At 34.5% G+C, this 72,089-nt stretch overlaps 2 protein-coding genes and 1 long non-coding RNA gene across 4 annotated transcripts; 2 read left to right on the top strand and 1 right to left on the bottom strand.

Moving 5' to 3' along the window:
• Positions 1 to 1,853: 1,853 nt before the first annotated feature.
• Positions 1,854 to 40,672, bottom strand: LOC132283133 (uncharacterized). 2 transcript variants are annotated; one of them, XM_059785038.1, is made up of 14 exons: positions 40,423 to 40,672; positions 34,534 to 34,654; positions 34,091 to 34,337; positions 29,938 to 29,979; positions 26,264 to 26,335; positions 26,008 to 26,143; positions 25,532 to 25,689; positions 20,824 to 20,908; positions 11,243 to 11,442; positions 10,984 to 11,145; positions 7,977 to 8,126; positions 5,660 to 5,920; positions 2,973 to 3,251; positions 1,854 to 2,134 (listed from the first exon to the last, which is right to left on the bottom strand). In XM_059785038.1, the coding sequence occupies exons 1-14, from the start codon at positions 40,511 to 40,513 to the stop codon at positions 1,889 to 1,891; spliced, it is 2,250 nt and encodes a 749-aa protein (XP_059641021.1). In that variant the 5' UTR covers positions 40,514 to 40,672; the 3' UTR covers positions 1,854 to 1,888. The 2 variants fall into 2 exon arrangements, with proteins under 2 accessions (XP_059641021.1, XP_059641022.1); XM_059785039.1 differs by lacking the exon at positions 40,423 to 40,672 and having other exon boundaries at positions 34,091 to 34,342.
• A 1,718-nt stretch (positions 40,673 to 42,390) lies between these two features.
• On the top strand, positions 42,391 to 49,733 carry LOC132285384 (uncharacterized). Its single transcript, XR_009472532.1, has 3 exons — positions 42,391 to 42,622; positions 42,723 to 42,811; positions 49,480 to 49,733. It is a non-coding gene; the product is annotated as an uncharacterized LOC132285384 (long non-coding RNA).
• A 9,779-nt stretch (positions 49,734 to 59,512) lies between these two features.
• Positions 59,513 to 60,699, top strand: LOC132284727 (protein ENHANCED DISEASE RESISTANCE 2-like). The gene has a single exon (XM_059786857.1). It carries the CDS (start codon positions 59,616 to 59,618, stop codon positions 60,543 to 60,545), a length of 930 nt encoding a protein of 309 aa, XP_059642840.1. The 5' UTR covers positions 59,513 to 59,615; the 3' UTR covers positions 60,546 to 60,699.
• Positions 60,700 to 72,089: the final 11,390 nt, after the last annotated feature.

The raw sequence follows: 72,089 nt of genomic DNA on the forward strand, positions 1-72,089 counted from the left end.
ACTTCCGGAATGATTAATTAAAAACACTTTCATTTTTCTATTTTCTAAAAAATTACCCAAGATGTAACTCATAGTGCATCAAAGGCCTTGTGGCCAGGATGGAAGGAGTTATAATAATATATATATATTTTTATGAAAATACTGTATATGAAAAGTGTCCCCTTGAATTTCCTCCTTCCCTCGTAGAATTCTATATATATTTCTTATTTTTTTCTCCTAAATTGTTTCCTTAATCCTTATATTATATATCTGTATATTAATTTCATCCAAAAAAATACCACACTCTCAAAAAAAATCTCCTAAAGCCAGTCAGAATACCCATGAATTCTCAAAAATGATATTTTAAACCTCATTTTGTATTTTTTTCTCTAAAAAATACATCACACATCCACTTTACTCATAAACTTAAATCATCTACTGGACTTGGTAGTCTATTTCCAAACCTTCACTCGAATGATTTTTAATTTATTTTTTCTAAAATCTCTATACACCTTCCAATCATATGTCCAAAAAAGAAAAAGAAAAAAATTTCTAAAATATTCAGGGAAAAGGAATCAAATATCAAATTATTCAAATCCAAATCTATAATGATAGACATAAATTATTTTACATTTCATGCTTGATGCTTAGGTCCTATTTGCTTTTATAAATTGTACTCGCGCGCGCGTGTTTCCTTCCTTAACACACTATGCACAATCATTAAGCATCATATGTCCCCATTATACCCTTCAGATAGATAGGAAAGTATAATTTAATGATTAAGCATAACATGTCCTGAAAAGTATAATCATTGAGCATAATATGTCCTGATTATACCTTTATATTTTATATTTTTATATTTTTAATTAACTTTCAGATAAATAGGAGAGTATGTCGACCAAGTTGCCCAAAAGTTTGGTATACTGCGAATTGACTAGTGATGTAACTGAAGCTTGCCCAAGTTAGTCACCAACTACTTGAAGGATTTATATTATACTCTCTTTTTCTTTTCGTTTAGTCGTCTCACTAAGGAAATCCACAAATTCAAGTAAAATATCTATTTTTTATTTTTATTTTTATTGATGTTTAACAAAAGTTTAGATGAAGTCCTACCTATAAAATTACTTGTCAAAAATTAAAGAATAAATCATTTTTGCTAAATTTTAATATATTTTGTTTTTTTGTAAACATTTTATGACAACCAAACACCCAAAACACAAAAAATATTTTTCAAAACATATTTTACATTCAAACAAACGAATCTAAAACTCACAAAAGATTCTCAATTTTATAGACTCTCAAGATTCCTTTATATAGACTCTAGAAAATAGACTTAAATAATCCTAAAACTAAATTGGAGTAACAAAAACAACTTTACAGTAGTAACATTTGGTTGTTGGCAACAAAAATAATCCCCTTCCGCGTGAATGTCACGTGAACATTCATGTGTCAAGTCCAAAGTTAACATCCAAGCAGAGCCTTTACAAAAACCAGATTACATCCCGATAGAATTGGAATTTTGGAATTAAAATTGATAAAATTGAAAATTTGAAATCAGAATCGGTAGAATTGAAGAAAATTGAACTAAAATTTTTGTCAGTTCCAATTCAAATTCCAAAACTCCAATTCCATGTAGACGAATAAAGCCTAAAAAAAAAAAAAAATTCTTTTTCATTGTTAACAAGAGAGTTGTCGAGATCCTCTTTGGACGAGTGATAAATCCCAATATCATACAGACTTGGTAATTAACCATCGATTGTCACCTGATTCCACCCAATTGCACTTAAATCCTGGGAATTTCTCTTCTATTAAATCTAGAAATCAAATTCTCCTTTTGCTTGTATAGGGGCACCAAATAGAAATGATTAACAGGGTGAAAAAAAATATATATTGTATACTATAAACCAAATTATAAATCATCAGGATTGTAATTCACCAATTTGTGGAGAAGTCTAGATATACAAACCCAGAATGTTTCTGGAATTCTATGGCTAGAATGTTGCACTAAGGCTGAAATAATGTCGAAAGTGAACCTGTGAACCTCAGGCTTTAATGCCATACGGAGCAGCATAGCAGTCCAGACCTCCGGGGCCAACTTTACCGCATACCAAAGGGATTGAAACCCGTTAACCACCCGCATGAGCATTGCATGTCCCTGCAAAATCATCAATAATGATAATCATGGTGGTTATTATAATGCTAAAAATGACGTGAGATAACATTTCTATACATTAATATAGATCGTGATTACTATTAGAAATGACGTAAGATGACATTTCTGTATATATTATATCCATCCCTCTTTGTATCTTTACCATTAAGGAGCTTACGCCAAATTACCGCTGCATAAACAACATTTCAGAATGTTTTCCAGACATGGCAAATTTCAATAAAGCCAGACCTACGAAAATGAATACCATCTCTGTAGAGGTTTGCAATATAGGCATGTCTAGCTCCATATAATAATGTGAAATTTGTAAAAGGCGAAAAAGGCAAAAAATAAAACACAATAAACAAAGAATATTTTTGCTGACTTCACTACACATGTTCAAAAGGTCAGTGAAGCAGCAGGTAGAAATATAATTAACATGCCGAAAGTATTTAATCAATAACATGCTTAAGGTGTGCCAAGAGGCCAATTTTGAGGAGACATAACATAGCAACAACTATATTGTGAGATGGTGGATTTTTTTCTATTATTTTTTTTTAATAAATAAAAAGATAAAACGAGTACCTTGCAATTAATCAGGGGATAATTAGCAATGATTGAAATGCTTCAAAAGTAACTATAAATCAGGTTAGATATGCTTAATGAAGGCATTCAGTTCGAAGCAAGATGACTACCAAAACTTCAAGGATAGTTGCTTCTATAATTACCTATTTTGTTTGAGAAATTAGTTCAGGAGTGAATTATTTTCAAGTATTTAAGCCATTCAAGAGATCATTTATTGGAGACAACAGTGAGATTACACAACATAACAATATAAACAAACCTCAGATTCTGATGTGCCTTTGACTTGAACCTTCCCGTCGAAAATGCTAGCAACAATTTCATCCTGTAGAAAAACATCAGCCGCTTTTATTATGTCGTGGACAAGGAAAACACGAACTCTCAGACCCTTATCAGACAGGATAAATAGGAAAAGATCTTCTGTGGCAGCAACAACAGCACGCATGTCAAAGGACTTCCATCCCAAATGATTTGAAGATTTTTCTTTAGCATTAGGGGGTTCCCCTGTGGACTGAGGACCCTGTTCTGTTATTGCTGCTATCTAAAACAAAAAAGAGACATCATTTGCACGTCATTACAAGAAAAATATTGGCATTTTCATTTCTCAAATAGATATAGAGATGAATTCAAGTTACAAAAAGCAAATAAATCCTACATTAACATCAAATATCCAAATAATATTTTTTTGAAAGCAATTATAAGACCATGGATTATCTGCATGAAATTATGGAAAATTTTCAAAATGAGTACTCAACTCGAAATGAAGCCTTGTCGTAACATTTTGGAGTCAGCTACATGTTCCATCATTTTACTAGCCTTGGGGACCTTAATTTTGGTCAAACTACACTAAAATGTCTTTGTTTACTAACTCAAGCTATGTTGATTATAGCCGTCTTATCCTTTCTCTACCAATACCATCATGTCTTTTTGTCACTACTGCCATTATGTCAACTAATATTACATGTGCAAGAGAAAGATATCCTGTTCAATTACATAACATTATTGACTACAAAGAGAATCAAATCTTAACCGAATTCAAAATTCCAGTGTCAAAAATCTTCTAATCCTGATCAACTACAATCAGCTTGATCTGTATTACTAACATGGACCTCTATACACACCAATTCCAGGACAAACAACCACTAACAAACAAACACTCTCAACCTAGCAGTTAATTAATTGACTGACTAAATGCACACTGTGAGAAGCTACTATTACATGATTTTCTGACAGCCGCAGCTTTAAAGTCCCAAAGTATATGAATTTTTTTTGTTCATAATTCACAAACAATAGAAGTACCACATGCAGCTACGGATTCTTGTTTAACATTATAGGAGGATTTGGAAGACAAATTGCACAATAAGGTCTGTGACTTTGATGGAGAGCAGAAAGATGCACTAAGTTCTCGGCGAAAGAAGAACGGGAAGTTCATTATCCTTCCAATCAATCAGCAAGTGAAGCAGGTCTGAAGGCAAAGGCTATAGCCATAAAGGACTAGCTTGACGGCTTGTAGTATGCCTTGTGGAAGTCAGATCCTCGATAGGCAAGCAAGATTTCTCTAGAAAATTCAGTGCCAAGGTTAACATTCCTTTTTTGGTTTATATAGTATCATTAAAGAAGGATTATTTGTGTCTTACTGCTTGCAATTGAAGATAAAACACAAGCCGAAGTAACTTCAAGACTCGAGGATGAAGGGATTTTACAGGACTCAATCAATCCAAGATATTTGCATGGTGCCAAAAAAGATGGAATAACTAATTACAATGGCATCATTTTGTGGGATTCAGCACATTTTGCTTCATAGAATTCCCTGCATGCACACATATAATATTGGTGTGATAGATTAGGAATGAGGGGCAACATGTAATAAGATCTCTCAATCATGTTGATGTAGGAACCACACTAGGACACAACAGTTTATTCACAATAAAGAATACAATAGTTGTTTGTACTGCTACCAACCTTCATGGTGCTACTATTCACAAGGGAAATCACTTGGCACTGTTTTGTGTGGTACCAACCAAGGTCAAAATGCCATTGGCAATACCTAAGGATGATGGAGGAAACACCTTTTCTAAATATATACTTACTCACCAGGAGTGGAGGGCCACACTATCAAACCAACTGTGTTAACCTTATTGGTTAGACTCAATAAAGTAAAAAGTCTTGGGTTGATTATTCACAGTAAAAAGCGACTCCTCCCTTCTTGTTGAACAAAAGTATATCTCAAGCCCATAAATTTATTCCTACATCATGGTTGAGTTTTTAAACATCTGCAGAATTGGTTTCGACTTATTGTTGCTTATCAACAAATGGGAAACTAACCTTTTAGCTAAGGTAGGGCTTCGATCCTGGAACATTCTTTCCTTTGTTGTAATTCATTTGTGTTCTGTTTGTTTCCAGTAGACCTTTTTGCTTTTCCCCATTGTACTTCTACCCATTTACCTCAATCTTATTGTTAAATGACAAGGAAAAAAAAAAGAAGACAATTAGGCATTCCATCTCCAGCCTAGTGAGATCAAGTCACGGGCTCATAGGCTTTCCATCTCCAGCCTAGTGAGATCAAGTTGGGTTCAGATGCAAAAATATCTTCAAGCATTAAGACTACAAAGACTGGTCTAATAATAGTATAGACATTGATGTAATAGTGATTTTCACATGGAAGAAAATTCTAGTAGAGCAGAAATAAATTTGAATGTAGTTTACTCAGTAATGCAACTGAAAACTAAAATTCATTTACACTGATAAGATTTTAATTACAACATCAAAACTAATTACTGACAAAAACTTAAACAAATCATCAGCCGTATTCTTTCGAAGGGTCAACTCATGAAGTGTAAATCCAGAAAATGTGAATTAACTTAAAGAATTATTTATTCCTTAAATTTACATTCGCTGAAGAAATTTAGAACTAGACTGCATGAAAAAACCAAAAGATAGAGAACCTACCAGCCGTTCTAGCCGATTCCACCTAATGGAGCCATCATTACAGATAAGAAGCTCCCTTAATATCTTCCTCATATCAGGATTTGGGTCTGCCAAAAGCCTTCCAACAACAAAAGGATATGCACTCTCAATAACTTGGAAATCAGGATCCAAAGCTTTTGCAGTCCCTTCAAGTGATCCCAGCGCTCTTATCACCAAGGCATAGTCCGGTGGAAGAGAAAAGTTAAAGTCATACATAACATCATACAGTTGGCTCATTATGGCCTGAATCAAATGCAACATACAAATTAAATTGTCAGTATATTCCTCCAAAATCCCCTGAAGAAGTATTTTGTGCAATGATATATAGCATGGAGATGAAAATAAAAATGATAATTTAAGCAGCAGTTATTTAAATTTTTCGACAAATTCAATGCTTTAAAGGGTATAAAGGCACATAACAATATGGAGTTCATCTTAAAATCAATACTATTCTTATGAATAGTTATTCCAAGTTATCAAAATAAATTATTCAAAATTTGGACATAAAACCAATATGGTAACTCGAATAACAGTTTAGAACGATGGTTCATATTGATATTCTTAACCAATTTGTAGAAAATAAATAAACCAAGTAGGGAAAAAACTGACTTAAACCAAAAGTCCAATCACTACCCCTTTCCTTTCTCATTAAAATTCATTATAGAATACCAAGGCTGCACTCCCACAATTCTAAGGATGATCCACAGGTTAACAACAAACTCACAGGAGATCAGTTCGCTTATTAAGTTATTATATACAGTGGATGCTAAACACAGTGGATGCTAAACAAAATTTAAAGTTCATAACGATAAGAATTTATCAAGGATATTGAAGTATTTCCATCTGCAAAGACAGATTTGACTCTGTTAGAGCAGCCAAGGCATGGTGTCCAAAACAGAGATTTCACCCTGTAAAGAGAACCCATGCAGCATGATTAAAAAGGTTTTGCTATTAAGCAAAGTGGCCACCTCTTATATTAGATATTGAACTGAAGAACTCCCGAAGCATGTATGTGAGATTAGTGCGCAGAAGACCTTAGACAGACACAAAAGTCGTAATAGACCAAAACAGTAGGTTCCAAACTCTTATGCCTAGGAATCACCTAACTTACGCCAGACCAGACAACTTAAGTCTTGCAACTATAGATAAATGAATCCAGTCTCCTTGCGATTCGCCCATTTCATTGCAATCTCTTGTAAAATCTTGCTCTTCCAGGGAACCCTTTTACATGCAGTAAACCTTGACCAACCTACACAAGACAAGGTCTTTATCCAGTGATGAAAACAGGAAGGAAACTCTATCGTCTGTTGCTCTTTCAATATTTCCATTAACAATGCATGATGATAGTCAAACCACACACATATTCTCTAACTTCACTCAATGCCACAAGGTATATGTGTGAGAAAAAAAATTAATCTCTCATGAAAATGAAGTGTTATGGGCTAAGGTCCGTTTTTCGCTTTCACTTTTGGACCTTCCCTTAGGGACCGACCTCTCCACTAGCAGGCTCAACCATCCCTCCGCCTAAGGAAGTTGACCATAGGATTTGCCCCGCCGCTTCTGGGATTCACCCCTTTGACTTGAAATGGTCTTGGGAATTTCGTAAGGTAGAGCGATACATGCAGTGTTCCGCTATTGATCCATTTATATTTGCACATATTATTTAACTTGATCAATGTCACAAGGTCTATGTGTGATAAAAGAAAAGAATCTCTCATGGAAACAAAGTGTATTTAGACATATATTCACCAAAGACAGATCTCAAAGCTGTAAGTGCGTACTCATCTCTAGAAGTTGTGTATTACTTGTGTAGCCTCTTCGTAACTATATAAAAGAAACCTTCGGGCAACTTATAGCATTTGTGAACCCTAATCACAGCATAGTAGGTTTTAAAAACTTTTTCTGACCTGTAAACTTGTCTTTTTTGAAAAATATGCAATTGGGCTGGCATTCTGCACAAAGGATTGATCTTTCCATTCTACAGTAAAGTGATTGATTGCTCTTCTAGAGCAATCAATTCCTTTCTTTTACGTCAGACATATGTAATATGCATCATATGAGTCGTGTTAGACAATTTTCTACTCAAAACTTGGGTTGTTTATGTCATAGTGTTAATAATCAGTTGTCTACGACCATTAAAGGATAGAGGAAATGGATAGTAACAAAGAACACATCAAAACTCTCTCAAGACTCGATTACATATCTAGGTTAAGGTAACTTAGTGCTTTCATTCTATGAATATTTCAGCGAAAGGCCAAACAATGAAAAAGAAGTACACAGGCACAATACCAATACGGACCTGGAAATCCCGGGATTGTCTAGTGCCATCACCAAAGGATGCTTTCAGAGCATCTGAAACTGACAATATATCAACCCCTTCAGGGAGAAATCCCAGAGAGAGGTAGTCATTTGCCAAACCCAGAGAGTCACGATTAACAAAGTGCACAAGCTGAAAGAAACAAAAGCAAATCAACTATAAAGCATCATGCAAAAAATGCTGCAACTGTTAACATCAAACAGATAGGAGAAAACAAAGGAGAAGAAAGCCTCGAGTGACAGAGCCTAAAACAGACTACTGACTTTGGGGCAAGTTTACAATTTGAACATGAATCAACAAAAAAGGTCAAAACCATTACAAATTTACAATACAATAGTAAAGTGCTAGCATGGCACCCTAAAAGAACAGGGTGGGGCAAAGGGTTAAAATACTATCGCTTATCAATCAAAAAGAAAAAAGGACAGAAAAAAAAAATGGGAGAAAAGAAAAAGAAAAAGAAAAAGGAAAGAGGTGATAGCAAACAGAAAAGAGAAATAAATAAGAGTTAACAAACAGGAAGCAAAGACTGAAAAGAGAGGAAATGCACAATTAAATTTAGCGGGAATGACATTACTTAATGATGCAAAACAAGAAAAATAGACAGAAAAAATAGATGAAGTTAATATACCGGACCTTCCTAATAGGTGCATTACTCAATGTAGAAGTGATGATCAATTTATCAAAATGAAAAACTGCTCCATAATTTTGAACTATTATTTATCTTTTCTTTTCATGCCTGTTTAATTATCTTCTTCTCTACAAGGAACCTTAGTAAAAAGAAAAAAGAGAGCAATATAAATCAATGGAAAAGACTGGAAACGCTGAAGTCAGAGACAAATAATATTCAATCGCTTCAAACTTTAACTTCGGCAGGTTAAGCTAAGCATATTTATCGATTTAAAACCAAACCAAGGAGCAGAATATCTAACTTGTAAAAGAGTCTGATTCAAATATTCCAAACTTTGTGTGGCAACATTCTAGAATCTAGACTCAAGGCCAAGCTCGATTAGATGTGCCAAGAATGAGCTCAGGATTCGAGTATCACACTTTTCTAAGACTGAATGACTCAAAATGGCATCAGAAAGAAAAGCCTTCACTACGAACCTCCAAAGAAACAAATGTACAAGCACATTCGTTTATCTACACAGCTTAAGATACGAAATGCATTCAGTTGCTGTACACATTCTCAGGCATGGGTAGTGTTGGGTTGCCTATTGGTTTATTTAAGACCAAACCAACTTTCAGGTAGTCAGTCGACATATAATATGCAGCACAACACCACCCTTCTGGCAATCAGCAATTTGAACTCAGACATGACATCTCTGTACAGGCATATAATTCCAAAAAAACATACCACCCTTTACTTAAAAGGACGCAGGAGTACAAGTGGTGTAGGCCTTCTCCTCATGGAACAAGTTATCAAGTCGTTTGTTTCTTTTATTCTTCATTATTCATTCTCATGGTTATTCCACATACAAAAATATAGCTGATAAATGTATATCTGATAGAATGATTTCACACGTACATGCAGATCTGAATGTGTGCATGTATAGATTTAGAAGAGATTCCTTGTTCAGTCTCCATGTTAAAATAGAACATTCCATGTTCAGAAACCTAGCAGTGTGGTTGCCATTACCAAATATAAATTTCACACATTGGGCCTTAAACCACTAGTGCCAAAACATTTTCTTCATCAAAAGTAATATCTTTACAAAATGAAAAAAGTACATTAGTAAGCTTTCATTCAATCCTCGGCACCACAGGTAGAGGAAACAGATTTCACAAAGACATTAAGATATTTTATATTAGAGGCCTGACAACCAACAGAAAGGAGAATTAATTAAGAAAAACTGGAAGAATAATTAGATTATGTAAATGCAGCCCACACAAAGAGAAAAATGTGCATTACAGGGGTGAGCATAGATTGATGTGTGTTCCTCACTATAAAAATATTTATAGTTAGATGACTCCACTCCAATTAAATGTTAATGGCATAATAATATATTGGAATATGGTTGCTGCAATCCTCACAGCCTATTTCAAGGCTAGGATGAAGGAATGAGTGTAATCGTTTTGAACAACTATAGAGAATGGTTTTCTCTCCCCCCGTTGTAGTACAGTTATGCATTAAAACACTCCTCTTCTAATAATTATAGTATAATGTTCATGCAACTCGCTTAACATTTTATCCATTAATTAATTAATCTTCCAAAAAAATATTAGGATCCTCACTGTGCCTCAAGTGTACATGATAAGTATATTCTAGTGGAAAGGTTGGACATTTTTTTTAGTAATGATCTTAAATTTCATACAGTTTATTGATTCTTTCTGAAGGAAACACATGTAAGACAACTAGGTTTAAAAACTTAGAGTAATGATCAAACTCTCCACACAAACATACAGTAACTTGCCAACAGGCTAGTGGCCTAGCGGTACCAGGCGCCTACTTCCCAAAGGAAGGTCAAGGGTTCAAGTCTCAGTGGAGGGATGTGTGTGTGTGTTTACCAACTAAAAAAAAAAAACAGATAGTAACTCATTTAGGTCATTTACCACTTCATTTCTCATTTATTGAAGATCCATGCTTGACAGGCTAACCATCAGGTAACCTACTTCATGTACTAACCAGTAACAAATGGAGTACACCAAAAAAGTATCATTCATTTGAGGATCTCAACAAAACATGAGCTTCTCCGCACACCATGACACATGCAAACCACTGTCACTCCAGTTTTAGAGATAGAAGCCAACATAAGCAAGATAGAACGATGAAAAATAACAGATTAAAGCGCATCATACCTACCTATAGAAAATGAAGTGAGCAATCTCCAAATATACACTTAGCAACACAAAGAAAAAGGGTTCAAAATCAGATAAAAATAATTTTTTTGAAGGGACTCGAGGTTAAACAAGTTCAAAACCAGATAAGAATAATTAGAAATTGCATTTGGAGCTCCTTCTTATGCAAGTAATCAAATGTAGAAGTTCTTACCACTTGAATAAGTCCAACACGGTAGTGGCGTGGAATATCACCCATCATTCCAAAGTCAAAATAAGCAAGAGATCCATCATCAGTAGCAACAAGGTTTCCTGGATGAGGGTCAGCATGGAAAAACCCCACCTCAAGCAATTGCCTCAAAGAGCAGTATAATCCCTATGAAGCCAATAAAAAGGGATCACAAACTTGAGATACACAACATGCAAGCACCAATAGTGCATGAGACCTAACTAAGAAAATTGCAACTCAATACCTGGTCTATGAGCTCCTTCCGATTTAAGAAGGCCTTTTTCAGTCGGGCTTCATCTGTAAGCTTAATTCCATCGATCCATTCCATTGTGAGCACAGCTTTACGAGTAAGGTTCCAATATATTTTTGGAACTTTAATACACTTTCCTTTCTTGTAGTCAACAGTATTGCTAGCTGTATCTTTTGAATCCTTTTGACCAGTATCTGTTGATCAATAATTAACAAATTTTATTTATTAGGGTTTATACTTGAGAGAAGTTAATCAATAGCAAGAAATGCAACTTCAGAGACACAAGCACACACATAACCTGTCAAAGGCACATGCACTCTAACATGCACAGATATGAGATAAGAATACATTACCGCAGAAGAAAACTGCTATTTTTCCAAGCAATCTGTACTCCAATAAGCAAGGACCGTACAGGAATTACCAAACTAGAACAAATTATTATAAAAGTAGAAACCCTCCTCCAGATCCAACATGACAAAATCCTTTGCTTGTTCTTATTCTTTTAATTAAATTACATCTTTAGTGCGATCCATAGGCTTGAGCATGTTGTAGGGGCAGAATAAGAACTTCAAGCAGCAATGTAGGTTAGACAATCATGACTGACATTGGCAATTAATGAACAGAATAATCGAGGTGCTTATTCACTTTACCTACTGTAATACCTCTAATTTTTGGAGATTTATTTAAGTGTTTTAATCGCATTTTTATTTAATTATGTAACTATTTGATTATTTGCTTTTAGTTGTTTCACTTATTTTTATTTTGTTTAATTTAAATTTATTGATGTGTCTAATTGTGTATGTGCATTCTTTTAATTGATTTCATGTGTGATGTGTTTATTTAATTAAATGGCTTTTAAATGTTTAATTGTTTAGTTAAATGGTTTGTTTATTTTATTTTCATTTTATTTTAAAAGATTATGGATTGGGCTTGTAATTCTTGGACAAACTAGATGGGTCTTGGACTATTTGGAAGGGATCTTAGATGGGTTGGATATTAAACCATGGGGATGGGTATATATATATATATATATAATGTTGTGTATATATATGCTATGTTTTATTATAATAATTATTTATTATTGTAATTAGTTTTATTTTATGTTTTTTCAGACGTGTGTTAGGACTAGGGTTATATGTAGTGTGTGTGTGTATATATATGTATATGTAGTCTGGGAAAAGAAAAGAAGAGAGAGAGGCGAGAGAAAGAGAGGGGCGAGAGAGAGAAAATGTGTATTTTTGGGTAAACGCGTTCCGTTTGGCCCCGAATTGATTATTTAAGGGCCCGAACAATAAATAGGGACTTAAGAACAATGACACGCGAATTAAAAAAAGGCATGATAGTAACGATGCATGTCAATGGGATTAATTCAAATATGAATTTGTAAATTTAATCTTATAAACTGTTTTAACATGTGAGGTCAAATGTTTAGCATGAGATAAGATTGTAGATCTCTTTATTTGCTGGAAAGATAAATTATCAGCATGCGTATATTTCTGATTATGTTGAAATAACTAAGGTAGGAGGTTTTAGATAACTTATAAGTTATTCATGTGATGTATTAAATGTTAAATTGTTGTAATAAATGCAATACTTCATATTATGATTGTAATCATGTGCGTAGTTGTTTTATATGATCTTATACATGATCTATATATGTGTGGATTGTTTGGGAACCATTATCAGGATATGGTTCTATGTCATGCCATTGTCAGGATATGGATGGCATGCCATTGTTAGGATATGGCTATTTTAATTTATATGTTTCCAACCCATTGTTAGGATATAGGTATGGTTGTTTTTGGTGTGCCATTGTCAGGATATGGTTAGTTATATCTATATTGATATTATGTATCATGATACAAGCTTGAGGTCTCGTGTTCAGTGGTTAGGAAGGAGGCGTATATTGCCAGTTGATATGGGTAGCTGGATATAGGGATGTGGGTGCCTTGGTAGAAGGAGGACTTGTGACTACCTTTGTGTGCGCTTTGCATGAGATACTCACTATTCGGTTAAGTCTGCTTTAGTCTAGTGAGAGTCTTTAGTGTGTTTATTATATACCTATCGACTATTTAGTTATAGCATGAGTTAGATAGGGGTGTATCGTTCATCAGCTTTATGTTTGGGTTGTCGTAGAAATAACTTATTTGTGGGTTGTAACCCACCTTTGTTATATTTTTCAGGTCCTCGTCAGTAGCAGGATTAAAGGTTGCTCGTGCAGACCAGAGACTTGTCTACATCACTCTTCCGATGTCGTCGACATAGGATTTTACTTCATGATTATTTATTTCAATTTTAGACAATTATATTTATTTCAGTTATGGGATTTTATTAGGGATCCATGTTAGGGATTCCCGAGTTGTATTTTTGGAGAATTAATTATATTTGGGAATTTGTGGATTATATTTATCTTTGGGAATTAATGGATTCATTTAGAGGATTTATTGTTTATTTGATTATTATTTAGTTTTCCCTTTTGCGATATTATTTCTTTATTTTTTATCTTTTTGTATTCTGTGTTCGTATTGCTTGATATCCCTCGGTCTTGTGCGCAGACCTGTTCAACCCGCATTTCGGAATTGAGGGGTATCACACCTACCTGTTGACTTTAAGATATAATCAAATCGAAAGTAAGTGATAAAGAAGAAGAAAAAGAGAAGAAAGCGAATGAGAGAGAGAGAGAGAGAGGGGAAAGAGAGAAAGAATGAAAGAATATTTTCATCCTTCCACCACATTCTATTTATATTTACAAGTTTCAAAAATTACACATAAACCCCAACATTATATAAGTAATAACAAATAAGCCCCTGACAACACTCCCCCTCAAGCTGGTGCAAAGATATCTATCATGCCCAGCTTGACTAACATATTTTGCAAGCAAGTCTTGCTCACACCCTTAGTCAAAACATTAGCAACCTGATCATGTGTTTTGACGTATGGAGTACAAATCAGCCCAAGACAAAGCTTTTCCTTGATGAAGTGTCGATCGACTTCAATGTGCTTTGTCATGTCATGTTGAACTGGATTGTGGGCAATGCTAATAGTAACATTGTTGTCACAATACAACTTCATTGACTCGTGAACAGGATAACCTAACTCACCCAACATCGTACGTAGCCATAACAACTCACAAACTCCATATGCCATGGAACTGAACTCAGCCTCTGCACTAGATCTAGCTACTACCACTGTTTCTTGCTTCGCCATGAAATAAGATTACCTCCAACAAATGTGCAATATCCTTAAGTAGATCGTCGATCTGTCACAGACTCTGCCCAATCAGTATCAGTATAGGCTTCAACACGCAAGTGGCCATGACTGCCAAACAATATCCCCTTACTAGGTGAACCTTTGAGGTAGCGAAGAACATGATGAGCTGCCTCAAGGTGAGGTGAACGTGGAGCATGTATAAAGTAACTAATCACACTAACAGCGTAGGCAATATCCGGGCGCATGAGAGATAAGTAAATCAGTCTCCCAACCAATTGCTGAAATCTTCCCACATCATCTAATGGGTCTCCATTTACATTATTAAGCCTATGGTTCTGCTCAACGGGAATATCAATAGGTCTAGCTCCAAGCCTGCCTGTTTCAGCCAACAAATCTAACACATACTTTCGTTGAGAATGAACACCCCTTTCTTCGATCTGCACACCTCGATGCCAAGAAAGTATTTCAATGATCCGAGGTCTTTAACCTCGAACTCTGTTCCAAAGAATGACTTCATTCGACGAATCTCTTCTGGATTATTTCCAGTGATAACAATATCATCAACATATACAATAAGGGAAGTGGTGCAGCCCTGGTGCTTCTTGATGAAGAGAGTATGATCTGCCTGACTCTGTGTGTACCCTACTATTTTCACAGCAGTGTTGAACCTCTCAAACCAAGCACGTGGCGACTGCCTTAACCCATACAAAGCTTTATTTAGCTTGTACACTAAATTCTGATCATTAGCAAGCTTAAACCCTGGTGGCATAGTCATATACACCTCTTCCTCCAAGTCACCAAGCAGGAAAGCATTCTTTACATCTAGCTGATGTAAGGGCCAATTCAAATTAGCTGCCAAAGAAATAAGAACACGTATACAACTGGAGCAAATGTTTCCAAATAATCAATTCTATAGGTCTTGAGTGAAACCCTTTGCAACTAACCGAGCTTTATATCTCTCAATTGTTCCGTCTGCATGATACTTTACTGCGTAGACCCATTTGCAGCCTACTAGTTTCTTACCCCTAGGTAATGGAACAATATCCCAAGTACCATTCTTCTCAAGGGTCTTCATTTCTTCAAGCATAGCTTTCTTCCATGGAGTTTGATTGAGAGCATCTGAAACACTAGGAGGAACAGATACATAGGAGATACATGAAGTGAAAGCACGATATGTTGGAGATAAACCATCATAGGAAACAAACTGAGATATGGGATGCTTTGTACAACTACGAACACCCTTACGATAGGCAATAGGGACATTAAGATCAACAGGAATGCTATTGGGAAAAGAATTAGGAGTATCAATGTCAACTAAGGAATTACCTGGATCGAGGGAGACTTCTTGGTCCTAGGTGAGTCAAAAACTTGTTTTGCCCTCCTAGTGTAGACAATTGGTTGCTTTCCCTACTGCAAATCATTAGTGTTAGAAGGACTAGACATAGGCACCTCAGTAAGAAGCTCCTCCTGAATGGGAACAGGCAAAGGAAGGGGGCATTCCCTTTGAATGGATAACGGATCCTCTACCTGTATAGTAGTCTCCCCCTGTAGAGAATCCCGAGCAGTGGAAAAAAAAGGAACAGACTCAAAGAATGTAACATCCATGGAGACAAAGTGACGACGAGTGGTAGGGTTATAACACCAATACCCTTTCTGAGTGGCGGAGTATCCAAGAAAGACACATCGGATTGCCTTAGGGTCCATTTTGTCCTTACGATGATCAATGTGAACATAACAAACACAACCAAACACTTTCGGATGGACAGTAAACAAGGCAGTGTCATGGTGTAAGACAGAGAAGGGGGATTGATAGCCAAGAACCTTAAAAGCCATGCGATTGATAAGGTATGTAGCTTTTAAGGTTTGCATCAGCCTAATAACTTTTAGGCACTCCCATCCTAATTAGAAGAGAACGGGTCACCTCCATAATATGACGGTGTTTTCTTTTAGCTACACCATTCTGTTGTGGTGTATTAACACAAGAGACTTGATGGACAATCCCGTTATCAGCAAAAAAGGAAGCAAGACCACCATACATAAACTCTCCTCCATTATCAGATCGAAGGATTTTGAGGGGACAACCAAAATGAGTACATACCATCCTATGAAAGGTTTTAAAAATGGAATGAACTTCATTTTTGGTTTTCATAAGATAAAGCCAAGTATATCGACTAAAGTCATCAACAAACACAAGAAAGTAACGAAAACCAAGTAACAAAGTAGTAGATTCATGACCCCACACATCAGAATGAACAGGCTGCAAAGGAGTTATATTTTTATTAATACTAGTAGGATAAGAAACATGACATTGTTTGGCAAAAACACATGTTTCACAATTTAACTCAAAAGATTCAACAGAAGCAAACTAGGGAAGCACATGCTTCAAAACAGGAAGAGGTAAATGACCTAGTCTATTATGCTATCGCATTAACAGATCTTTATTGATAGTACCATTCCTAACACTAGATTGATTTGCAACATAATAAGAAGTTGGCCTCGCGTTCAGCAAATACAAGCCATTGTCCTCATGTCCACTTCCAATCGTCTTCCCCGTGTCCAAGTTTTGAAACACACAGTGAGATGGAAAAAAAAATTACACTACAATTCAAGCCTTTTGTAATGTGACTAACAGAAAGGAGGTTATTAGTAAACTTCGGGACATGAAGAACAGAGGATAAGGTAAGATCAGGAGAGGCAGAAACAGTGCCCTTCCCCGCAATGGAGGTGAAGGTGCCATCAGCTACTCTAACCTTATCCTTACCAGAACATAAACTATACGAAGAAAAATCAAATGCCATATTAGTCATGTGATCGGTGGCTCCTGAATCAATGTTCCAAGGTGGTCCACCAGATAATGTGGAAACCTGATGTGCCGAATGAGAGGTATCTGTCTGAGCGAAGTTAGAGGTGGAGACGGAGGAATATTGTGCTAGTAGATGTCGGAGAGCATCAAGTTCAGCCCCGGACAAAGAACTCGGTGGCCTTGAGGAGGCATGACCAGTAAAAGCAGTCTCACGCTCTGCAGTATGTGTCGTAGATAACCCCTAAATGGACCAGGCCTTGGCCTAGCATTCGCATTAGCATAAGCTAGAGTAGGGCGACTGTGTTAGATTCCAGCATGTTTCCCTAGTGTGGCGCATACGCCCACAGTGATCACACCTCAACTTGCTTTTGTCATCCTGTTTCCCTTCTTTTGGAGGATTGGTCTTGTTCCATTGTTGTGTGGCAAGACCAGACCTCTCAGACAATGGTACTTCTGGCTCTGGCTTAGTGTAATACAGGTGCAGACATAGCCTTCATTCTATTCCCCTCAACTTAGATATATGAAAACACATCTCTAAAAGGAAGTAGGGGCCGGATACCTGCCTAACACTTGTACCCTGGCATGCTCGTATCTCGGATGTAGACCACCCAAGAACTCATAGATTCGATTCCTTTCTACCATAGCATGAAATGCTTTAACATCAACTGCACACACGGGTATGTAGTCTTAGTAGTGATCTAACTCTTCCCATTTACCACGTAGAGTGTGGTAACATGTAGCAAGAGTTTGGTCTTCCTGCTTGAATCTTGAAATTTGTTGTTGGAGTTCATACAGTTTTGCAAAATTACCAACCGAGGAATACGTCTCTTCCACAGCTGTCCATAGCTCTTTAGCTGTTTTCACAAACAAAAACCCTTTGCTGATCTGTGGCTGCATGGACTGCAACAACCACGTCATAACTAGTGCATTATTTGCACTCCTCTCTTTGAATTCAGGATCGCTCTTGCAGGTATATGTGACAGTCCCTTTGATATAGTTGATCATCCTACGACCAGTGATATGCATACGAGCAAATTGAGCCCACTCCATATAGTTCGTCTCATCCAGCCTAACAGTCGTAATACAAAGGCCTGGATGGTGATCACTACTACCTCCCAATACTAGAGTCAAACTAAGAGCCTCTGAGCCAGACATTTTATCAAACAACTTCTGGGTATACAATCCTCAGAAACAAAAACAGTAACAAAATACATAGAGAACCACCTCTCTAACACACAAAACTAAAAATATTACCGTCTTCTAAGATGCATAAAAAGCGACTACACAGTCACCACACAAACCCTAGAAAGCAATAAAGTAGACCATATCAGAATCGCAAACGACGAAGAAAAAGCCGCTGTTGAACCCCGCGAACACAAAAAAAAAAAAACACCGATCGAGATACGTGTGGATGTGATTAACACTACTTCCTTGCAAACAAATCCCATCTTGGAATCTCTTCAAAACCCTTCACACCCACTAGGGTTTACACAAACTTTCCCTAGGGTTTCAACTACAAACCTAGAGCTTTACAAACCATGCTCTGATACCATGTTGACTTTAAGATATAATCAAATCGAAAGTAAGTGATAAAGAAGAAGAAGAAAAAGAGAAGAAAGCGGATGAGAGAAAAAAAGAGAGAGAGATGGGGAAAGAGAGAGAATGAACGAATACTTTCATCCTTCCACCACATTCTATTTATAATAACAAGTTTCAGAAATTACACATAAGCCCTAACATTATAGAAGTAATAACAAATAAGCCCCTGACAACACTACCTACCACAAACCACGTCGTACAAATAATCCCCTTACATTCAATTCAACGACTCCAAATCACCATAAAAGCTTTCTGTTACTTAAAAATATCTCCAGATTTACTTGTGCACAAACATTGATTGATGCTAAATTAATATGAACAATAGCAGTCAACAAACTTAAATTAATTTAGAGACAACTTCAAGGCATAACTCTGGCCAATAACTTTGCTTCAGATTTGCATAGAGTTGAAATTAAAGCACCTCCCAAGTACAACACAATGCCTTACACAATGAGAAACTCTCGAGTTCCACAATTGAGAATCATTTGAGTTTCACAATTATCAAAATTCACATGAAGAAAAAAAAGGAGGAAGAGGAAGAAATTAGAGAGACTTGGAATCTACGAGGTTCATTTTTGAGGAAGAATAACTTGTATATGTCACCAGGGTTCGATTTGTTGTGATATCTTGGAGATATTAGGTTCTTACACAAATTGCTAAGAGATCGGTGTTCCATAAGCTGGAACACCGCTGTGCTGAAAAGCTCCATGTCGGAGTTACAAAGACAAACTTTAGGCCAAAAATCAGTCACAAGCAACTCTCTCTCTCTCTCTCTCTCTCTCTCTCTCTCTCTCTCTCTATAAACACACACAAGCATACATTTACGTTACCATCTTACTAACAGAAAAGATGGAATAGTCTTGCAACACGAGACACACTGTGTTGTAATAACAGAAGGAATTCTAGTGATAGATGTTTACATGATGGTCCCCAAATAGCTAATAAAAATTAACTAACTACACATTATAAGTCTGTCATATTTACAATTAATCTGTGGCCAACTACACCATAAAAGAATCAAAAGGACCCAGAGTAGAATAGAAGCAAGTGAAAAGAACTGTAAACTGAATTTAAAAACTTCATAGATTCTGGTGTCATTTTTTAAAATAATTCTTTCAATCCCATTTAGGCACCTAGAATGGTCGACATCAAAGCTAAAGGATAATCTACCTCCCTTCCACCCTCTTTGCACGCATCATCTGCAACGCATCCAGCTATGACTCTCAAGATTTTAGTCCAAATTTCTAAATAACCTCCGGGAAACAGCTTTTATGAGAATGAACTCATGACTGCAGACAAGCAACATCCAATGGGTAAATTCGAAGAACCAGGCATGATGGTTAAGAATGCTGTTTGACTAGTTTTCAAGGCAGCTAGCCATCTACTCTGAATATTTAAACGAGCATAAAAAATCAATTAACATCCGTTATAATAAATTCAAAATTAACTTCATAAAATGTCTTAATTAATGCAAAATAAGACAACCTGAAAACAGATAATGTGAGCCTAGCACAATTACAGTGGTGAATCCTAACAAGCAACAAATCATATGGAATATCTCACAACTGATCTTTTTCAGATAATGAGTCAACCCTTGTATGTATACCAACCAAAGGCAGAACAATCATTCTTAACAGCTCATCAGGGGGAAAAATTTAGCTGAAAAACTACAAAGCGATGTCAAATATATGGTCACAAAGATGCTGGTCAGACAAGTCCAATAATCTGAATCTACTGGAATAGTTTTAGCAGAAAAGGTGCTTTGAAAACTGAATAATTTTAGACAGACAGGTAATTGCACATATATAATATGAATGTTGCCAACCGCATTTGTATGGGATAAAGGCAAGGACTGATGATAATGGATATAGTATGATTGTAAATTCAAGAAATGATAGGAACTTCAATCCCATATATGAATTCAAAAATGAGATGCAGTGTTTACAAGAGGGGAAGAACTTACAAGGGTGGGAAGCATAGAGAAAAGCGAAGCGTTCAGCATTTTGTCCCTCGAGGATATAATCAATTTCTTCGAACATGTGTCTCACCTGACCATTTAAGAAACCTAAGGAATCTCTAAGGATGTATAGAGATAATCAAATTGCAGATAAATATGTTACACAATGAAATTAAAATATATTGTATTTACCAAGAAACAATCATATGAACATATAAGCCATAGGTTTTCTGTATGAAGTATCAATCATTTTCTATAGATCTTTCAAATGAAAAGATTACACGTGCAGACTCTTGAAGGATGATTCTTGCCCTTCCTATGAGCAACATACAAAGTCAATATACCATCTTTTCTATCAAGTCAACCCGGCTAAGCCACAAAAGTTCCATTGCTGTCTCATCGTCAGGGAACTGCTATATTGAAAAACTAGTAGAGTAATACACAAATGATATAATGAAATGGAACTTCAAGATTTTTTTTGAGGCTCCTTTGTTGTTTTCTGCAAGTCACACGATGATTAATACAAACGTAATGATCCCCATGGAACTTAAGTCAAATTTTAGGAACGTGGTTAGTGCGGGGCCTCAGAGGATATTATAGTGTTCAGAGAGGGTGAACAGAGTACTTATAGAGCTCCTAAATTTCGGACACATCAACAAGGTGGGCAAGCTGAAGGCTAACTCTGATGGTGCATTGAAGTCAAACTCACAAGATGGAGCTCTTCACATCATATTAGGAGTTCACGGAGGCATATGATGGCACTACGACCAGGCCAAAGGCAATAGTATGATTAATTCTGAAAATCCTCTGACAATCATGGTATCCACAAAGTGGGAAATGGCAATAAATTTCAAAGAGCTTGACCTCAGAGGTGAATTTTTGAAGGATTTCGAGTAATAAAGAGAAATATTATTTCTTTAGACAAAGAGGTTTGATGCCATCGTTTGTTGGTCTGTTGACAGGAATTCAATCCGAATACAAAAAAGCCACTCATTTGTTAGCTTAACATGCCTCGGGTGTAAATGGCCCATATTTTTGGAATGGGGACTCCAATAAAGCTGGTAGAGACTGTTAGGTCCAAATATAGACCTCCAGACTCTTCGTCTTTTATTTACTTCTTTCCCAAGTAACAGCCAGTAATGCTTTGGACTGAAAATTGTAAGGAATAAATGAATAATTACCATTCTAATTGCAAAAGGAAAATCTTCAATCCTCCGTGTTGGTCCTATGAGCTCAAACAAAAAAAGAATTCCCAAAGGTCGTACAGACTATAGAGTCAAATGACATCAAGCCCTTTTGGGGGAAAGAGCACATACCCTTCCAAGATGAAAATAAACACAAGCAAGATGAAAAGCATGAATTCAAATTTCATGGAGATTCATAACATACCATTAAAATAGCCTAGTAAAATAATTTTTTGGAACAATGGGTGGGTAAGAGTGTTTCTATATTACGAAAAATAATGAAAAATACTGAACAGAAGGACTTTGAAATCAATAGGACTAGTAGGGTAAATGCTAAATTAGAAAGCTTGTTAAGGAACTTCATAATCAAAAGGGTTTAAGCAAAGTAGGACTGAACCGAATATATGGACTGTAACTTTAGGAAGTGAGATAAATGGGAAATTAGTGAAGATTAAAGATCAATTATTCAAAAAAAATTGAGATAATGTTGCTCATAGAAGTATAGCATGATGAGATATGTGGAGTGGTGTCTTGCTCATAGAAGTATAGCATGAAGAGTTATGTGGTACATGTGAAAGCGCAAAAAGAATTTGTACTAAACAACTGTAAGACTACGGAACAACAACTTCATAAATCAGAATGTCTTAATGCGTGGAAAGACAAGAAATGAGAAAATTTGAAAATATCAAAATTTTGAGATAGTAGAAGTAAGCATCAATTGGAGAAGAAACACAATAATAATAATAATAATAATAATAAATAATACAAAGATGGTTTGGTTATGCACATCAAAAATGAATAATTGCACTAATAAGGAAGAGTAACATGGAATGAGAATAAGGCTAGATAAAGGGGAAGGCCAAAATAGATATAGGTTGAGACTTGAGATAATAAAAAAGGACACCGTAGTTGTAGGTCTTGGAGGAGTTAATTTTTAAAAATTTGTTACATAATTTATGGAACTAGCTTCTGAATGGATCGTCTCGTGAAATTATCCAATCTAAAACATGGACCCTAAGAATCGCACCTATGCCGTATTGTTATGGATAGAAGAAAGATTTAGTGGCTGATGATTTAATGAGACACGGCTTGGAGACATAGAAGAAGATTTAGTAAATTGTTTTTGAACATGGACTCTTCTGATTACATCAAGAACCCATATGGGTACACAGCACTTGGACAATGACCATAAACATACACCTAACAAGTATATCCTATCATTCAAGTACTATATAATTACACATTAAAATCCCGGTTACATTATTTCTTTAAATAAAGTGGAAGTGGTCATGTCAAAAGCTATGTTATAAAACAAAAATACATACCCACACACATAAAACTTAAAAATAAAAGAATAATATTAAATATATGAATTTTTTAACATATTCGCGAGTCCTTAGGTTTGGAAAACTAATAAATTTGATGATTAGACAGATACACAACCTACAGATGCACAAGGGTCCATATAAAAAGGCAAACTATAAGGGCTACAGACTCAAATATCCTTATCAAAAGAATATCTCAATAATATCTCATAAGTCAAAATATACAATGTCTCCATCTGTTCATTCAGAAACAGCATTTTACAATAAAAGCGTTGATGGTATTGGTAGGTGGTAACTGACCTCTCAATAACACCATTGATTCAGACTAGGTGCTATCTCCTCTTCCTTCCAAATGGAAGGTTGAGGGTCCAAGTCCCACATGGAACAAATGAGTGATTGTGTGACTTAAGAAATAAAGGACTGACCATTCAATATGGGAAAGTTCATGTAGAGTGCACAAAATATCTTCCTAAGACAGAATCCTTCAACCATCCCCCAGTATAAATTTGGTTTAGCAACGTACGCTTTTAACAAATTTCTCGAACACCTATAGATTAGGAAGATGAAATTGACAAACATTTCAACAAATAAATATATCACCAAAGTTGTTTGTTTAACCCATATTGTCTTCTTTGCCGCCAATAAAGTCTGCCAGAACTCATTACGAGCTTCCAAATCTCTTCACAAATATAAACTGAGATAATTTATAGAACACCCTTGACAGCATCATCCAAGTGCGAGAGAAATTTAATACACCTTGGATGTCTAATATCTGAATCAAAGAGAAAACCTACATTATATATGAAGTCTTAATGAACTTCCAAAGAACTAAAAGAAGTCCTTATAGTTTGCAGCCAAACCAGAAGTTGCACCAAACTAGAAATGACGACTTGCTTCCCTGGGTAACATTAAGCTTCAGACTCCATTAATGAAAAAGGCTATCAATAAAGAAATATAAAGAAAATCTATTAGCTTTTTTTTTTTTTGATAAGTAGGAAAATCTATTAGCTTTTAATAAAAGCAATGGCCATTTGCTGCTTTTAATTAGATAAAACTGGAATCTCCAAGTCATTAACTTCTAATTACCACTTCACCTGCAGAGACTTCTACCAACTTTAACATCCAAGTGAACATTAGAATTCCAAACAAAACCTTCTAAACAATTCAACTGCCAGTTGATTCCAATAACGGAAACATCAAGGAAAAGCACTGGGACAAAAAAAAAAAAAGTATCCCAGGGATCTAAAGTAACAAACACCATATATATTATCGTGATTAATTTAAACCATGTCAGAAATGCAAGAAATACTGTTCCATTTTACAGTAAACCATAGCTTCCTATTGGTACCAGTGCAAAGAAATTCCAAACCACAGTTTCTTTTTGGTACCAGTGCAAAGAAATTCCCATACTTCTTCACAAAAAACAAGAAAGCAAAGGAGTTCTCATAGTTCTTCACAGAAAACAAGAAGGCCTAGTTCTAAAATAATACAATCATCCATCCATCTTTAGTCTTCATTAAAAGCCTTAAAAAATGTGTGCATTTATATGCATTCCTGTCTCCCATGTTTCTTATCCAATACATGCAGCAAGCATTACTTGAAGTCTATACAAATCTATCTTTTCAAGTTCTCCTAGCTAAATAACCTAGGAACGCTAAAGAAATGTGAGTCCAAAAGACTGTTGAATCACCAAATTTAGTCAACATAGAATTTTGAATTCTAGGCTTGTCATGCAGCAAAATATATACATATAAATACCAAATTAAGTAACGCGGGCATCTACATATATTGGCCAGGCTGAATTATTGATAGAATATTGTCAGATCAATTTATATGCATATCGTGTGTGTTCAATGTTTGCAGCATTAATACCTAAAAACAAGAAGAAATGACATGGCTTAGATAAAGCAGTAATTCAATAACTAATTAAATGAAATTTTCATGATGTAGTAGTGATTAGTGAGAAATAATTTGATAAGCATAAAAATACATCAAAAGGTTGTGATGCACATCTGCCCACCTTTTATCAGTAAAATACCTTCAGACAAGAATGTTGCACATTTTCACATTGTGGACATAGAGGGAGTATTAGATACATGACCCATAATGTGTTCAATTCTCCAGAAGTCACAATAACAAAAGATATCCTAAAGGAGATGCGAGATTGCCAAAAAATTTATCAAGCCAGAAATCTAGAGGACTCACCAACTCATTCACTGCTACTAAAAGATCTTTCCGAGCTTTGGCAAATCGCTTTAGTTGGCCTCCAATCATATGAAATAACAAGGCATCAAGGGTCAACAAATGTGACATTCCAGGCCTCTGTACTTTAACAGCTACTAGCTCTCCAGAATGCAGGTGAGCTGCAAAACTTGAAGCATCAAAACAGAACATTTAGCTTAAGTTTCTATCAAGCATATAAATCCCTCCTAGAAACCCATCTCCTAACAATGCAGAATGCAAAAAAAAAAAAAAACTGCAAATCTTTAAGCAACAATTTAGGACGTATAGTTCGACCACTCACCCACAATAGATCCTGCATTGCAATCGTGTAGTAACAGTTACAAAAATTATTTGACTTTTCAATATTTTCATTCCAATATATAGATCCTGCACTAAGAATTCTTATACAACTAGAACAGAGGTATATGATCTTCCATCCACTGTATAATTTTTCTAACCTTTATAGACCTGTCCCAAAGATGCTGCAGCAATGGGCTCCGAGCTGATGTCAGCAAAAATTTGTGAAACAGGGGCACCTAATTGCGATTCAATAGATTTAATGGCAACACGAGTTGGAAATGGAGGTATTTGATCCTGTCATACATAAAATAATTTCAACTGTATGAATATTAAAAAGGAGAACAACATACTCATTTGAAATGAAAGTGTTCCATTACAGTAATTTAATAAGATGGACCATTAAGCGAGGAAAACCTGTAACTTAGCAAGTTCTTGGCAATATACAGTTGGCAGTATGTCTGGTCTCGTGCTCAGAGCTTGTCCAAGCTGTAATTTCAAAGAAAAGTATATTCAACTACAAGGTTTCCACTGAGTGCAACTTAAACGTTATCAACTTGTAAATTCTCAATCAGAATAGAGGATGAAAATATCTGAAAAATGATCTAAGAAATCCATATGTTGCATCTAAAGGTTGGTGGTCCCACATATCATCCAAACAGAAGAAAATTATAAAGAGAGATACTCCCAACACAAATAGCTGCAGATGATTTCACTTATGATAATCAAAGCAAAACATATAATATATAAAAGTGTCTACAATATGACATTGCCAAGATGTCCCTCTCAATTGAGGAGATGCAAGATTTGAAGCCAATGGGGAAGCAAGACTTGACATACATTGTTTGGCTAATTCCATAATAGTTTAAGTGCTTGGCTCAAGTTCTTGTCCAAAAAATATCAAAATTTTGATTCTCGGAAGTCAAGTCTCTGTCAGCAATTGTTCCCCAATTGTTTGTTTGTTATGTCACCTAGGCTCAGGGGCAGGTGTGGGATATGGAGCATGTCTAGGCATTAAATAGTCTAATCCTCGAAATCCGGGACACGTGGTCACAGATAATGTGTTAAAGAATCCCTGAAATAACCGCGTCGCACCTGTGACGACATGGGTAGTTTAGGGCGAAGTATCAAATCCAGGTAAGATAATGCACTTTGATCTCTTTTCCTGTCTATGACCCATTCCTTCACAACTTAACTTCTTGGAACGGTGCTAGTTTTCCAATGAGAAGGAATCACCAACAATCACCATATCAATCAAAGAACGAAGGATATTTTCATTTCCCACATATGTATAATTGTAAATATTATATGACATATATGCACATATATGATTGTGCATGTATATATACTTATATATGTTTGAGATAGTTTTGCAATGGTTATATTTGGACAGTGAAGAAGAAGAGAGAAGAAGATTGCTCTGTACTATTCATTTGTAAAAAATCTATATTATATTCCCTAAAAAGAGAAAAGACTAAACTACCCACATAAAAGGGCAAAGTCTAAACTACCCATGGGAACCAAAAATAAATAAAAATATATTCTCTAATATTTTATATGTATATAAATATGGAAGCATGTGAACTCTTTTTCCACTATAGCAACCAAAACAGCTTCTTTAAAATTTAACAAACAACAAGATATGAACATCTAGCAGAAGACATCGATCAATCTGCTTGATGCAAAATTAATCTAGAAATGCTCCAATCAGGAAAGAAAATATGGTTGTAGAATGACAATGTCAGGATCTGTTATTGTGTATCTATCTAATCTGATAAAAGATGAGGAATTGCAATATGTATTATAATCTAGATTGTAGAGTTCTCATTGTAAACTGAGGGCATCTGATATTGAATTACACATTAAAGCATGGTTTTGAGATTCAAAACTTCCGCATATTAATTCTGCCTAAAGAATTGAAGCTTACACTGAAGTCCAAAGTTCTTACATACTCTAGAACTCGAATGGATATTCTGTTCTTGCTTTTGTAAAATTCTAAAAGTTAGCTTCATCCCTAAAGTAATTGAATGTCAGCTTGGAGTTCAAACCATGTTTCTTAATTCAATTTTAAAAGAAAATTTTCATTGTCTGAACAAGTTTAGAAATTTTACCAACGGGCAAGATCCCCCTGAAAGAGGGACAATAGCAAACAAAGATACTTAACAATGAAATTTGAATTATAATTGTTAGATGAAAAGCGTCCTCAATGGCCCTCCTACACCCACCACATCCATTGTGGATACTAAGAATACCACTAATTGAAGAGCGCAGCTTACACCTTCTTTGCTAACAACCACAAAGACCTTTCAGTATTTCATAGGATCCATTTTGTAATAAGAAAGAATGAGAAGAGAGGGAAATGGTTACACATGACTTTCTTTCCTTTAACTCACTTTCCAGGAGCAAAACAGGAAATTAGGAGCTCAAATTTAAACAAAATAAGTTAACCACTAGAAAAACTTGCTTTAGAGGCTGCAGAATTCCATGCTATACCCCAAGAACAAGGAATGGAAAAACCAACTTACAAGTAATTACGTTGCAGCTCTACACAAATAAAAAAAAAAAGTTCCCAATACAATAATCCAAGTTTAAAAAACCCCTATCCAGTTGAGCCGTATCAACAAAATTTACTGTTTTAAGTTCTCCAAAATCCACTGTATAGCAAACCCTCTAACATATCATCTATTTTGTGCCAAAAAAAAAAAAAAGAAAGCTTGTTTGAATAGATTAGACTACGGACTTGTGTAGTGTTAATTGTTCCCAATATATTGATCGGCATATAATTATTTTCCTCTTTTTTCTTTTTTTCCTTCTCACCAGAAGAACAAAATATAAGGAGTGAATTCTACTAATTTGAAATTTACAATTCTTAATATCATCTTTCGTTACATGATGCCGTTATGTAACTGCTGTAACAGTGGTTAACATCCCCATTACGTCCCATTATTATTATTATTATTTTTATAAATCCCATTACGTCCCATTATACCAATGCTAACTAATTTAACGGCCATACTGCAGTAATGCCCCTATGGTACCGAGCTCCATCACAGCAACTGCTGCCTTTTGGCAGGGTTATTTCATTTTTTCCTCAAAGTTTCAGACCTTTCATGTCTATTACTACTCGTAGATCTTTCCTCCAAGAATTCTGAAACATAAGATCTAAGCTTCATTCTTAAATAAAAAGCTCCACAGAGTTCATTGTATCAGTGATTTTTCTTTTTTGAATAAATTTATCATTTTCATTTGACTTAGGCTACATCTAATATTAAATTATTAGATATTAGATATAGAAAAATTACTGGTTTATTTTTTTCGGGATTTTCCAAATTTTAAAAGATATAAGTTATTTACTTCATTACATATAAATTTTATTTTTTCTGACCTGCATATTATACGGGTTGCAAATAGTTTAAGTGAATTTATAGACATAAACTTAGTAAAGGTGAAAGTAAGCTTTTTTTTTTTGATAAGTCAAAGGTGAAAGTAAGCTTTAACTGCTAACAACTACGTAAAATTCAATTTCGCAGCGATGAAACATTAACAACTCCCAATGCCCCTACCATCTTGTAACCCTCGTCATAATCCACATTTTTTCACCATGACCATTACTATTAGATGCCGTTTCAATTACTTATTTCTTCTACTTCTTTGTGCATTTTCAGTTAAAAAAAAAAAAAAAATTATTTTTCCTTCTAGGAAATAATTTGTTGCGCTTTGAGTTTCACGATAAGCAGCAATGTCGTGGATACTAGTATCTTCTTTAAAATCAAGTAGAGAAACCTATAAACCAGGAAAATTTGAAATAAACCCAACTGTCAGAACTGAAGTCGGCACCAGTACCAGGAAATTCGGGTATAACAATTCAAGAAAGCATGAAACTATTTGATCTCGAACAAACTGACAGCGATTCCAAAATATGAAAATATATCAAGAGCGGTCTACATGCGTAATGTGTAATGTATTTGTGGTCAGCAGAATAAGGATGCTACCTTTAAAACAAGTTTAATGCATAGATTTGCAAATTAATATAGAAGAATTTGTAAGACTAAATAATATCAGAAGAGCCTTCAGAACACAGACTAACTTGCCTTGATGTAGAAAGGCCCCAAGCGGATTAGAGTTTCGCGAAACTGCAATGAAAAGAATTATTGTAATTTTACGACAATCCCATGTCTTGTGTCTTTAAGAGAAGACAAAAAAAGTAAAACAGAAAGAAATTTTTTAAAGGTAATGACAAATATATTATAGCCTCAAGCAATATCAAGTGTCAAATTATCGCGAGGGAACTGACAGGTACCCCAGGTCTAATACACCAGAGTACAAACATTCAATTCAGACCTAAAGGGGGTGAATAGGTCTTATGGATAATTCTTGTGAACAACTAATTTTTCTAACTTTAGTTATATTTCATCAAATTTTCAGCTTATTTAGTTGTCCACATGTCTCAATCACAAGCACAAACACACAAAGCAATAAAAACAAAGTAAAGTAGAGATATAGTTTTATACATTGAAAGCCCAAAAAGAGAAAAATCATGGGACCCTTGGTCCAGACACAAACAATCCGCTAAAGAGAATAGGAATTACAACACAAGGTACCAAACCCTAAGCCCAAGGCATTCCTCCTCAGACTCTGCTGCTGCAAGTCAACAAATTTGATCAACCGTAAGTCTGCTCTCCGTGATAAAATGGTCGTTCAAATCATTGATCTTCACAAAATCATTCGCTTGATGATTGTTTGATGAATCTACGGTTTCCTCATTGCTTTGATTTTTCAATCTGTTCTCTAGAAAGTCTAGATTGAAACTCAAATTTTTCTCCCTCTAAAAGACACAAATAATCTCAATAATATGAAATTAATTACCCCAAACTAACCATAACTCCATATTTATAACCAGTATGAGGCATATTTGAAATAGGAAAATAAAAATCACTCAAATACTTATTTTCGCGACTGTCCAAATAAATTTTGGTCTGATCTATTTGCTCCTCATGTTCAATCAATCAGCTAATTGATCAAAATTTATTGGATTTGGTTCGAGTCATGGTTCAAGCTTGAACCATCAGTCGAAGCTCAATGTTTTTCAATTAAAAATTTGTTCAAAGTGTTCAATCGATTCATCAAAATTTCAAATCGATGAGCTTACTTTAATTTCCCCAAACTGACTATAACTCCAAATTTAAAACCAGTAGGAGGAATATTAGAAATAGGAAAATAAAAACCACTAAATTACTTATTTCGCGACTTTCCAAATAAAGTTTGTTCTGGTCTATTTGCTCCTCATGTTCGATCAATCAGCTAATTGATCAAAATTTATTGGATTAGGTTCGAGTCATGGTTCGAGCTCAAACCATCACTTGAAGCCCACTGTTTTTCAATTAAAAATTTGTTCAAAATGTTCAATCGATTCATCAAAATTAAGAATCCATGAGCTTACTTTTTTGAAAAACTTGTTTAAACATTATCTGAGCCTCCTAAAGATGAAACAAGAGTAATGAAAATTTCGAATCAATGAGCTTACTTTTTGAAAAACTTGTTTAAACATTATCTGAGCCTTCTAAAGATGAAACAAGAGTAATGAGAAGTCCAACTATGTAATAACGCATTCCAACCTAGATTCTTATGTTCGCTAAGATCTCATCTTACATTTTTCCAAACATGTGACTGAGCTTGACGAAACTATTGGCATGCTCATTGTTGTTTTTCCTCTTAAACATCGTCTTCGATTGTGGGCAAACAACAGCACATTTTGTCAATCTTACAACCCCATTTTTGTGTAGGATACTTGACTCAATATCCTAACATCCCCGTTGACAGTTTTGTAAGAAAAAGAAATAGTATATACGCATAAAAACTACTCAACTGAACTTACATGTGCAAAGAAATAACTGAACCAAATAAAACGACATCAAGTTCTGCTGAATCATTTTTAAAGACTTCTATTATGCTTTTGCCTGCATCATATTAAGATATTGTTCACGACAGTTAATTTTTTAACTCAGAATGCATCACATTATTATTTTTTTGACTCATTATTTCATTATATATGTACATAATCCGTGACTAAGTGATTCACAGGTTGTCAGCTGAGTTCGTTCTCAGGTTGTCCCCCTCTTTCTCTAAGGTTGTAATTGCTTCATCTACCAGACTACTTCTAGTTCAACTTCTCCTCCTCTTATTGTTGTGAACGTAAAAAATTATGTACCTGTCGAACTTATTTTTCTAACAATTTTAGTTTGGAAGTCCCTTTTTATTCCTATTTTAAAAAGATTTAAACATGACAGACATATAACTGGTGAATCAAGAGTTCCTTCTCCATCACTTCAGGATCCATTCGGTATTATTTTTCCTAATCCAGAGCTTTCTGTTTGGGGTCAAAAAGACATCAGTTATATCATGATTGAATGCCCCACTCTAGATATTCTCAAAAATATTATCACTGCTGATTCTTCTGCAGCTCGTGATGTGCAGTCTATTATGGAGAAGCTTGCTTGGACCTCATGGACCAAATTGCTTCTCCTCATCCACATCTTAAGTTCCAACTCCAGACCTTGCAAAGAGGTTCGTTATCCATGGTTTCTTTTCTTAAACAACTCAAGAACACAAGCGATTCTTTACGTGCTACAGAACATCCAGTTTCCAGATCTGATTTGGTGTTATATGTACTTCTATTTTATCTCCGGATTACAGAAGTTTTATTACTTCAGTAACAACTCAACCACCGCTTCAAGCCTTTGACGAACTTCGTTGCCTCTCCTCGATCACGAAATTGGACTTCTGAAAATTCACCCTCATGTTTCAAAATATTCAGCTCATAATCATTCTTATAATCGGAGGTGGTCGTGGTTCAACTTCTTGTGGTGGTAATAGTGGTAAATCCAAGAATCATGGCCATGGTAATGGTAGTTATGGCAGTTCTTCCTCTCATCCATTCTCTGCTGGATCTAGACTTGGCATTCCTACAAGGTCTACTTCTTCAATCGCCTCACCCTCTGCATCCTTTCAAAACCTAGTATCCAAAGTCATATCTGCTTGAAATATAATCACTCTAAGGCTCAATGTCGTCAATGCTTCAAGATCAAGCATGGTATCTTGATATTGGTGCATCTCTTCACATGACTGCCTATGAATGTCATTTTTTTTTTATCATGCTCTGGATATTTTTTGAGTTCTAGTCAGGGATTGTTTTCTTTTACCCATATCTCATACTGGTGGTACCAAGTTGGTTACTTCTTCCTCCTTTGACATGAACGGTGTTCTTCCCGTCCCTTCTATATGAAACAAAAAGATCTTGTGTTCATTAATTTTGCAAAGATAATGATTGTGCTTTAAAATTTGATCTTCTTCTCTCTTTTTTTCTGTGAAGGATTTAAAAAAGCAGACCTGTCTTCGGATAAGTAAATCTGGATCACTTTACCCAATTTCCCCTTCTGTGGCTACCATTGGATGTTCTCATCAGGACTATTTTGCTACATGTTCATCTTATGAGTGGCATCGTCATTTAGGTCACCTTAGCTCGTCTGTTTTGTCCCCGTTGATGTAGGGTTTTATAAAATTGAATCATTTCCATGTAATTGTCATCTTGGCAAGCACAACCATTTGAGTTTTAAGAAACATAGAAGTTCATCTTATTTTCCATTTCAATTAATTCATTTGTATGGAATAGCCCTTTCAAGTCTATATCCAGATATTCTTATTATTTGTTATTAATGAGTGATTTTACCTGTTATTTTGGGTTTTTCCTTTAAGGCATAAAAGTGAAGTCTTTGATTGCTTACTGTCTATTCAAGAAGCGAAGGCTGGGCCAGAGAGACTAGGTGCTGCGCTACAAAGCCAGATTGGTTATGAAGGGATTTCAGCAAAAGGAAGGTGTTGACTACACTGAGATTTTCTCTCCCGTTGTGAAGTTGACTACAACCAGATTGGTGCTTGGAATTGTGGCTGCAGAAGATTTACATCTTGAGCAGTTAGATGTAAAAACTGCTTTCCTTCATGGTGATTTACAGGAAGATATATACATGAGGCAACCACAGGGAACTTAGTGCTTACGAGCTAGTTCAAGTTCCCTGCTTTACTGTATATAAACAGCAATTCAGAACTTAGTCATCATCACAACAAAGTGTCCACCGTGCAGACTTCAGTCTATGAAAGCACCCAAAAAGAAAAAGAAGCACTAATTAACATAGAATTATAGAGTGCAAGAGCACCCAAAGAGAAAAAAAGAAAGCACACATAAATTACCTTGATGGAACGTTTTTTTATGTCGTGAACAAAAAAGTGCCAAATGGTTAACTTCACCACATGGAATGAAATAATTGCTGCTCTGTACATCGCCAAGAATGGGCCAAATCGGTAGAACATGGAAACACTTTTTGAACTATGAGTTCCAAGTACATGTCCAAATCTACTTTCTAGTGATTCTTTCCTCAACTTGGCATACTCAGCAGATGGCCTTTCACCATGCACACTTGTGAAGCTGGTAGAAGAGCTGTACTAAGACCCACAAGTTAAAGCACAGAATTATCAAAGGAAAATAAGAAAGTGATTCTCTGAATGAAATAGAGCATCACCATATTCAGATGATGAATTTTAAGCACCAAAACAACAACAGTAAAATTGCTTACACACACAGATCCATCCTACCAAAAAAAGCAGCAAAGAAATCTAAATAACCTCTAACTTACAAATTCCGTTGAAACAGAGGACCAAAATTATCTTGTCTTGTTCCAACTTCAACATTTTTCGGAATCCCCAACGTTAAATATCTCCGCAACATGGTCTCAACTGAAATATCACTGTGTAAAGCTGAAAGAAAAACCGAAGTCAGGATATCAATACCAACATGATAACCCAAGTAGGAAATAAGAACGACTGAACCTATTGTCACAGATCCAATAATATATATAAAATAAAAAAAGAATTAACATCTTCCATTATTTACAAATTCAATATACATATGGGAAAATTTAGGAGATGCACCCACCACATTTAATGCAATAAGAAAAGACGTATTCAGTTATTTGTTGGTTCTATGAAGTTGAAGACGAGTAATCCAAGTTAGTGGATTTATACTACCATGCCCATAAAAGACATGCCGACTTTCTCAACCAGATTGGAAATAGGGTTATGAATGAGAGTCCAACACAGCTTGGCTTGATTTTGGTTAATCAGCAGCCTAGATTGAGATGAGGACAGCCAGGAGAATAGATAAGAAATTGCTCTAATGCTAGCAGAAGGCAACACTTCCAAGATCAATTGGTCGCATGTCCCTTGGCATCCAAGAGATTAAATGACACATCTAAAGCAACTTTGGAAATATGGATAATAAATACTGACAAATTAACTTATCACTGACCAAGACTATTCAAAATATATTTGTCTGATCTAAAATCTTACCATACTTTTACAAAAGGATAAATATATAAGGCAAAAAGAAGATTCCATTTCACAACGATAGCAGAAGTCACCATCTATACTATTATATAACCAAAACTCTTCTTCCTCTTGGTGTTTCTTCTCTTTCTTTTCTTCGGTTCAAAATTAGCAAACTCATCAGTAACACCAAATAGGAAAAGGAGAAATGGAAAGTGTAAGAAAAGGAGCATATTCTAGTGCCTGCCATGCAGCCCACACCTCTAGCCCTTTAAAGGATGGCTTACCAACACCCTTTGTATTATTTTTCTCCATGCACATGAGCCCATCTAGGATGACACCACGCCTGGCAAAGTTCGGGTAGTTAAGCAATCAAGCAAAACATCATGGCTTACCCTTGCTTGCCTAGTTTTTTAGATAATGAGCTTGAGCAAGCCGTAAACAAATCAAGCTCATCTTTGTTCATCGTATGCAGTTCATAATGGAGTCCTAGTAGGCGTTATTTTGAGTGTTTTGGTAAAACAATCCAATATAATCCCTACACGTATAGTCAATATAAATAGCTTAAGATATAACTGGCCAATTTAAAATAAAATGTCACTATGTCATGGAAATCAAAGAAGCAGTAGCTTGACTCATTTGACAACCCTACCTAAACATTAGGTTTTCAATCACAGGATCCAACAAGAATCCGTACTACTTATGGGTTGCAAAGAGATGATGTATTCTGACATGATCCAAAATACAGGAGTTGATGTAATACAATTCTAAAAAAAAAAAAAATCAGACCAAGAAAAGGGGTCTATACAGATAGTTCCTATAATATTAAAAAAAAAAAAAAAAGAATTAAGGCTATCTAAAAGGCGATAGTCCAATATTTTGCATTCAAAATTCATCTAGATCTTTGTCATCCATATTTGTACCTTACAAAAAGATCTTTCTGACATCAATGGGTAAAAAACACTCCCAACACAAAATACATGTGAAAATCACAAGCTCAGAAATACCTACAGTGACCCATTCAAGAGCAGAAGTTGCACCACCAAATGGTGTTAGACAATAATAAAAGTTAGTTATCCTGAGTTGATCTCACCAACATAACAAAAATTAAACTCATAAGATTACCATATCCCCATCTACAGTTTAAACCTCATCGAATTGAACTCTGAATCCAAAAGGACTCTAAACTTATTAAAGCTTTACAAAAAATATTTAGTATAGAAAAGCAATTATAAAACAGAAGATTGTTGGAAAAGGTGTCAAATTTGCAGTGGCATAGAGGACCAATAGACCCTCTTGGCTCAATCAACTGATAACAGACTTAAATAACCAAATATTCAAATTGTAGTAAACATCCAGGCGATATTAGATGCTATGTTGTTTATAAACCAGCTGTTTTTAAGTTCTATTTTACACCAGGAGAACAAGGCCCCCGTACTTTTCATGTGCCCTAACAATAACATACCATATTTTCCAAATCTATTATGCATATGAACAAATAAGGAGTCCTTGGTTTCTAGTTATATAAGGATGACCGAGGGGTGATCTGGAAGTCACAAATTTTGTAGGCTCATTTAGGGTCGAAGAAGTTGAGACTTTTTTGGTATATTCCCAGTCTGGATTTGGATGTCTATGATTTATTGAGTTAGGAGGCTTCAAAGGGAACAAATTTTAGGATCATTCCTTTTACAGTGCTAAGGTAAGTGTGCTCTGAAGTTTCCTTCAGAAGGTGATTTGGGGACCTAGAGTCCGTTTCAGTTTGGCTTCGATTTGGACAGCAGCACTAGGAAAGATTGTGTAAGATTGGCAATTTAATAAAGAGCATTCATGCCTAAGATGTCAGATCTTCATAGTATGCCACTTTATATAGTAATTAAGGTTCAATGTGAAAAGGTTAAGGTTTGGTCGGAGTTTTATTAGGTGGCATTTCAGAATTAGAAAGGGAGAATTTTATGCTATTCCTGTGATGCGGAAAATACCCCATAAACAATAACATTGATATTTCTGGTTTCTTTTGGCTGAGAAAAGTTTGAGGAGAAAATGCTGGGGATTCTATAAATAATTTTTAGGAACGACAAGAGTGTTTAACAAGATCCGGAAGAGTGCAGAAAAGTTGAAAACTGAGAATAAGAAGAGTAATAGCACCTATGGTTGCAATCACACAATCCTAAGCTTCAAAAGCTCCTAAAGTTCCCAGAACGGTTATACTGCATTTGAAGGATCACACACACACAAACTAGGACTACAACTCAAAAAAAAAAGTATCTTAAGACTCTGCCTTTCACTCATACGAGAATGGTGCATCACCCCTAAGTCGCCCTCGAGGGATTTAGTAGGAAAGATTGGCCCTTACTCCATTCCCTCAAAATCATGTTTTCTTGATGGGAGAGATGAAAATTCACCACCTTTTCCGGCCAGATTGTCTAAACCAATTATACACACGCACATATACACATGGGTAAATTACACTGACCCTACCCGGAGGTTTGGGCAAATTACACACAGGTAGACTGTTTAGGGTTTTATTACTTTGACCTCACCTGAGATTTGGCACGCATGCTCAATGACACCCCTAGCATTTTCTTTCAGGTAGACCTGTTGACCAAATTTTATAAAATGACAATTTTGCCCTTCCATTGTATAAAATGCAAGATAATATATTATTATAACATAAAGGGCATTATTGACTTTTCACACTCAAAGTCGCTTTCCGGCCCCCAACAAATGGGTTTAGGGAGGTTGTCAAAGTTATAAACGCTGACCGGTCTACCCGTGTGTAATTTGCCCAGATCTCAAGAAAGGATAGTGTAATTTATCCTATACATATGGAGGTTAGTGTAATTTACCATACATATTTAGTGATGTCTCACATCGTCTGGGAAGAGAAGTTCTTGCCATTTATATATGTGAACACCCCTTAATCATCTAGACGCGTTTTGAAAAGTGTGCGCAAAGCGAACGCTATCGGGTTGTGATAAATGGTATCAGAGCCAATCACAGCCAAAAATGGGGGGCGTGCACAAGCCTATACGGGTAAGGCCAACAAGGACGCGGGGTCCTAAGAGGGGGTGGTTGTAATGTCCCATATTGACTCGGGGAGAAGTTCCCAACATTTATATGTGTGAACACCCCTTAACCATGTAGGCACATTTGAAAACCGTAAGCACGGAATGTGTGCAAAGCGGACAATATCTACATGGTGTGGGCGGGTCGTATACACCCTTGATCCCCAAAAGTTTATATAAAACTTAACAGATGAATATAAGAAAATAAAAAATATGACATGAACAAATTAAGACTATGCGTAATTCTAACTGGGCCCCGCTTCATCTGAAATGTGTCAAACCTACCTTCCGCATCTTTGTATACTTTTAGAGGTTGTTGCCACTGGGCTCCATCATCACTCAAAAAGGCCAGGGCCCAATAGCTTAAACTCATGATCAATAATCCACGTAAAACATGATCTTGGGTGCCCCTTGCACTTAATAAGATGTTTTTGGTTGTGAGAGTTGTGAACTAAGAATACCCAGTTGGATTGTGACATGTAAAACAGACCTAGAGAGTGTCAAATAGGTTTCCTTTTCTTGATATCCACTTTTTACTTTTAGTAATAACCAGCTTTTAAGCAAGCCAAATGAAAATTTGAAAGTAAATAAGCAAACACAAAGACAAATTTCTAAGTAAAAAACTCATAGGGAAAAGATCACCAGACCCAACCCAAAGCTCAACAATCCACAGTGTAGAAGAAATAGTACAAACTTACCACACTAGTCTAAACTCCAACTCTAGGATCACTAACCAGTTGCTCTACTTTCAACGTCCAATGTTCCTAGCCAATAGAAACTCTCCTTCAAATCATTAGCCTGCTACTATTTAGGTCAAAGCAATCACTCCTCAAGCCCCACTTCTTCAACATTGACAGCAAGCTAGAACAAATGTTGTGCAGCAATCTCATTCTCTGCTAATTTGTGCAAAAGGTTACATCTATGTCCAGTTTTCCCCTCCCAGCACTCTAGATCCAATTTTGATGTTTTTTGAGTTTGGTACCTTGGAGACAGCCTTTAGAATCTCATTTGTTTGACCTGTTGTCTTAAGCCAGCCAGCTTTGTTTCCATGTTATTTCTGCTTGCTTTGCCAAGGGTATTCCCTTGTTGTTATTTGTAGTCTATTGTTCTATATTTATAAAAATATCTCAAACGCCTTAATCTAATTAAAAAACCTAATCTCCCCAAACGAAATTTGTTAGGGCTCACCCAATACCTCTAGACCAATGGGTCGCTGGCTTCCAACAACATTTGATACTCTCTAAGCGAAAGTAAAGACCATTAACTTATAAGATCAATAAATGCTTGAGGAGAAGTGGAGCAGGTATACAAATTATGGACCTCCACTCTATCACTTCTAAAAGCACTCTTCTAAAGCTTTTCAAAAGTTCCAGCATGCTTAATATGTCAAGAAACTGTAAATCTTAAAAATCAATTAAAATTCTAAAAATTGATGTAAGGGTTGGGGCGACGAGGGGAAAAAAAAAAAACATTACAAAAATACTAGTAAACTAGTTTGCCAAAATTAAAAGATTAAACTCCATTCGTTCATTCTTAACCCAACTTAATGCACGTCAATAGCTGTTCAATGACCCCCTTTGAATGCTAAATATATACAAATTTACCCTCTAGAAAACAAAATATGTCTTCTAGTGTTCTTCTTTGTACCAACAAATTGATACTATTCCAATTAGCAAGATCAAGAGATTACATGATATAGGTTACAATCATTTCCGCAAATCATTAGCAAAAGTGAAATCCATAATTAGTGACTTCTCACGGAATCACACAAGTCTGCTTGGTTGCCGAGAAAATGTGGACCAAAGAAACTCAAAATCAACATTATCCCCATAATTTCATAAACAGAACTAAGCCTAACCCAGCAATTTTCGTTCGTGGTTTACATACATCCATTTCAAAGAAACAAGTACAAAAGATAGCATATGGGTCTGTGGTGTCAGTATTTTTGAACGAATGACCACGTCCAATTGTCCATTCACAAAGAAAAAAGAACGCAGAAACAAGCAATTGGATAAAAATAATAAAAGAAATGTCTATCATAAACTCAAATAAACATGAGATCAACAACGACAAGTACTCTTGCAACATTAATGAAATCCATTTAATCAGTATAAATTAAGGATAAGAGAGCACTACTTCTGGCGAGAACGGCAAAACGGAGCCGTTTGAGACTGGCGACGACATTGCTCATCGGCAGAGATTTCCACAGACGAAGGCTTTGAGACATTGTCAGTCCATTGAAGATGGCTTCTGGGGTTGCATTGGGTCTAGTCTAAAAGGCGACTAGTGTGCACAGCAAGTGTTTGATGGATTTACGCATCAAAGAATCGGTTCTCGCTCTTATAGAAAAACAGTTTTTGATATGTGTGTGGTGACACGTTTCCGACTATTTGGCGGCTCTAGGGGGAAGTGGACCTCTACGTATAAAAAGTCAATAATACCTTTATTTTTATGTGAGAAAATGACAAGATTTTCATGCATGACAAAATTGTTATTTTTATAAAATTTGCTAAAATGTCTGTAAAAAATATAATATTAGAGAATATATATAATACTAGATAATATCGTTGAGCACTTGCGTTGAATCTCACTAAAAGATAAATTGATAAATATTTAACCATCTACTAGTGTTTTGTTCAAATTTTAAAAACACTAGTGTAATTTACTCACAATACACAAAACGAGGGAAAGAGATTGGCAAATCTCTTATCCTTCTAAAAAAAAATATATTTGATTATAATTATATTGTATAAAACATACCAACAAAAAAAATGGAGGTTTTTTTGTAAGGGGTATTGTGCCGGAAGTTAGAACTGGAGGGGTTTTAATGCAATATTCCCACTTATTAATTACGCCAATTGTTTCTTCCTAGAGCTATACCCCACTTTAACCTATGACGCCCATTTATGTTCCCTCCTTCGAGCTTACACCTTAGGTGGTGTCAATATTATTACTTTGTTAATTTTAGGAAAAAAATATAATAAAAAATAAAAAACATTATTATTTTGCGTCAAATAATCAATTGACCGAGCGGTATTATCTCTTTCTTTCTAAAAGAGAGATCGGAAAAAAAAACATTATTACTTTTCTAGAGTGGAAGCTGAAGAATGGCGTGTGTTTGAGAGAGAGATGAGAGTGGAGAATGTTAAAGAATTTGTAATTGATTTTCATTGGTATTTGATATGGTAATAAAAAGAAGATTACACTATTACTTCTTGTTCATGTATCTTCCATCTAACATTGAGTCTTTTTCATTGGGAGCAAAGTGAGAGTCATTCATTTAATCCTCAAAGTCAGATTAAAATCAGTGCACACACTCACTAATGTAGGAAAACTTATTTGGCTTCCTCCTTGACCGTGAAATAGGGATTCAAAAATCTTAGCATGCCTGTGAATTGAGAAAATACAAACGTACCATAGAGGGCACAATCTGAGTCAAAAAAAAAAAAAAAACATATTTAAAGGAGCTATTTATCAATGCAAGAAATAACTCTATAAAACTTTCTTTATATTAAATTTTAAAAAATAAAATAAATTTTTTTATCTTATTTTTATATTTTTTTATAACAAAAATATTAAAAATTAATAATTACAAGAGAATGAGATAATGCAAAACTAAAACACCAACTCCAAATTACAAGAACAACTCAACCACTCGAATTATACGCTACCAACATAACTTATTGATTACTTTAATGCTCTATTTCGTAAAAAGAAAGGAAGAGATATGAAAAAAAAAAAAAAAAAAAAAAAAAAAGAACTCCTTTATCCGATTAAGATTATACAAGGAAAGAAAATATAATAAAAAGAATGGGTCATCCCATCCTCCTTTAAAAATTTTAATTCGCCCAAAAAATATGCCAAACAAAAAACAGAAGGCAAATGAAATATTATAAAAGTTCTAAATAAAAACTATCCTAAATTTTAAATTATGATAACATTTATAAATTACAATATACGGAGTAATAAATATTAACAGATATTATAATAAAATAATTATAATTTTATCTTTCTTTCTGTCTTAACGGTAAATGAAAACCTTCTTCACCCCTTTCCATCTAAGTTTTTTTCTTTCCTACGATACATAAAGAAACTTATTCCGTCTTTATCTATATAAGCAGTGAAGATGAAAACCCAGCCTCCCAGGGCTTACTAGAATTTAGGAATATAATTAAACCCTACACCAAACAAGCCCCCAAATTTTCAATTAACCATCTCTCTCAAGCATTTGTCTCTGCAAATGGCGAATCAGCAACAAATCTCCACTCGACCATGGATCCTTGAACTAGTTCCTCTCTTGGTGGTCATTCTCATAGCCGTGCACGTCATTGCTCTTGTACTCCAATTCTTTCCCTTTTTTTCTTTTGTGATCTTTGCTCAATCTATGAGTTCAATCTTTTGACAGTTTTTTTTATTTTATCTCTATGTATATGTAGGTTTACTGGATTTACAGGTTAGCTACGGAGAAACAGCCCCAAAGAAGAAAGAAGCACTAGAAGCTGTTCAGTTTGCAGAAATAGAGATGGTAAGCCCTAATTCACTAATTGTTTGTTCAATCAACCAAGTACTTACTGTAGCTTTAGAATGGTTTTCTCTGTATTTTTTTATCGATCTTTCTTCATACAAATGCATTTAGCGCCTTGTAGACTTTGAATTACTTGCAAACGAAGATCTGAAAGAAATTTTTTTTTTTTTTTTTCCTGGTTGGTAGTCACACACACGGCTCTTCTGAAACTTGAACCCCTGACCTCCTTTTGGGAAGTAAGAGGCTGATACCGCTAGGCCACTGACCCGTTGGTAGATCTGAAAGATCTATGTGCAATGTGATATATACCAGTTTAATTTTGTCGCTCTATATTCACAACTTCAGTTTTGTGGCTTTGTGGTTCTTTTAACTGAATTTTTTGGGTTTGATTTCATTGCACTTATTTAATGATTCATTCATGTTCTTGCAATTTTATATTTGATTTGTTCAATGAGTGCTTTATACTTATTTATATCAACCCTCTTCCTTTCTGGCAGAGGCCTGAGTCACCTGACTTTGAATTGAATGGTTCGGTCTTCGTATATGAATTTGTGAATTGGTTCTGTGATGTTATGCAAGAGTAGAATAAAAAAAAGATCACTGAACCAGTGAACCACTAAGCAAGCCCTCTAGGAAAACAGCAAAAGAAACATAGGATAAAAATCTCAATTGAGTGTTGGGGATTGATTTATCGTATGCATAGGAGTCGAGATTAAATTACATGAGGCTACGAGGTTTAAGACCACAAATGCACATGAAATTTTTTAATTGTATATTTACTTGCCAAAGCAATATTGCTTTGACTAAGGGCATTGAACATGGTTTGCTAGTTGAGTTCATTTCTTCAGTATTATTATATGTTAAAACAGGACCATTATATATTCTAGGTTTCCTAAAATAGGTAGCAATGAAATTTGATGTAATCTTTTGTTTCTTGTTGGAACGTATGATTTGTTAGGTAAGGGGTTGAAGACTAGATTGAGTCATTGGCATATAATAAACAGATGAAGCCTGCAGAAGTCTTGTATGTTTCATGGTCTCTTCAAAAGATCTAAACTACTCGTGTCAGATGGACAACGCTCGGACAAGGGTATAGGATATGTGTTCAACATATTTGGTTGGATATGTATCTAAAGAGCATATTCAATAATTCAATTTTATTATAGTATTGCTTTAAAATGAGTTATATGCTATTTTGAGCACTACGTTACATAGAAATAAGACTGCAAATAAATCAAGTTGTTCATGAACAGCTCGGGCTTGGTTCATTAAAAGCTCGGCTTATGTTTTTTCATTCGGTAAATGAGCTGAGCTTTTTTTAGTCTCATTTAGTAAACAAACCGAGGTTGAACAACACTAAGCTCGGCTCATAAGCTCATGAAGAAGCTTGTTCGTTTATATAGTTTAAAACCCATTTCATGTTTGGTTTAACATAAACTTGCCCATCCATGTTACAACATGCAACTAAAAAGCAATGCCAATACATACAAAAGGCCCACATATTGCTGCAACACATAAGGTCCACATATTGGTGCAATACATAAGGCCGAATGGCCCATCAGTATACGAACCCAAGGTTTCTCATCAACATTTGCAACTTGCCGCCTCATAAAACATACCTGTCTCTCTTGCTCCCCTCACCCACAATCTTCTAATGATCATATGCCTCTCTCATGTCTTTGAAGATCACATGGTTCCATCTCTTTTTATGTCTCAAGATTGTGTGACTATGAGATTTATGGTTCCATGCAGATCGTGATCAGCAAAGACACCAATTTAATCGGTAGTTGAGGGTTATTATCTTCAATTGCTAGTAAGAAGGGCAGGCAAAAGCCTATGAGTAAAGAAATACTAAACAGTTGCTTGGTCCTGCAGGGCTCTCTCATTATCATTCCATTGTTGTATTGCCTTTAAACAATTGTGCTATTGACCCTAAACCTTTCAGGTTTTTTAGAATTTTGAACCATCAGCAAAATGTGAAGGCCATTGTGTCCCAGGTGTGGATGCAAGGTCAACAAGGTAATAATGTACAGTATTTGCTTGTCCTGCCTTCACAACTCTTAAGATATAGGTCAATGGAGGCTTTTAGACCAACAGAGAGTAGGTCCGGGCCGTTCCGACCAAGAAACATTCCATCAACAGTTCAACACATATATCGATCCTGAAAAAGAAAAGCACTCTCATCAAAGTAGTGGTTAGGGAATCAGTAACTGGAGGCGTTCCAAATGAATTGCCGCTTCCTAAAGTCTTTTTGAAGTCTATGCAGACTCTGATATGATGGAGTACATGACCGAGCTCGAGTCAGTCTTGAGCATGCTTGAACATGGTTGGTCTGAGCTGAGCCTGAGCTTGGCTAGGACAGGCTTGTGCGAACACGCGTCAAGCTTGGACACCCTTCAGCCTTTGGTAAGCCGAGCCCGAACAAGCCAAAGCTCAGCTTATTTTCAGCCCTGCATAGAAACACTATTTTACTCCAGAAAATAAAAGAAAAATATTAAGTAATATGACCATTTAGCAGTTCCCTTGTATTCTTCTATATGAAAATTTGATATATCCAATGCTCATCCATGATTTGGCGAAGTGTCACACATGCCCTATATTGGAATAGTTGAATGAATGGGTATCGATCTGACAATGAGGACTTTGAAGTGGTCCTCCCAATAATTAGGTGAGACCCCTTGGATAGTCTTTGGCGTGGATGATGATCGTCTGATGGATGTATCCTCACTAGCAGGATAACATTGTCATTTGGTGGCGCCACCAGCCATAAGAAAGACTAGATCAGTAAGGAAGAAATAGTAGGCCATGGTAGAAAGTATTGAGCTTTTTTGGTTTGTAGAGATCTCTCGGTAGTTTGAAAAAATATGGTATAAGAAGGAATTCGGGCTTTTTTACATACAGAGAGAATTTATCACGGCTGTATAGGAAGTTTTCTTTAGATTACGGATGCAAAGGATCTGAATGTGTTTGAATTTGAAGGGTTTTATTTTTTTTATTTTTTATTTTTTTCCTTCCTGTCAGTCATTCATTCAAGCACCAATGCTTGTATGGTTGTACCAATGCTTGTAAATTATTTATATCAGTGCAACTTTTACAGATGTGAGGATTTTTGAACTTTTTAATTTTAAAAGCAAAGTCCTATGTTTACTTATCAAAAAAAAAAAAAAAAAAAAGCAAAGTCCTATGTTTAGAAATAATCTGATTAAAAAATTAAGTTCTAGAAACGTTTTATTCAACCTTCCAGCACTTTTTCATGTATTCCTAAGTGTGCGATATGACTGTTCATGACTTATTCAATTATTTGAAGATGATCTTTTTCTATTTTGAAGCTTAGCTTGGACAAGGTTTAAGATAAAACAAAAATTACCACTCATTGTCACTATGAAATTTGCCCACGCATGACACTTGGTCCTAACACTTCATCCATGCATGTATTCAACGACAGGAATATAAATTTTTTTTTTTTTTTTCATTGGCAAGAAAACACACTCACCCACCCACTTTGGCCCTTTGGGGACTTGAACCCTCGACCTTCTGCTTTGGAAGGTGAGGAAGTACCATTAGGCTACGATGCCTTTGGTGAATTTGAATATTTCTTATTTATCAAAAAAAAAGAATTTGAATATTTCTTGTCTTTCTTCGAAAGTCCTTATCAAGGTATATTACCTCCATATTATATTATGTAATTCTGTGCTACCATACTCTTATTCATATGTCCTCTTACATAGTTAAGAGTCTCATCACCCTTGTGACAGTTTGTAGTGGCTTCACATCAAAGCCTTTTCCTTCACATGTTGGCCCTAATTTTCATGTGTTCTCCCTATGCAAATGTTCAAAAATTAATTTTGCAAGCTTTCGTTTTTTCAAATAGATATTTAGGCATGTCTGGACCTCATATATGACCAACATGGTCATAGTTCCCCTAACTGTATATCATTATTGGAGTTACATTTGGTACTTGTTTCATATCTTAGTTCTTGTCCATTTTTCATTGCACTCATTGTTTCAACACTATCTGCTTCGTAACTTCTGGAAAAAAAAGAGGGGAAAAAAAAAAAATACTATCTGCTTTGCAATTCTACTGTAACTTCAAGCTTGAATCTCTTTAGAGGAAGGTATTTCTTGATAATGGAATTGGACCCCTTCATGCTGTAAAATATATATACATCTTAGACGGAATAATAACTTTCATCTTTGATTTGCCTCTTTAGGTAGCTCCATCATTAATTAGATATGTATCAGTGTTTCTGTCTGATCTTCTTAGGTTCAAATTCTCTTTTAAACAATTAATATTAGGGACGCATACTGCCACCGTACGTCAAACTCATAGCATACTTCTTTTTAAATCCTGAGTAACTCATAGCATATTTCCCAATACACGACTAATTGATCTTTTAACTATCGTCTTTCTATTTAGGATCACACTTCTTTAATTTTTTATTAAGTTTCTTGGTTCTGGAAAACTGTGCATTAAGAAGTCCTAGTTCCTTATGGTCACCTATCTAAAGACAATCGCATTGTTTTGGTCAGTCATAGAGGATTAAACATTTTAGTGACAAGTTTACTAGCACGAGCCACCCTGTTGGCTTCAAATTTTCCTAGTAGCCACTTGCATGAGGATTTTTTTGCTTTGGTGTCCACCATATACTTCTTGGCATGTATCCCTGGTCTTAGCTGCATGTATTGCAAATTGTATACTTGGCATCTGACATTTTTGCGCAGGCTTATCAATTGCTATTTCTCTACTTATTTAGTTCACTATTGCTTTGCAACCAACTTAGTGGATCTTTTTGGGGCATTTATCGTATATCCTGGTCTTAAAATGACATTTCCAGGTTCTTAAATATAGGGTAGTGCATGATGACTTACCTGGTGCATAATTGTCACCTATAACCTTTGAGGAAGTCAATTGTTCATGTATGAAGTTTAACAACAAAGGTTTATGATCAATATCTGGGTTATTGTGCTAACCTTCAGTGGTTGCATATGGAAGATGAATAGTTTTCTAATTATAATGTGTTACATGTACCATGTATGTCCATGTTTTTGTGAGACATTAAGGCTTCATTTGGATTGAGAGAATTGTAAAGAAAAGAAATGGAGAAATAGCATATTCATGATTGGTTTAAAAATGGGGAAGGAAAAGAAAGGAAAAAGGAGGGATTGCTTAACCCTTCTAAGAATGTTTTCACTATTCTCCCAAAAGTGGGAGGATTTGGAGAAAAAGGATGACCAAATGGAATTTTCAAAATACCCATAGTACCCTTAAAATTATAAGAAGAAAAATAAAACAACTTCTTCGTCCTATGGTATTTTTATCGATCTTGTGTGCCAGTTTGTCTAATACATCTTGAGCGGCTGCTAGAGCATCGCTTGCAGCAGTGAAAGGGTATTGATCTTTTGTGTTTTACTTTTGAAGGCATTTTTTTATGCATTAATGTTTTATTTTGTTATCTAATGCAGAAGGGTATGATAGTAAATTTAGTAAGATAGTTTCCTTTCTTTTCTCTCTTCACCTTTTCAAACAAGTAGGGGTTATGCTGTAATTTCCATTCTTTCCCTTCATAACTTGTTCAAACCAAGTAAAGGATTAAGCTATCCATTCATTTCTTTTTTTTCTCTCTCATATCTAGTGATTTTTTTTTTCTTTTCTTTCCGTCCTACTTAACCAAATGAAGTCTAAGATGTTTTGATCTTGGTAGGGAGCTTTGCATCTGGTTATCAGAAGGTTTTTGTCATTGGATTTCGGACCAACACAATATAATCATTTCACTAGAAAAAATATTCAGAATGGCAAAATCAGTATCAATACATTGCCACGGTTCCTTCAATTCATGTTTTTGTTAGTATTATTTTATTAGTATGTACACGTCTGCATGTATTATTACTGATATAGAAAAACATGTATTCATTGTATTCTTTTGATTCCTTCTTAGAATGCTTTTCCCTATTCCATCTCAAATGTAGACATATTATTTCCTGATTGAGTAGCTATCTTTCTTGTGAGTTGAAACAATGATTCAAATGTGTTTTAAATCCTCTCACTTTGTTATTTGTTTTCATTTGTTGGTAATTCCTGGACTATATTATTAATCTGGTACCATTATTCACCTTTCTGCCATTTTCGTCCTCAAGGGATAGAGGCCATCTACACAGATAATTATTTAACTAGAACTCCTATGTCGAACTCGCGTGTGCTGTTGCGCAGCTCTAATCAAGCACTTCTATCTGACTTCTGCTGATTTATATACTGGCATTCAACATTCAGTATCAATTCCTGTGCACCAATGGCATGATACCGTCTTTTGAAGTAAAAGAATGCGACCCTTACAAATTGACAAAAAATCTCATCCTTTGAATAAAATTGTGATCGACTTTCAGATGAATTATTCGACAATTTTTTTGGTTATGTAGACTTGAATCACTTGAGTGGGACTAATGTGTGTTTTTCCCACATCAAATTTATAATATTTTCAAGTTTGCTATTATCTATTTTTATGTTATGTCCAAGTGCACTATTCTACAAGTGTAACTTATAATTCGGTCTAGTAAATGGTTTATTGGTTCTATATTGAGAATGCTTATTTTGTTTTTGTTTTTGTTTTTTTTTTTTTATAAGTATTTTCATGTTATGCCGAGTCGCGCTGATCGATAATATTTTTCTGCAGCCCATTGCACAATAACTGCTATTTTGATCAAGCTACAATCAAACATGAATATGAGGAGGCTCCAAACCACAATAGTTCCACTGATCATCATCTCAGTATTACCGGGTTTTAGTCCCCGCCTTCATGGGGTTGCTGGGAGGGGAAGGTTAGTAAAGATTGGCCAGAAAGATTGTTCATTCCTCTAAATTTCATACAAACTGCGCTTGTTACTTGATCAAGCTACAATACAAACTTGACTATTGTTCTTGTACAAACTTGGGTCCATATCCTTCTAATTCATACAAACAAAAACAATATCTTTACCCTGCTTTGTGCCAGAAAGGAGTAATTCACCATTTCTGCCAATTATATTAAGCAGGCTTGAACTAAGGGAGGACCATACCATCCTTCTTATACAAGGTGTCAAGACAATATGCTGCTTGTAGGCGAGAGAAAGGGGTCAAAAGATATTTGAATCTTTTATCTTTAGAATTGTTTGGTTGGTTGGATTACAAGATTAGCCCTAAAAGGGCTTCTAGCGCAATGGTATAACCTACCTCCCCATCCTCAAAAGGAGGGGAGGGTTTTGAGCCTGGAGTGTGCAAAAGTGCTTATCTAAAAGGCTAAAACTCACCTTCGAGGTACCTACTGCATACCATTAGCTTTTGAAGTGTGGGCCTAGGATACCCCTAATGGAATTCACGGTCAGTGATTTTTAGTTGTTTTATGAGTGACAAACTAAGCAGGTCCAGTGTTTTTTCCTTCTCTAAGTTAAATTAAAACGCGTACATTTACAAGTAGTCCCTAGAAGGACCCTAGTGGGATGGTTAAATTACAACCAATAAATTTTTGTAAGCTGTCTTTTGAAAATGGTGCAATTACAACCAATGGATGAGTAGCTTTTTTTTTTTTTTTTCTTTTCCTTGTTGGTACTCACACACACATGCCTCAACTGAGGTTCGAACTCCTGACCTCCCTTTGGAAAGTAAGGGTCTGGTACCGCTAGGCCATAAGCATGTTGGTTGGATGAGTAGTTTTTTCTCGTGGGTTTTACTTTTAATTGCTTTGATTTAGTCAGTTTAGGAGCTGGGTTTGCAAAGTCAGTGAGCTTCTATAACATTGATGGAGAATAAATAAACATAATAACACATACAGGGAAAAAGGGTAAATTGACTTTCCAGGTATGACTTTTGCACATACAGTTGAGTGAGTTGATTTTGTGCCTGGATTTCGTCCATCTAAGAATTAATAGCACTCAAGATAGAGTGATGATATTCAGCCCTACTTGTTAAAGCGAACCTTTCAAAGTGAAACAATTAAGATCATTGATGGCAAGATCCCACTTTCTGCCATTAATGGCCTTAATTCTTTGACTTTGAGAAGTAAGCCTGAATATCATTTTCCGTTTTGAGATGGTGATTGATAAATTCAAGAAAGAAAGAAAAAGAAAAGAAGAGAGTTGTTCATTGCAATAGATTCATTTCGGAGTATTTATTTGAGAAACTACTTTTATGGTTAGGATGTGCAAATAAATAAATGCAACTCTCTATCAAGTATAGCTTGCATGTATTATAAAGACATGTAAATCGACCGGATTAAGATTAAATTTTCCATTTGCTAGCGAAGGTTGTTCATATAAAACCTCCAGATTGCATGTAGCAACAAAGGGGGGATTACCTTATTCTTTCAATACGAGTAATAAGTGTCTTTTGCTTGCAACCCAAGTCCTCTCATTTTGAGGTGCACTGGAAACGGTTGAAATCAACTAGACGAAGTTTATTGTTGGGTTGATCCTCCTTTCACTGAAGACGATGATCTCTCTTTGGTTGGAGAAAAATTCGTGTCCTACAACATTGAACGGTTTAGGTTATATTTAGCCAACATATAAGTGTCTACAAGTTCTTGATTAGAAAACGTTTTCAGTTTTTTTTTTTTTTTTTTGCAGTTTTACTGTTTTTACACGCTGATTCTGCCCTCGTTTTCATTCCCACTCTTATTATCGTTGTGTGACATACACATAGTTGACAATCTTAACGTCTAATAGCCCTTTATATGGTCACGAATTTTAAACATGAGACATTATTATTATCAAGGTCACCACCACCACCACCACTTCAAATTACACCCACCAAATTGCATATTTAGAGAGATTCCCACTAAAAATAGAATCCTTGGTGGTACTTACACATTTTAGATGCGTTCCTTCTCATTGCTATTGTTCAATGACAAGTTCAACACACTAAATATCAATACACGGGTCCTGAATTTTGGACCATTTTTCCAATTACACGTTTATAAAAACATCCTATATAGTAATGCCATCAAAACATGCATGTAGTAATGTCACTTATTAATCGATGAATTGAATATTTCGAAAACTTTCAATCAAAGAGCTCATGTTTTTGTTTAGAAATGCACAAAGTAAACTTGTATGAAACGAACCCATTTTTTATGATTCGGCTTAACAATTCTATTTAGTAATAGTATCAAAAGATGTCCACTTATTAACCATTGAATTGAAATATTTTGTTCAAACTCTTAACATATTTCAAAAACTCTCAATCAGAGAGCCGTGTAAAAAAACCGGTTTGAACCGGTAAACTACGAACTTAGATTTGATTTTTTACGGGACAGTTCGAGTTCCAAGCAAATCATTTCGGTTTCAGTAAACTATGAACTGGGATTTGATTTTTTACGATTCAGTTCCAGTTCTAAGCAGATCATTTCGGTTCCAATTTAACTTTAGAATCATATCCAATCACACCATGTTCGCCCCTACTCTTGTCAAGTTTCTCTCGATCGTGCTACTCTATTCCATTAGATGTGACGATCAGAATAGCTATCGACGTAGATCAATGGCTGCAAATGCCCTAAAAAGTCAAAGTGGTTGCACCACTAATAAAAGGGACTTGAAGAAAATGGATTTGTATTCATTGGAGCGCAATATATAAATAGCACGCATAAAAAGGTATGCAGGAATGCCCCTGGACCACTCAGCAATCTCTCTCCTTCATCCACACTCAGTGATGTCACAGAAAAGAATGAAAAGTGACCATGCTCAATTAATATACACACACAATCCGTTGATCCGATTTGTAACAATCCAAGATCATTTAAAGTTTACTTTGGTTTTAAAAATTCAATAGTGTGACTTCGCTTTAAAGTATAGTAAATTGATTCGATTCATAGTTTAGAATTTGTGACATAATTCCTAATATATATTGTATCGCGTAGAAGAAAAATTGTACTTATTTTATAGATATATTAGTATCTTATTTTAAACGAAATCTTTATTAATATGAGTCAAACAAACATATTTTGGAGTTCGAAAATTATAATATATTAATTGAATGTGTCGGATTGTTGAGCAACTTTCATTACTCTTAATAAAATACTAATCTAATTTTTGTTGGCATAATTTTTTTTGGTTTTTTGGGTGATTTTGCTGGAACTTTCTAGGCCAAGTTGGCCCTTTGCGTTGGACATTACATTTGCCCTACAACATCCATATCACCTCACCTAAAGTTCAGTTACTGGTATTATTTTGTACCGGACTTGAGATTTCCTCTATGCACTTTCATTGTATTACATGTGTAAAAAATTTGATACAAAAATATATAAAAGAACATGTGAGTCGGTGAGACTTTGAGGCTTCATTTGGATTGAGTAATTAGGAAGGATTTGAAAAGAAAATAAAAGAAAAAATGAATAGTAGAAATCGTGTTTGGATAACTTTTAGTGGAGATAAAAGAAATAATTGTGAGAGATTTGGAGTTGGTTGAAAAACCCAATTATAGAAATTGTAATTAATGCCTCTTATCTATTTTTTTGAAACTATAACACTTTAACTTTTAAGACCAAATTATCCTTATATATCCTTATATATATATATATATATATATATATATATATATATATATATATATATTTCTATCCTACTTGTATGTGTATAACCTTCTTTTTTTTCTTTGCTTACCTACTTTATTATTTTTTTTCTTTCTCTTTTCACCTATTTTTAACTATATATATATATATATATATATATATATATATATATGTGTGTGTGTGTGTGTGTGAATGGTTTCTTACTGTTTCTCCCTCCTCTTTAGATAAAGAGAGAAATTTTTTTTTATAAATTTATGTGAATTGATTGTTTATTTCCTTTTTTTTTTTTTAAATACTGTGAATAGATTGGGAAATTATCTCATATATTAACTAAAACTCAAATTTTATAATATTACTTTAATTAAAACTCAATCTCATACCGTTATTCAATTAAATTACAAAAAATCCATCAAGGTGGAACATATATATATATATATAAAAGACAAGTGAACGAAAAAAGAAAGAAAGTAAAGAATGAAGTATAACCATATATATCCTACAAGGAAAGAAAGAAAAAAAAAAAAAGAAAAAAAAGGAGACAATTGTTAAAAATAAAGAAAAAAAAATAAAGTTAAATATATGTACCAAAGGAAAGAAGGATGGTTATTAAGTATAAAGTAAGAAAGAAATAATTTAAAAGGGTAATTTGGTCTTAAAGTTGAAGTTTTATAATTCTGAAAAAATGGGAAAGAGACCTTAATTACAATTTATTTTTTAACCAATCAAATATGCAACTGTGAATGCACAGTCGCTATGCCCGACTGTGTTGTGTTTAGTACTCTTCCATTTCAAAAATAAAAAGATTTAAAAAAATATAATAGTGAATAAGTAATATTTTTATAATTTCAAAATTACCCTTTTATAACATTTGACTTTCATCTTTCATACGTGAGAATTTTGGCTTTTGTGGTGGGGGCGAATCCCTACAATTGTAGCATATAGGGACAAACATTGTTTGCTTGGTGGGTTCGGTTCTTTAAAAAAAGATATCAAGAATTCAAAAAATAAAAAATTATTTACTTTTTAACCTAGATTTTCTGAAAACACTTTTTATAAACTATCAATCAAACAATTTTTTTTTATTTTTTAGTTTTATTAGTTTTAGATATCAGAAAACAAAATTCTATTCTCAATAAACCAAACCAAGCAAACTCTATATTTATTTATTTTATACAACTAATTGCTCCAGTATTAAAACATGCATCATCAAATAATGACCCAAATAATTTGTTAAACCCAATAATTTTTATGCTTATTCAATTGTTTTTGCCTTGTGATAACTATATAATAGTGAGCTATTATTGTTCGAATGATCTATTTATGAACTTGCAGCAGTGGAGATGACAACACAGTCATGCTTAAAATAATAGAAACCACCATTTAAGTATAAGATATTTTTAATGGGCCAAGTGTATTCTTCTCAGAAATGGTTAAAGTACAAAGCCTAATTAAAGTTCTCTCTCTCAGTGTCCATCCACATTAGGCATATATATATATATATATATATATATATATATATATATAAAAGTGTATATTATCAAAAAAATAAAAAATAAAAGTGAGAGTTTTAAGACATGTTTAGTTTGTAATTTTAAAAATAATTCTCAAGAATTCAAATAACAAAAAATAATAAAAGACAATCATCTAAAAATAAATTTTTTATAATTGAATTTTTAAAAAACTGAATTAAGTATAATTTTTTTTATAATTTTTTATTTTTAATTTTCTTGGACACTTATAAAATAAGTCCAACCCTAGGTAATAATAATAATAATACGAAATATTATTAAAATGCCCAAATCTTGAAGCACATGTCTGTCAACCACGTGGAAAGTGGGAATATTATGTGGGGAAAATGATAGAAAGTGTCAAAAATATATACATATATATATATATATATATATATATATAATTGACGACATATTTCAGTGGTGTGACTTGACTTTAGAGATTTTTTTTACCCTTCGTAATTACTTGATTATTTTTTGAAAAATTAATTTTAAAAAGAAAAATGATTCATGATTTGAAAAAGGGAAATGATTCCAAGAGTGAACCAAATAGTCAAAACACAGGCCGACGGAATGTTTGATTTGGTACTTTTATGCGTACCCACGAGAGTCCCACGTGAATGCATCCAACAAATTAACTTTGGTTGAATTAAGCAAAATAACTGTATTGAGAAACATATCATTTATTATTATTATTATTATTATTATTATTATTTTAAAATGACCTGAGAACTTTCGCAATTACTTGTCTTTTGAATTTATAGGTATTAGGTAAACTTTCGGCTACTCATCCCGATCTCACGGTATAAGTAGTATTTTAAGTCAAAAACTAATAAAATTGAAGGAAAATCGAACCCACACCCAATTGCTGCCAGCAGGAGCATAAACATACCACTTTGTTATTTAATATCATTAACTCTACCTGAGCATAGTTTTTCCAAAGATTTGCCAAACTTACCGGAAATGACTCCAAAGGGAAGTTGATTAAACAATATATATGCTCTACCATACATTTTATGAAATTTATTTATTAGCCTAAGCATTAAACATCCTAGATGAGTATCATTTATTCTATATAATCTACTTACATTAATTTTGATATTGCATTCACCGAATCGGCATTTTTCAATTAAAATTGAAAAAAAATTAATTTACCGATTTTCACTATACACATACATATATTCCGTTCTTCATAATTTATCTCATTAATAAATAAAAGCATTTTCAATTAAAATCGGGGAAATCTTAATTAACCGATTTTCACTATACACGTGCATATATCCCGATCTTCATAATTTAGATTCTTATTTTAAATATCATCTTGATAAAAAAATAAATGTATAACATGCGGTAATGTATAATAAAAACACAGATTCATATTTGTTTAATGACAAAATAGAAATACCAAATCCCACTCTATTATTATTATTATTATTATTCACTCATTCTTGGATGTTCACATAATAAATTATTGAAAAAATTACACTTAGGTAGGGTTAGGGCCTGTTTGGTAGCACGGTGGTTTTTATTTTTAGCTTTGCTTTCATTTATGTGAAAATGGCACGTTTTGAATAGTTTTCAAAACCGTGCAGTTATTCTTGTCAAAACCAAAATAGTTTGATAACTGTAAATTTGAATTTTTTAAAAGAGAAAAGAAAAAATATATTTTGTAATTTTCTTAATAAAAATTGACTCTTTTATTTACAAGTATAATTGAAAAATAATAAAATAATATTTTATTTACTATTTGAGTATAATTAAAAATTAATAAAATAACATTTTTTTGATTTTACCATTTGAGTATAATTGAAAATTAATAAAATAAATTTTATTTTACTATTTGAGTATAATTGAAAATTAATACAATAATAAATAACATTTTAAATTTTACTATTCAAGTATAATTGAAAATAATAAAATAATAATTGAAAAATAATAAAATAGCATTTTTAATTTTACTAATCGAGTATAATAAAATAATTTCTTAATTTTATTTACTATTCAAATATAATTAAAAAATAATAAAATAACACTTCTCTAATTGTGAAATAATAAATAATAGTATTTAAAATTCAAAATTGAAAACCAGATCTTAATTTTGGAGTTGGGTTTTCAAAAATTTTGAAATGTGAAAAGTCAATATAAAGTTACCAAACGGATTTTGTTGCCATTATATATATATATTACCAAACAGAGCTTTAGGAGTCCTAAATAGCAACGTGGTTTATGATTTTCAATACATATGTAATTATTTTACTTAATTCAACCAAACTAAAATAAAATTTTTAAAATCGAGAAATTTATTAATTAAGATTCTTAAACTTTACTCAAGTGGAGTTTTCACTTTTTTTCATTTTACAATTATATTTGATGCATTCATTTGAAATCAAACTTTAACCATTTCAACCACTTTTATGAAATCTCACTATTATACTTCACAAGAACTAAAGCTCCCTGCAAGTGGATCCACATTGGGATCAGTTGCTTCTCTTGTTTGGAAGTCACACTGAGTTTTCAACACCATAAACATTTCTTATTCAACCCCAACCTAAAAATAATAATTTGTTTTCCTTTGGCTCTTTTGTAGTGGACAACTTGGCATTCAACCACCATGTATTAAAAAAAAATTAAAAAAAAAAAAAGGAAACAAAGAGTATCTGTTGTCATTGTGAAACCCTAATAATAAAATTCCAAAACTTCGTCGAAATTGATTCCTTGTTTTGGTAACTATTTTCTAAAACTAATCAAGGAATACAAAATTGCTTTTTAATACAATATTTTGTTATATCGAAATAAATAAATAAAATCATAAAAAGTTGAATTAAAATTTTCTTCAATTCTAATAATTCTAATTAAATGACAACAATTATATGCAGCCAAATATATTCTTAAAAAAATAAGATACACTCACAATTCTCTTGTAAGGATTTGAACTCTTAATTGTTCCGGTGAGCTAGAGGCCCTTTGGTGGCAAGAGAGTAAGTTTGACAAGAACCCTGCTATTTTTAGTGGGAGTCATGTTATTAGTGGGCCGAACCTTGATCCTTTTGTGGGCTAATGTAACATTTTATATAGCTTATCGTTTATGCAACAATTATCTTACATCGCTTACGTAATAATGTGTTGTTTCTAATTCTAATGGACCCCACAAGCTATTTGTGCCTTGTTGCAGTGTTGCTGCTCAAACATACTTTTCCTTTTTGTGCACAATACATGCTCCTTTGCTTCATTTGTGTTTTTAAGTCTTGAAGCCAAAACACATGAAAGCAACCTTATCTTGCTTTCGAATTTATAGATTGTGTCATGGGTTGGTTTGAAGCTTTAGAAAAAAGCAAATTACCCTGCCCAAATAATACTTTGGTTGGATTTTTTACTTTCTTTTATACATTTACACATTCATTTTGTCTCTACGAGAATAACTTGAATCATTAATCTTTCACTTTGAAAGGTTAGAAAGTACCATGAAACTAGTGCCCTCGTGGTAATTGATTGTTATTGTATTAGACATTTTGAAGCACAAAACATTAAGGAGTAGTAATGCCAAATTTTAACTTAAGCTTTCGGTAATGAAAATTAGAATTCAAATATCAAAGAGTTTTAATTTGATAAATATGGAATTGTCAAACATTAAGTTAATGTAGGTTGAGGTCAACTAAAAATAATTTGTAGAATATGATTTTGGGAACTAGTTTTTCCAAAATATTTTCAAAGATATTTGGGAAAAAATTATTTTAATTTTATTTATTTTTGACCTTGTAATGATTGGAGAATTAGTAGTATGTTACTGGAGAAAGAGAAAGGAGATTCAAACCTCGGAGCATATTAGGGTGGTGGGCACTTAAGGCCTAACCTTTTTATCATAACCCTTTTACTACTCGGGTAACACCATCACACTTATGTTACAAAAATTTGTTAAGTACTAAAATAACCACCAAATTATTTCATAACATTTCCTTGACTATATAATAGTAATTAAATTTTAAATTTAGTTACTATTAATCTTTTCGTAACTTTATGGCCATTCTATAATAGTTTTATTTAAGTTTGGTCACTAAAATTATATAATAAGAAATGTTGATCTTTTTCGAGATAAAGTAATAAAAATTAAAAATTATATGGTGAAAATTTGGTCTAATTAGTTGGTCACTTAGAAAATAATTTTTAAAAGCTCACAAAATAGAAAAATATTTTTAGAGAATTATAAAAAAAAATTCTCAAAAAATAACATACTTGGTTTGTAATTCTGAAAACAATTCTAAAAAATTTAGATAATAGAAAACAGTTTTTAGATAACAATAAAAAAGAGTTATATGAAAACAAACATTTTTATAATTAAATTTTCATAAAACAAATTTTAGAAAATTAAACCAAACAAAATATTTTTGGGTATCACAAAAGAAAAGACTTCATCGATGAAGAAATACTTTTGAGTCAAATAAAGTCAATATTCCTTTTTCACTTTTTTTTTTTTTAATAATAATAATGTTCCCTTTTTACTTTCTTTATCTTTATTATTATAATAATTTACTTAAAAAAGAAAGGGTTCTCGACCTTTCTCCTGAGAGAGAAACGAAAAAGGGCAGTCTCGTAGTTTCCTCGAAAGACAAGGGTAACCTTTTTTTTTATTCTTATAATACCATACCATATCATAGTGTGACAGAGAGCTGCTCCTCGTGGCGGAGCTTCTAACTTAAACACCCTCTTTTTCACAGAGAGAGACAGAGGGAGAGACGGAATCCTAGAGAGAGAAAGAGGAGAGATAAAATGTGCCCGACGAAACAGAAACAGAAAAAGCCAAAGGATCGGAGTTCCGTGACCGAACAAGCCTCCGGCGCCGACACCACCACCGACTGGAGGGACGAAGCAATCAGCGGCGGATCTCTCAGACACGTCGACCTCCACACCGGATCCAACGGCTGGGCTTCACCTCCCGGCGACGTTTTCTCTCTCCGTTCCCAAAACTACTTCTCCAAAAAGCAAAAGTCCCCCTCCGGCGCGTGGCTCCTGCAGCCCGCCGGCGTCGACTGGCTTCGATCGGCGACCAAGCTCGACAACGTCCTCGCCAGACCCGATAACCGTGTAATGCACGCGCTCAAAAAGGGTCAATCGCAGGGCAAGTACCTGAAGACCTTCGTCGTCGCCGTCAACCTCCAAATCCCCGGCAGGGACCACCACAGCGCGGTGTTCTACTTCTCCACCGATGATCCGATCCCCACCGGTTCTCTCCTCCGGCGGTTTATCGAAGGCGACGACGCGTTCCGGAATCAGCGGTTCAAGATCGTGAACCGGATCGTGAAGGGTCCGTGGATCGTGAAAACTGCAGTCGGTAACTACTCGGCGTGCTTGCTCGGGAAAGCCCTAACCTGTAACTATCACATAGGTTCGAATTACCTCGAAATCGACGTCGACATTGGGAGCTCAGCGATCGCGAATGCGATCTTGCGTTTGGCGTTGGGGTACGTGACGGCGGTGACGATCGACATGGGGTTTGTGGTGGAGGCGCAGACGGAGGAGGAGCTGCCGGAGAGATTATTCGGCGCGGTTAGGGTTCTGCAAATGGAGATGTCTTCGGCGACCTTCGTGGACACGGCGTCGTCTAGGAAACCAGCGATTTCTTCGAAGATGAATCATAGTCATAGTCATCATCAGAGTCGAGTTCGGGCATGTTCCAAGTGTGAAGACGACGACGTTTGAAAAAAATGTCGATCGCCGGCGGTATGATTTTTTTTCCTGTATTAACGGCCATCGATTTTTGCTTTTTAGCATTTTGATGTGATCTGGGTCAACCCTGTTTTTATGGGGATTGGTGGTTGTAGATAATAATAATAATAATAATAGCTTAATCTTAGCAATGTCTCCTGAGGGAGGTTTTTCTCTCTCTCTAGAATCTCGATTTTCTCTCTCTGGAAGTTAATTGGTCGGTCATGAGGTTTAACGACAATTCTCTGTTTCTGAAACGTTGGGAAAGAAAGCATTAATTTTCTCTCTGTAGAAATTATTTGGCATTTTGTTATTAGAATCATAATTAATCAAGCATGATAGTACGGAAGGATGGTAGTTGTTAAAAGAAAATAGAATGAGGAAGATGTTCTTGGGTTTTGATCTTGTGTTTTTGATTCTTTTGTTGTGGGTTTGGTTTCTGGAGATTGATTGATTGATTGACATTGTGGGTTTGGTGGAGATGCTTTTTAAGAAAAATAGTATTCAAGTGTTCTTCTTGCACACCCAGCATCTTATCTTATATTTAGCGGATGGTCACTATTCTTCACATGAATGAACCGTAGATTTGGTTCACACTTAGAGTCGACTCGACTACTACACAGCACTGTTACATTGAGAAAGTAGCTACTGTTTTATGAATCTAATTTCAATGTAATTATATATTACTTTCTCTATCTCTCCATTTTAAAAAAATGTTACTGATTTATGAATCAAATTTCAATATACTTAGATGATTTATGAACAGAGAGCATATTTTAGACTCAACGGTATTTGTTCATTAGTATTTAAAAATGTTATAATGCACACCGTAATTACTGAAGAGGATGAGGACTTTCCTTCCATCATGCCTTAAACCTACCCAACGCATTTAGTGGTGTATGAAATGGAGTGATATTTTCTATGAGGACTTTCTTTTTCAAATGACAAGTACTTTTTTTTTCCCCTTGTTATCCATTTTTTTATTAATTAAAAATTTGTCTTTGTAAAATATTTTTCACATCATTTCAACATGTATTATTTTAAGAATATTGTAATAAGTGTTTTCAGTTTCAATGACCAAAGCAATTGATCCAGCTAGTTAGTTTTAAAATAATTGTAGGTAGGTGATCATTTCAGCACAAGTATTATTTTAAGACTAGTGTAATAAGTGACAGCATGCTTTGTACCATCAATATATATTTTACTATAATTATTATAAGAATGGAATCTTTGCTTCATTTTACCTTTTTAGATCTTATGTTAGCACTTGGCACTAGTCTTCACATATATGATACATCAACACGAACAATATATATACAGGTGTGTGTCTGTATTAAGCTGTAATGGGTAAGGTGTTTTTAGGTTCGACTCAAAAACATAAATTATTAGGTGGTATTAGCATCGAATTCATATACATCCAATCACTTTTTTATTACTTTTTCATCCAAATTTGAGACAAGACTTTCTTGTGACAACTAGTTTTAAAGGTATATACCCATATTGGATCCGAGAATGCAACACTATTCAATAGCTGCATCCAACCCTTTAATAACTTGTGTCACCCTAAATAGTTGACCTATTAATTTGGACGGTTTATTTGGTCAATAAGAACATAATTTAAAATAAACGAATGCATTTTGTGCACTTCAAAGTGGTATATAAACTAATGCATGTAACATGGCTAATACCTACAACTTACAGGGGTTCATTTTTTCGAGATATTTTTTATTTTTTTATTTTTAGAAAACTTGCAATCAAAAAACTGCACAAAATTAGTTTTAGTTTAGTTACATTTCTCTTAAAAATAAAGAATTGTTTTATGTCCATAAAGAATTGTTTTATGAGTTTTCGGTAGTTTCTCAATTTTTTTTTTTTTTTAAAAAAAAAGAAAAAGAAAAAAGAAAATCAATTATCGGATAAGTACGTGAATATTAATTATTAGAGAACATTTTGAAGCCACCTCTTTTTCCATGTTCTTTAATGTCTTGACCTCATCTTCAAAGATATACCAACCTTGTTGAAATATCTCAAGTGAACCGATGTCATGACATCCAAACGAGAAGTCTTGACAGAGACTTCTGTTCATTGATGACAAAATATGTTTGCATCTATGAAGTTATGAACATATACATACACACACACACATTATACATATGTATTGGTTGCATGCTTCACGGCGGTGGTAAATAAAAATCACTAATCTAATTTATTGGCATTTGTAGCCATTTATTTTGTAAAAAAATGTAGAATTAATTGTGGTCAAAAGGAAAAATGTAATTTTTATAAAATTATATGTATATTATTTTTGTCCGGGTTATTGAAGGAATACAAAAGAAGATTAGCGAAAAATAAATAAATAAATAATCAAAGTGGTCGATTCTTTACTTCTATGGTACAATATTTAAAAAAGCTATGCAATAAATATTGTAATTGTTGAATGTCATGTATTTTGTTATTTAATCTCATTTGTTTAATAAAAAATTCCATATATCTATCACCCGAGAAAAAAAAAAAACAAACAAATACTATTAGGGCCCGTTTGGCATGCGCTTTATTTTTGAGTAAAACAGAAACAATATTTTTCCTATAGGAGTGTTTTAGAAAAAAAAATCGAAAGTACGTTTGGGAACAATGTTTTATTGTGAAAATGTCGGAAACAAAAGCATACAAAATATGATTTTGAGCCATGAACAGTTATCAAAATAAGAAAAAACAATTTTTTGGTGTTTTGATTTTAGGCCACTGTTCACGAAGTGTTTTAGCACTGCGTAAAATAAAACAAGGTCACACCAATTCTCACACACAGCATCGAAAGACAAATACAAAATCTTTTCTGAAAATGACAAATAAAAGATCACACTTTAAAAATGTGTGTTTTTTTTTTTTTTGACCTATGATGTTTGGAAATTGATTGATATTTCTTAGGGTAGGGATGGGACTCAGTGTCATGAACTTTTTTGTAGGGGCCCTTTATTTGTGTTGTTTTTAATGCACAAGGGATGAAAATTGACAAGACTATGTTCCATGCTTATCCAAGTGAATTCAATGTATTTGAAAAAAAGTTTGGTTTGATTCTTAGGGCGGGCATTTCCTTGTTGGAGGCTTGAATTGAAGCCATCCTCAAGAAAGGCGTGGTATGAACTCTTAAGGGTGGTGTTTGATTCCTTAATCTAACGTTTAATTTTATATATATTTTAAATATTATTTAAAATGATAAGTGTCACTTAAAATTAAATAAAATTGTAAGTGACAAAAACATCACTTATCACTAAAAATTAAAAGTTAAAAATTTTTAAAAAATAATAAATATTTATTTTTTAATTACTACTTAAGAACTTTAGTACTTAAAATTTAGCTCTTAAATTTTCAATACTTAATTTTCAATTTTATCGAACAATAACTAAATTTATGTAAATTTAGAAAATGTTGTAAAAGTAGAGCAAAAAACGAAAAAAACCTCACTTGACCATCTGAAAATGGCACAAAACTTCCATTTGGTTAATATTTTGAGCTAAAATTCTCTTGGATTATCTAATTCTTGCAGCTTTGAGACCAATGTCAAAGAGTGATATTATAATGACGATGATGCCCCTTAATAAATTGCATAAAATCTCATTGGACTATCAGATTTTTACACAAAACTCCACTTGATATATATTTATGAAAATTTAGGACTGCTTGATTTAGTTTTCTAAAAACAACTTTCTATTTTAGCATAATTAAAAATTAAAAAACTATACAAAAATCTGGGTGACAAATAGACAACAAGGCGTGGAAATTATTTTTTTCCCCAACCGATATGACATGAGACAATTGTCTTCTCTTTAAAAGGGGATAAATAGATTTCTATATCCTTGGTTTTAACATTTCAAACTCTAATGTAAGATCATGATTCTCTCTGATAATGAAAAATTATGATACTACCAACGGACATGTAGGCCAATGGTATAACTTCATCATTAGAAAGGGTGCGAGCCCGAATATGAGTAAAATAAATTTGTTTCTTACCAATGTAAAAATCTAAATAAATAATTAAATTCAGATACTCCATCTAAAAATTGTATTTGTGCCCATCATCAATATATATATATATATATATATATGGTACAATGATGTCACATTACTACCATATTGAATTAGCTATGGGTCCACACCTTTTAAAGCAACATAGGAAACTTGCTTACCATATTCAATACAAATTTTAGATGAGCTATCATTTTCTTTAGGATTAATTGCACTAAGGTTGGGACATTTTCTTTAGCTATCATTTGACATTTATTACTTCAACTTCCCTTGAGATTTGACACGTTTACTAACACTCTTTGCTGTTAATAAAAAATTAAAAAATAATTAAGTTTTCGTTTTCTTATGTTAAAATACATCAATAACCTTATATTTTGACATGAAATGATATCATGAATACCCGTATTAATTTTTATATTATTAAATTTTACAAAAGCAATTTTATTTTATTTTTGTTTAATGACATTTGATTTGGATCCTTTTAAGGGTTTGATTAGGGTTATTTTTTATTTTATTTTTTTTCAAAACAAAAAATAAAAATAGGTAAGGTAATATAGTATTTATAAGATGGGGGAAAAATTAAAAAGTAATATAAGTCTTTTAGTTTGACATGTTTTTTTAATTAAATTAAATAAAGATACAAAAGATATTTCATACTTTTCGATAGATCAAAATAATGAAGTTCAATCGATCTATCAACGTGTAATTTACCATTTTCTTTAATACATCTGTACTATAAATATAGACAGAAAGCTACATGGAAAAAGCCATGGGTTTGAATCAAACCAACTCGTATTCTTCTCTCACCATCATGTGTTGACAATGCTTTTGCCTTGTATTTTGGGCTCAAATTGTGTTTTTTCTTCTTGAACTTAGGGTTAGTCAGTGTTGGACGTTGGGAGACGTTAACAAATCACCTTCAAGGTAAAAATACTGTAGCAAAGCAACAAAGGGAAGCACATTCATCAGCGTTGGTTGCGATTTGAATAATAAATTTTACTAAACGCGTTGTCAAATTTATTTATTTATTTTTTTAACGTAAGAAATGTAACTTTACCAAACATGATTCTAAATAATAGTAAATACATTTCGAAGTAAGAACTCTGCTTTTGCTCCGAATGAAAATAATACTAAAAAACAAAATAATTACCAATCAGACCTGAAATCTTAAGTATACAAGTGATTACCTAACAAAATTTTATTGGACTGATTAATATATATAAAAAAAAAAAAAAAAGAAGATGGACAAGATGACGTCACCTAGTTTACAAGTAGTCGAATTATTTAGTAATTTCATATCTTCAATAACGTTAATTTGGATTTTGTCCTTAATTTTACATTGAGTCAAATGAGCATGAAATGCTTTAGACATTTCTGAATTATTTTTATCCGGATTAGTGAAGGAATAAAATAGAAGATTAGCGACAAAATTCAAAGTAATCGATTCTTTATTTATATTCTATAATATTTAAAAAAGATATGGTATAAATTTTATAATTGTTTAATCTCATATATTTCATTATTTAATATCAAACGATTTCATATATAAATGTAACTATCGTTAAAAATAAATAAAATTATTATATAGTTCCAATTCAATCAAACTTGTTTGGCTGAGCTTTATGAGCTTCAAATAGGCTTTCAAGCCTATGAAGTCCTTCTGAAAAAAACAAAAAAAAAAAAAAAAAGACAAAAAAAATTGAGTGTTTGGTTAACCATGACAAAAGGAATTTCAACATACATCAAAGTCCTAAAAAATCCCTTCAAGCAAAACTCCAAAAACTTGTTTTTGGAACTTATTTCTTGGAAAGTCCGGACTAATTTTAAGTAACAATTTTTAATTACAATTTTATCCTTATTTTAAGAGGAAAGAACACAAGATGTGGAGGATTTGGGAAAAAAAAATTTCCCATTGATTTCCATTTAATCCAAGACGTGGAGGATTTGCGGAATAATATTCTGATTGATTTTCATTTGACCTCAAAGACTGAGGAGCAAAAGAGTTCAAGATCTCAAAGACTGAAAAGCAAAAGAGTAATAAAGGTATTTGAACTCTCATCCAAAAAAGTTCAACTCTCTGTAAAATTTTGAACAACCTTTTTAACTCTAAATATATATATATATATATATATATATATATATAATAGATTTTCTTTAAGACCTCTCTATTGTTTTACGTATCAAATTAGGATTTTAATAAAACTATAAATAAGAATTAAACTGATAAGAATGAAATTGAGTCTAAATAATTATGCTAAACTGCTACAATCTCTCTCACCGTTTTATTATTATTTTTTTCCTTCAACTTCTATCGATATGTATACATGATCTTTACTTTGTCAGTCACGGTGATCTTCACTTTGTCGGCGAACCAACAATGTATCTAGAATAAAAGTATGAACAACATTGATGTGTCAATTAATTGTTGCTCCATCATCTCTGCTATTCACTCCATTACTCTAATTATTTTTTTCATTTTTTTTATCTTGCAATATCTCCATTAATTCAGCTATGCTATCATGTTTGTACTATTCATGATAAGTAAGGATAAAATTGTCAAGTTAAATTATGTTGTAGTAAAAAGAATTTTTAAAAAATTACATCCACCAAATAATTTTTTTCATTCCTTCCATTAAAATGCATTTTGCAGAGTGACTTGGATCCTCTAAGTTAAATCATCTCGAAATTATCCTGACCTGAATTCCCTGCACATTGACACGTGACATTTAAAATCCATCTACTGCTTTACATATACTGCTTGTATTAAACCATGTCAACTAATTTAAAGAAAGTTTGAAAACTGCACCATTTTGAAATAAGGAAAATTCACCATACTATAAGGAAAATTCACTGTACTATAACATTCTCTCTCTTCATCTTTTCCGGAAAAAGATCGCTCCCTCTCTCTTCTCTTTGCTCATTATCACGATTGGGGGAATATTTCGTGCCAAAAATGAATGTGTAAATTAAAAGTCTCTAATTGATTTTGCAGTTTAAATTTCAGAAAAAGAAAGGAATTTTGCAATTTATATTTCAAAAAAAGAGAGTGAACCACAGCTTCTAGGCGCCAAAAATAGTGGGAAAGAACATTCATTTTTTGCGTGAAATATTAAAACGGTGCAGTTTCCAAACTATGGTAAATTTTTCTTTATCTCAAAACGGTGCATTTTTCACACTTTGTTAAAATTAGTTGACGTGGTTTAACACAAGCCGTAGATAGATTTTATATGTCACGTGTCAATATGTAAATAATTCAACTTAGGATAAATTAGAATAATATTTAACTTAGAGGATCCAAGTCCTTTAAAGAGAGTGAACCAGAGCTTCTAGGAGCCAAAAATGGTGGGAAAGAACATTCATTTTTAGCGCGAAATATTAAAACGGTACAATTTTCAAACTATGGTAAATTTTTCTTATCTCAAAACGGTACAATTTTAAAACTTTTTTAAAATTAGTTGACGTGATTTAACACAAGCAGTAGATAGATTTTATATGTCACGTGTCAATATGCAGAGAATTCAACTTAAGATAAGTTAAAGAAGATTTAACTAAAAGGATCTAAGTCCTTTGCGAAGCCGTTAAGTGGAAGGAATTTAAAGAACAAGAAGCTCCCCTAAACAGAGCAACAACTCATAAAAACTTGTGTCTATAGTTTCTAACATTTCATGAATCACTTTTATATTTGTTTTTAAGAGTTAGGCATCGATTTATGATCCAGAATCATTTAGACTTTGTTTGGCATTCTTTTTTCATTCATGGTTTTGTTTTTTTTGCCTGCAGATGAAAGCAAAATACGAAAACATGCTTGATAACTTTTGTTATGCTTTAAATAATTTTTTTTTTGCATTATAGCTACTTTATTTTTCAAAATAATAACATTTTTGTTTGATATAATAATAAAATTTATGATACAAAACATGCTTTTAATTACTACTTAATATAATACCAACAAAAATGTTGTTTGTGTATTTGAAGCAAAACGTCTTCAATCGTAAAACAAGCCCTTATTAATTTTTGGATTAATTACATCGATACTTTCTGAAATTTGACATATTGACAATTGTTACAGGGCTAAATCACACCACAAATTTTTGCCTCTGTAATGGCACTTGGGGCCACCAAGTTTCAGCTAACTCACAACACAACACAACACACACAATACTAAAATGTAAAGATGGCACACACAATTTACAGGGACAAGCCCCAACCTTTGCTTATATTAAACATACTACAAAGGAACATGAGTTCGTACAAGGAACCAAGGCTCAAACCCTCTAAACTGTTCCCTCTACAAAGTCCACCTTAGCATTATATAGGCCACTCTCAAAACGGCCTATAACTGCCCACTAAGATGATGGATGACACCCCCATCCACCTAGGGTCGTGCTGGCACCCTCTAAGTATGCCATCACTACAATGCAGTTGACAAGCCCAACTGCTAGATTGTTGTTGGCATGTTCTACTCATGCCACATATCCTATAAGAAGTTGCACTCTGCATAGTGGAAGAAACCACCTCCAACCGTTTGCGTGTTGTCATCTTAGATTTGTGCCACCTGCATGGGAAGTTAATCAGCACACCCCCACTTCCCATAATGAGTGGGGAAGTGTTAGTAACTTCCTCAAAAATCTGAGCCCACTTAGCCATCTCTTGTAACTGCAAGCCATGACTTGTGTGATCCATGCTTTAGCAACATCTGAGCCAACCTTGTGAACCTAGCCCTTGCAAAGTCCACTATTCTACACCCACATGTCTCTGAGTACACGGCGTGCCATGCCATGCACGCCTGTGTGCACGCCCGAGTGCACGTCGGTGCGCACGTTGATGCCAAGCCATGCACGCCCGTGTGCACGCCCATAATCGCACTGCTGCATGCCGGTGTGTACACTGGTTCCCATCCATGTGCGTCGTACTCAAACCCTCGTGTGCCCATGGCTACACGCCCGCCTGGACTCCCGCGCGCACGCCGGGCTGAACGTCCGTACCCGCGGGTGCACACTTGTTTGCCCATCATTAGTTTAGATGCTCCCCTCTTGTGCAACCATCTTGGAGTGGTGCAACACGTGCCCATGCACGTTGACTAAGCTCTCTAAGAAAGCTATGACATAGCCCAACGGATGTGCTCAATAGACCCCCCCTAGTATAGTCTTAAGGAAAATCAGCACTTTGACAGGAGTAAACATCACCCATGCTTGAGGAGTCATAAAGGCCTTTCAGGCCTTTCCTGACATCCAAATCGAGTGCCGTCTACGCCAACCAACTTCTATGGACTCAAGCTACCTCCCATAAAGATCCCGAGTCAAAACTCCAAGTTTCACTTTTCGCAATATTTACAAAAATGCCACTGGGCACCCCCAGTGCACGCTGAGCATCCTATGCACGCTGACAACCCACTGAGCATCCTCATGGCTGTCTAACCAAAGGCAAAGTATTCCCAAGACATGGCATAGCCTTGAAATGCCCATGTCTTCCCTTGGACAAACCTCAAGGGGCTAACAAACCACCCCCACCAGAAGAAGTCAACGTCCTCGTCGACTTGTCCAAATATTCCATTACCTGTTTCTCAAACTACCACAATGTCACATCCCTTTCCCAACTCGCATCTGATTCACTGCATCCTTTCCACTGCACCAAGTAATCAGTTCTGCGATTTTTCTTACTCTGACCCTGGGTCCAGTGAGACAAAATCTTCACCACCTCCTAGTTAAACTGCACCCGAATAACAGGTGGGGCTCTCTTAGCCTGCTGTCTTGATGTATCTGCAGTATCCTTATGAAAAGGCTTGAGGAAACTCACATGAAAAGTAGGATGGACCTTCAGTCTCTCAGGTAACTGTAATCTGTAAGCAACATTCCCCACTTTCTTCACAACTTCAAAGGGACCATCATACTTCTGAATCAGCCCTCTGTGAACGGTCTTACTGCTTATCTTCTTCCAAATCTATGGAGTCAATTTCAACAGAACCTTGTCTCCCACTTGGAACTCTAATGGTCTTCTCCTTTTATCTGCATACTTTTTCATTCTTCTCGCTGCCTTGGCAAGGCTGTCCTGTGCCTCCTCCACCATCTCTTGCATGGAACGGGCATATCGGTATGCTGCAGGGCATCTTCTACCAGTCCTCTGCACTGCCACCTCCTGTGGTGTGCGAGGTTGTTGCCTTGTTGCTAACTCAAAGGGACTCATTCCTGTTACTGAAGACTTGTGCAAATTATAAAAAAATTGTACAGTGTTTAGTAACTCCAACCAATTTTTCTGACTTACAGTGACATAGTGCCTCAGATATTCTTCCAATAACTGGTTCATCCTTTGAGTTTGTCTGTCAGTCTGAGGATGGTTTGCTGTGGAGAACTTCAGTTCAGAACCCATCAAACCAAATAGCACTGTCCAGAACCTTCCCGTAAATCTGGTGTCACGATCACTAACAATATCCTCGAGCAAGCCAAAATATTTCACCACAAACTTATGAAATAAACCAGCACCAACTTCCGCTGGGCATGCATGTGGTGCAGCAATGAAAATTGTATACTTAGAGAATCTATCTACTATAACAAAAATAGATCTCATACTTTCCACCTTAAGAAAACCAGAAATGAAGTCCATTGAAACTGACTGCCAAGGACGCTCTGGTATAGGCAAGGGTTGCAATAGCCCTGCCTCATTCTTCCTCTCATGCTTGTCTTTCTGACAGACCAAGCAAATCTTGACATACAACTCTATGTCATCCTCCATCTTGGGCTAGTAGTATAATCTGGATATTAACGCTAGCATTCTATCCACCCCTGGATGTCCAGCCCACTGAGGATCACGCATCTCCCACATTAATTCCCGTCTCAAACCTCCATCAGGAACATATAATCTACCTCATCTGGCATCGAGTAAATCATCTTCAATCCAGTACTTCCTGACTTCACCATCAGCAACATGGTGCTTAAGTTTCTGATAGGCATTGTCGGACTGGGATTGCTCTCTGATTCTGTCAAGGAAATCAGTATACACCGTTGTCAGCGACGCCACATACTCCTGCACTTCTTTCCTACTCAAGGCATCAGTAACCTGATTCTGCTTTCCAGGTCTGTGAACCCACACAAAGTTGAACTCCCCCAAAAACTCCTGCCAACGAACTTGTTTTAGAGTAAGTTTTTTCTGTGTCTTGAACTAGGTATTGGCCACATTATCAGTCACCACTGTAAACTTGGTACCAATAAATAATGTTTCCATGCGTCAAGACAATGTATTACTGCAGTCATCTCCTTCTCGTGAGTTGTATACCTCTGTTCAGCATCCTTAAGCTTCCTGTTTTCAAAGGCACATGGGTGTCCTTCTTGGACTAGGACCCCACCAATTGCTCTGTCAGAGGCATCAGTATGCACTTCAAATGGCAAACCAAAGTCAGGCAGTCTCAAGACCGATTCCGTAGACACTGTCTACTTAAGCATCTCAAAAGCTTTCTAGCACTCCTCAGACCAAACCCACTGTTTGTTCTTCTTCAGCAAGTCCGTTAAAGGACTGACCTTC

This window comes from Cornus florida, unplaced genomic scaffold (assembly GCF_030987335.1).
Source record: "Cornus florida cultivar Cherokee Brave unplaced genomic scaffold, ASM3098733v1 CherokeeBrave_3.0.0_Hap2_Chr11, whole genome shotgun sequence".
Taxonomy (NCBI): Eukaryota; Viridiplantae; Streptophyta; class Magnoliopsida; order Cornales; family Cornaceae; genus Cornus; species Cornus florida.

Coding starts and splice junctions, on each gene's coding strand:
- LOC132283133 (XM_059785038.1), bottom strand. CDS start 40,513: ATGTCTCAAAGCCTTCGTCTGTGGAAATCTCTGCCGATGAGCAATGTC. Junction 26,336..29,937: donor TGGGGCCTTTCTACATCAAG/GCAAGTTAGTCT, acceptor TTGAAATTACAG/CTTGGACAAGCTCTGAGCAC. Junction 3,252..5,659: donor GGAATCGGCTAGAACGGCTG/GTAGGTTCTCTA, acceptor TTTTTGTTTTAG/ATAGCAGCAATAACAGAACA.
- LOC132284727 (XM_059786857.1), top strand. CDS start 59,616: ATGTGCCCGACGAAACAGAAACAGAAAAAGCCAAAGGATCGGAGTTCC.